We start from the raw sequence: 66,087 nt of genomic DNA on the forward strand, positions 1-66,087 counted from the left end.
GTCCCACCCCTTCCACCCTCTCAGTGACACTCAGTGACACTCTGCCAGGGCAGCGGTGCCTGGCGACCTCTTCCCACTCACATTCCTGAGCACTGCTGAACCCAGCCCAGCTAAGCAAAGCCTGCCAAGCCACCCGGCACACACAGTGCGGTGAACTGCCTAGAAGAATGCAGAGACTGAGGCCAAGGCCTGCTTGGCTTTGTTATCATTTATTTTGGTGTATTTATTTAATTGTATTTGCAAATTCTTCTTTATTTTCCTTCTTTGCTCTTGGATGGCACGTGACAAGGACTTCCTGGCATCACATCTAATTATACTATTTTTAAATTTTTCCTTCACGCCCCATCACTGGCAAATGTTTTTCAAAAAACTTGATGAGATTAAAACTAAATTGACCAGATGGCTTCTTTGCACCTAATTTAGCACAGTCCAGTGGTGCCAGATTTCTAGGGCACAGGGACCCATTATCCTCATGCTTACTTCCTTGAGCTGCACCACTCTGTTCTGCCTTTTATATTTATCAACTCTGGAAATGGATTTAAGGAAATGCACAGATGTTACTGAGCTAAGAGGAGCCTTGGGGCTTTAGGGCTTGGCAGAGAAATGTAGCAGTGTGCTGGGAAGAGTCCCTGAGTTGCATGAGGGATCATCTTCTCATCTTCCAGTTCTGCTTCCTAAAGCCCAGCTAACAAGGGAAGTAAATGGTCTAGAACTACAAAGCTAGACCTGGGTTTCATGTTCTCTCCCTTTTGTGTTCATTGTCCAAATTTGTCAGAGGGTATGAGAATTTTCTGGTTAATACTTAGATTCATGCATCCATCCCATATTTTCTAAGTTCCTCTAACATACCAGACACTGAAATAACTAACAGCTGGGGATATCATTACAAATAAGACAGGCAATCTTTGCCATATCAGGACGCATGGTCTATTTGGGGGAAAATATTAGAAAAGGTAGTTCAGGTGTTGTTGCAATCTCTTCTTTTCCTTCAAAAGGTAGTATTCCATAACCTAAAAGGCAATTAAGAGATTTGGAGTATGTCTCTGCAATGTCTTCTCTGGGGCCTACAGGGTCATAAGCCTCTCTGTTGTTGACAGCTGTGAATGACGCAGCATCCAAGCCTGCCTATGGAGCTGCTGCCCACTTCTCCATTGGATCCAAGAAAGAAATACAGAGGAGCACTCCTTTCCCCATGACAACACAATGGGTTGTGGTACATATATGATGTTCCTTATGGAAGAGTTACGGTGATCTCAGAAGGGAACATTCCAACTCAAAAGGACAAAGCCTGAAGCTGTACTTAGAACTTCCTATTTTATTACACAAAGGAAAGAGACATTGTCTTAGGCCTTCACAAGGAAGACATCCTTCTCTGACCTGGCTGTCAGGTTCACTTTTATATTCATGTGTATTTCTTCCTTAAGCCTCTCAATCTGGCACCTCTCAAATGTTTTCTGTGGAAAAATACATTTCCTCCACAGGTTGAGGCTCTAGGTTTTTCCTTTGAATCTTCAATGTCAGTTAGCATTAACTAGATGAACACAGATGTTCACTGACTCTAAGTTTCTCAGGCTACGTAGCCCATGAGTGAGCGTGTAAGTAGATCCTGTACCTACCAGTGAAATTGTGACCTGTTGGTTCCTGATTTAAGTGGTATGTTAGCTAAAGATACCACTCTAAGATAAACATAAGCTTTTCTTAGCGTCCATGTAGTTAAATCCCATGCTGGAAAAATAATATTTCTGCATTAACAGGGCTTTCTGGCTTAGTCCCTTGGGAATGATAGGACCTCATGAGTGGGTGAAAGGGCCCCAGGCTCTTTCCTGTTCTGATCAAGCCTGGAAGAATCACACCACAGTAACCTCAGTTTTTAATGGTTATTCTATTTATAATTTGGGAAATAATTACAGTTCTGATTATATTACGTTGTTTTTAGTCTCCCTCAAATGGGAGGAGGAAGACTCTGAAAATTTGTCTCACTTCAACAATTTGTACAAATTACTTAATTACCATTGTTATAATTAACCCAAAGGAAAAATACAGTGTTCCATGATGTGCACAGCTGGGGACATCAGACATGATCTGGCAAGAAAGGAAGAAAGTTCCTTAACGGGTTGAGATATAAAAAGTAACTAAGCATCTTCCACTTCCAGTCAAGATGGAGTAATGGGGATTGGATTTACCCTAACACTTGGCACAACTACAGCACTGGAAAAAATGTATAAAACAATGACACTGAGGACATTGACCATCAAGTGACAAAGGAAAAGTAGGAGGGGAGCCCTGTAATTACCCCAGCTTGCAACCTGGAAAAAATTTTCAGGTCACAGTGTAGGTAAGAATCAGATGTTTCCTTGAGTTGAGAAGACAAAATGAGGAGTCCAGGGAAGCCAAGGCAGCTAGAATTTCCACAGAATAATCACCATAAATGAGAGATCCATGCAGAGAGAATTTCAGAGACATTCAGGAGATTCCTGTCAAGTACTCAGTTGAGTGTGAATCAGGCCATGTATGTGAGGAATTATCCAAGGCTAGGGAAAGAATCACCTTGAGAGGATTAGAGGAAACAGCAATCAAATGTCACAGACAGCCTGTTTCCAAAAGCCACTGTTGAAAACCAGATTTAAGAGACATCAGTTACAATTCTAAGAAGTGTCTTACCTCAATAGTGGGAAAAATTATCCTTAGACTAAATGCAGCTCTGGTCCCAACTAACAAAGTTTAAAGCAAGTCCTGAAAAGACCAACTGCTTTTGAGCAACCTAGCCACATTCTAGAATCAAACTTAAAAATTGCTCAATTTTTCCCCAAATCTGATTAAAACTGCAAAGCCACAGACCTAAGAAGTTCTACAAACCCTAAGCACAAGTAACACAAAGAAAACCACATAAAAATGTTTAAATGTTAAAGTGTTTAAATTGTTTAAAAACCAATTATGAAGAGAAAAATCTTAAAAAGTAACCAGTGGAGAAAGACGTATTACATACAGAGGAACACAGTAAGGAGGACAGATTTCTCTCTGGAAACAATGCAAGTCAGAAGAAACAATGCAAGTTGAACAGCATCTTTAAAGTACTGAAAGGAAAAAAAAAAGCCCACCTAGAATTCTTTACTCAGCAAAAATAACTTTTAGCAGTTATGGAAAAATACAAACTTTTTCAAATATATAAAAGCTAAAGTAAATAATTGCCAACAGAGCAGAATTATAAGAAATGTTAAAGGAAGGCCTTCAAGCAAAAGAAACGTGTAACTAGATTAGAAACCTCAATCTTCACAAAAGAATGAGGAAATGGTAAATATATGGGTAACTATAAAGACTATTTTAACAAGGTTAGTTATATTCAAACACAGTAAACCATTTAAGTGGAAAACAAGAACACTGTACTTTGGGGTTAATAACATGTAGGACATATATAATATGTAGAAAATGTATAACAACCAGAGCACAAACATGAGAGGGGAGAAACAGAAGAATAATGTTGCGAAGTTTTCACACTACACTTGAAGTTATCGAATATACTTTGAGGTGGACTATGATAAGATAAAATGTGTATTATAAACTCCAAACAATTTCTAAGCATAACGAAGGATTATTTTTAAAAAGGAAAAAAAAGAAGCCAGTCATGGTGGCTCATGCCTGTAATCCCAGCACTTTGGGAGGCCAAGGCGGGCAGATCACAAGGTCAGGAGATCGAGACCATCCTGGCTAACATGGTGAAATCCCATCTCTATTAAAAATACAAAAAATTAGCTAGGCATGGTGGTGGACACCTGTAGTTCCAGCTACTTGGGAGGCTGAGGCAGAAGAATGGTGTGAACCCAGGAGGTGGAGCTTGCAGTGAGCGGAGATTGTGCCACTGCACTCCAGCCCGGGCGATAGAGCAAGACTCTGTCTCAAAAAAAAAAGAGATTAAATAGGATCAAAAAAACTGAACAGTGTAAAGGAAGGCAGAAAAAAACGTGGGACACATAGAAAACAAATAAATTTAAATCTAACCACACAATCACATTAAATATAAATGGCCTAAACACTGTAACTCAAAGGCAGAGGATAACAGACTGTATAAAAAATAAGGTACAACTTTATGCTTCCTAGAAGAAACTCATTTTAAATATAAAAATACAAACATTAAAACTGAAAGATGGAAAAATATATGCTAACACTAACCAAAACAAAGCTGGGTTACTATATTACTATCAGATTAATGTAGATTTCAAAGAAAAAAATACTACCTAGGATAAGGAGGATTGTTTTATAATAATAAAAGGGCCAGTTCAAGAGGACATCAGAAATCTATAAATGTGTATGTACCTAATAACAGAGCTTCAAAGCACATCAAGCAAAAACTGAAGGTAGAAGAAATATACAGTACATGAAACTAGGAGAAATATACAAATGCAAAATAATAGTCAGCTATTTTTACACCCCCAACTGTTAATAGTTGACAGAACAAGTAGATAGAAAATCACTAATCATAAAGAAGACTTGAAAAACACTATCAACCAACTTGGCTTTAAAATTTACACTGATAGAACACTCCATCTAACAATAGCAGTGTACGCTTCAAATGCACATAGAAGATTTACTGAGATATACCATGTTTGGGGCCATAAAACAAATGTCAATTAATGTAAAAGGATTCAGTTCATGAAAAGCATTTTCTAGGACTGCAGTCAAATCAAATTGGAAATCAATAACAGAAAGATTTCTGGAAAATTCCCAAATATTTGGAAACTAAATAATATACTTCTAAGTAAAAAATGGGTAAAAAAAGATATCAAAAGAAAAATCAAAGAGTATTTTAAACTAAATAAAAGTAAAAACACAAATTATCAAAACTTGTGGGATGCGTCTAAGTCAATACTTTGAAGGACATTTATGGCAATAACACCCATATTATTGGAAAGAAGAAAAGTTTTTAATCAATGACCCCAGCTTCTATGTTAAAAAACTAGTGGCCGGGCATGGTGACTCACACCTGTAATCCCAGAACGTTGGGAGGCCAAGTTAGGTAGATCACGAGTTCAGGAGATTGAGACTATCCTGGCTAACATGGTGAAATCCCGTCTCTACTAAACATACAAAAAATTAGCTGGGCATGGTGGCGTGTGCCTCTAGTCCCAGCTACTTGGGAGGCTGAGGCAGGAGAATTGCTTGAACCTGGGAGGTGGAGGCTACAGTGAGCTGAGATAGTGACATTGCACTCCAGCCTGGGCAACAGAGCAAAAACTCCATCTTGAAAAAAAAAAAAAAAAAAGAAAGAAACTAGAAAAAGAAGAAGAAATTAAACCTGAAGGGAAATAATAAAGATCAAAGTGGAAATCAATGAAACAGAAAACAGAAAACTATAGAGATAACCAATGAAACCAAAAGCTGTTTAAAATAATCAATAAAGTTGATAAAGTCTAGCCAGACTGATTGGAAGACAGAGAGAGAGGAGAGACAATGTTATAATATCAGGAATGAGTGAGAACACCACACCATATCCTATATGTATTACAAAGATAGTAGACAATATTATTAACAACTTTATGTCAATGAATTAACAACTCAGATGACATGGATAAATCCCTTGAAAAACATAAATGACCAAAACTCGCTCAAGAAAAGTAACTCCAATAGCCTTGTATCTATTTTTAAAAAAGCATTACTAGCTAAAAGTCTCACGAAGAACACTATAGAGGCCAGGTGTGTTGGCTCACATCTGTAATCCTAGCACTTTGGGATGCAAGGTGGGAAGATCTCTTGAGGCCAGGAGTTTGAGACCAGCCTGGTCAACATAGTGAGACCATGTCTCTACAAAAGTAAAAAATAAATTAGCTGGGGTTGGTGGTGGTGCGTGACTGCAGGCCCAGCTACTCATAAGTCTGAGGCAGGAGGATTACTTAAGCAGAGGGGTTCAAGGCTACGGTGAGTTATGATCTCACCATGGGACTCCAGATCGGGTGACAGAGCAAGACCTTGTCTCCCTTAAAAAACAAACAAACAAAAAAAACACTACAGGTCCAGATGACTTCTCAGGTGAATTCTACTAAACATTTAAAGAAGAACTAATACCAATCTACATAAACTCCTTCAGCAAATTGAAGGGAGGGAACCTTTACAGTTATCTTCACAAGGTCAGCATTAGTCTGATATCAAAACTAATCAAAGACATAGGAAAATATTAAGGATCAATATCCTCATAAAAATAGAGGTAAAAATGCTTAACACAATTTTTAGCAAAGTCATTCTAACAACATATAAAAGAAGAATACCTTGTGACCAAGTGGTTAATCCTAGGAATAAAGGTGATTTAATATTTAAAAATCCATTCTTATGAACAGATTAAAAAAGAAAATGATATGAGTTTTTCCAAAGGTGCAGAAAAAAATTACAAAATTTACCATTTATCTATGTTAAAAATTCTCAACAAATTGGAAATAGAAGGAAACCTTCCTCTATCCGATAAAGGGAATCTACAAACGAACAAACAAACAAACAAACAAAAACCCAAAACAACAATGAAAAAAAAACCCCAAACCCCAACAATGGTTAATATTATACTTAATGATGAAACAGTGAGTGCTTTCCTTGAAGATCAGCATCAAGGCAAGGATGTCCATTCTCACCACTTTTGCTCAACATTGTTCTATAGGTTCTGGCCAGTACAATTAGGCAAGAAAAAAAATGAGTCACCATGATTGGAAAGAAATGAGTAAATTGCCATTATTTGCAGAAGACATTACTGTCTATGTAGGAAATTCATGAAACTTACAAAAACGCTGGTAGTAAGAATAAAGCTATTCTTACCATTTATTAGCCTTATATCCTGTAAAGCATAAAATAGGTTTGAAAATAAACTATATTTTTATGTATTACAATAGACAAAATTAAAATAAAAACACTATTTACAGTAAAATCAAAATACAAAGTATTTTGGGATAAATACGGCAAATGATGTACAAGACATGTACTCTGAAAACACAAGGCAATGCTGAGAGAAAATTAAAGAACACTCAAATGAGCAATGTGTCTTGTTTATAGGTTGGGAGAGTCAGCATTATTAAGATGTTAATTCTCCCCATATTGGCCTATAAATTCAATGCAACCCAATCAAAATTCCAGCAGGCTTTTGTATAGAAAATTTCAAACTGATTTAAAAATTCATCTGGGAATATAAAGGACGTAGAATAGTCAAAAAAACTTTGAAGAAGAACGACTTTGAAATAAGCCTTGAAGACACATTAAAGATTATTATAAAGTTAAAATGTAGCATTGAACTCAAGGTGGAGAAATAGGCTAAAGGAATGTAATAGAGTCTAGAAATATATCGACACATATATAGCATATGCAGTCAGTTGATTTCTAAATTTTATTTTATTATTATTATTTTTTGAGATTGAGTCTCACTCTGCTGCCCAGGCTGGAGTGCAATGGTGCGATCTTGGCTCACTGCAAACTTCGCCTCCCAGGTTCAAGTGATTCTCCTGCCTCGGCCTCCTGAGTAGCTGGGATTACAGGTGCATGCCACCTCACCCATCTAATTTTTGTGTTTTTAGTAGAGACAGGGTTTCACCACGTTGGCCAGGCTGGTCTCAAATTCCTGACCGCAGGTGATCTGCCAGCCTCAGCCTCTCAAAGTGCTGGGATTACAGGTGTGAGCCACCGCACCCAGCCTAGATTTTATTCATTAATATATCTTTGTTTAAAGAGAATTTTTGGGCTTACAGAAACATTGAGCAGTTAGTGCAGAGTTCCCATAAACCTCTGCACTACTTGCTACTCACCACCCTACCAGTTTCCCCTGGTATTAACATCTTGCATCAGTGTGGTTCATTTGCTATCCTTGGTGAACCTACATTGATACATTATTATTAACTGAAGCCCATAGTTTATACTAGGTTTCACTCTTGGTGTTGTATGTTTTATGGATTTTGACAAATACATAATATTATGTATCCACAATTACAATATCATACAGAATATTTCACTAACCTAATAAACATCCCTTGTGTCCCACCTATTCATCTCACGCTCCCTCCCCCTGACAACCTCCCCTCCCCTGGCAATTACTGATATATATATATATATATATATTTTTTTTTTTTTTTACTGCCTTTACAGTTTTGCTCTTCCCAGAATGTTATATAATTGGAGTCATACAACAGATAGCCCTCTCAGAATGATGCTTTCCCTTAGAAATATACATTTAAGTTTGCATCCATGTCTTTTCCTAGCTTGACAGTTCATTTCTTTTTAACACAAATAGATGTGCCATGATTTGTTTATCCACCCACCTACTGAAGGGCATGTTCCTGTTTTTGGCAATTAGAAATGAAGCTGTGATAAACATTGGTGTGCAGGAGCCCTATTGATATGGTGGTAATATGTTGAGGGGATGGGAAACTTTCTGTTATCCTATGACTAGATGTCAGTCATTTAGAGTCTATGCTGCTTGGGTGTGACATTCACAGGTGCGTCTCAACTTTCCCTTTCCTGTTTGGAGAAAGAAGAAGGCTAGAGGAGGCTGGAGCTATTTCCTTTACCCCACATGGACAGCCACAGGGAGCTGGTGTTGGGGATATCCCTTCCCACAGACCCGTCAGGATCTGATAAAACTCCCAGTTATGCCCCAGTAGAACAGTTTCCTTTGGGGGCAGGCCTTTGTTAAGGGGAAGAGATCACCTGGACATATTTCAAAATGATTACTCCTCTCCCACTGCTGGAAGCAAGAGGAGATTTTCTCTAATTTTCACTCTGAGAACCAGGTGGGGCTCCTGGAGGTAAAACTTATGAAAGTGTAGGGGCTCCCCTAAGAGTGGGCTGCCAGGACGTTTTATTTCTCAAGCTAGTCCATAGCTTAGTCTCCAGCAATGAGTCAATTATTGTTTAGTTCCTCCTACCACGGCTGGGGCTTCTGCTCCTGTAAACTCTGATTCTCTGCACCTACCTTTCTCTCAGTTTTCGGGGGTAGTACTATGGCCTGTGACCTCAATTCTCTGATTGATCAAAGAAGAGTTGTTGATTTTCAGTTTGTTCAGTATTTTCCTTGTTGTGAGACTGGAAGTGATGGCAAGCTCTTTACAGGTGGAAGTTGGAAGTTGTCAACTGCTTTTGAATGATGATGCAAAGCCAGTCCATCCAGTGAAGAACGAATGGTCTTTTAACAAATGGTGCTGGAACAATGGGACACACATATTTAAAAAAATGAAGAACTTTGATCCATGCCTTGGACCACATGCAAAATTAACTCAAAATGGATCAAATGGATCCTAGAACCAAGCATAAAGCCCAATACCATAAAACACCTAGGAAAAAAGTTAGGAGACAGATCTTTACAAACTTAGGTTAGGCACAGATTTCTTAGATACAACACCAAAAGCATGATCCAGGAAATAAAAATCATTAAGTTGGACTTCATCAAAATTAAGAACATCTGATCTTTAAAGACACTGCTAGAGAATGAAAAGACAGGCCACTATCAAGGAAAAAATACTTGCAAATTACACAAAAGATTTGTACTCTAAATACGAAATCTCTATAATAAGGAAACAGACAACTCAATTGAAAAATGGACAAAAGATTTGAACAGATGTTTTACCAAAGAGATACACAGATGGCAAATAAACACATGAAAAGATGTTTGACATCATTTTTATTAGAGAAATGAAAATACAAATGAAAACCATAACGAGATACAACTATACCCCTATTAGAATGTCTGACATTAAAAACTCTGACCCCTACCCAGCGTATCTAAGGATGTGGAGGAACTATCTCCCACACAGTATTGGTGAAAATGTAAAATATGCAGCCCCTTTGGAAGCAGTTTGGCAGTTTCTTAAAAAGTGAAACATGGCCGGGCGCTGTGGCTCATGCCTGTAATCCCAGCACTTTGGGAGGCCAAGGCGGGCGGATCACCTGAGATCAGTAGTTTGAGACCAGCCTGGCCAACATGGTGAAACCCTGTTTCTACTAAAAATACAAAAATTAGCCGGGCATGGTGTCACGCACCTGTAATCCCAGCTACTTGGGAGGCTGAGGTAGGAGAATCGCTTGAACCCAGGAGGTGGAGGTTGCAGTGAGCCAAGATCGCGCCATTGCACCCCAGCCTGGGCAATAAGTGAAATTCCGTCTCAAAAAAAAAAAAAAGAAAGGAAGAAAAAAAAAGAAAAAAGTGAAACATACGGGTATCATATGACACAGTCATAGCTATCTAATGATATCTCATTATAGCTTTAATTTATAGTCATTTGTGAAGTGAAAAAAAATTCAACTACTGGAAGGAAAAAATAAAAGAAAGGAGTAACAGATATTCAATCACACACCGGAGCCTGTCGGGGGTTGGGGAGCTGGGGGAAGGATAACAGGAGAAATGCCTAATGTAAATGACTAGTTAATGGGTGCAGCACACCAACATGGCACGTGTATACATATGTAACAAACCTGCACCTTGTGCCCATGTACCCTAGAACCTAAAGTATAATAAAAATAAATTTAAAAAAACTCATTTGACCATCCTCTTCCCCTAAGTTGAGTAAGCATCTTGTAAAAGTCCTCCAAGGATAAGTTGAAAGGATGTTCTATTGGATAGAGCCGAAAGAATATTTGCCTGCTAGGTTGTGTTTTAACAACACAATTTCAATGTACACAGAAGTCTAAAAAGTAAACTCTGCTTTTAAAGATCACAGATATGTATATAAATTAGAAATTTTATGGATCATAATCATTTTCTAAAATAAATGGGGACTTGAATTTTTCTACCTTGCAATCTCAGTTCCAAGATATGGTTAGAACACCATTGTCCAAAGTGTATTCTCCACAATTCTTCTGCTCATAGGTGTTATGAAAAAAAGGTGAAATCTAGTAAAACTGGCTTGATGAGATGTTTGAATGTAAATAACCATGAGAAAACCTAGGGGAAGCACGTATTATGCAAGAAAATATAAATATTCTAACCATGGGCTCTCTCTGTTTTTAGAGGCATTTTCTCAGACTAGTGTTCCATGAAATAATCTTTAGTGATGCCAACCTAAATGCAATTTGTATTCTGCAAATGCAATTTAAAACGGAGACCATAAATCAATCAGATGTCAGGGAATGGTTAAGCAGGGTTCTCTACTCAGGATAATAATGATAAAAATGCTTACCTTTTCATGTTATTTCTTAACTTTATTAATCAGCTTGAAGAGCAGGGGTCTTGGCTGTTTTGTCAGCAGTCAGGGTCAGGCATGAAAACCTTTCTATGTGATCTGAGAGAGGGTGTCTTGGAGGAAAGCCAAGTGAGAAAGCCAGGCAGGCTGCCCATGAGAAAGCCTCAGGCAGAGAGGAAGGAGCTGAATGTGTGTGCCTGTGAGAGGAAACTGCATTTCTCAACGACATTTTTCAAAGCTGCTATTACCTTTCTACTATTTGATTTAGAAATTGCAATTGTTCTACATCAGTGGGAGCAAAGCTGAGAGGAAAAACTTAGAGGAGCTCCCTTGGTCAAGGAGTGCAGAGGTTTGCAGCTCTTTATGGAGATGAGAACAGGGGCAACTATGGAAGGTGGCCCTATGTAAACATGCCCTTTCCTTCATTTTGGACCCCTTTTCCTGACTGGAGGAGGCTGTGCTCTCCCCTGGACTTACCCAGAAGAAGGCCTTGCTTGGCTCTGAGACGCTTCTCAAGTAGAAAGCAGAGTCTGTTCTGTTTCTGGCCACTGTTCTCTCAGTAAACCATATGCTTTGGTTCGATGGGATTTTGTAGGGTCCAGCATTTCTTTCCTTGTAGATTTTTTTTTTTGAGACAGAGTCTCACTCTGTCACCCAGACTGGAGTGCAGTGGCGTGATCTCGGCTCACTGCAACCTCTGTCTCCCGGGTTCAAGCCATTCTTCTGCCTTAGTCTCCCAAGTAGCTGGGATTATAGGTGCGTGCCAAAAGGCACGTGGCAACATGCCCAGCTAATTTTTGTATTTGGAGTAGAGATGGGGTTTTGCCATGTTGGCCAGGCTGGTCTTTAACTCCTGACTCAAGTGATCCGTCCACCTCGGCCTCCCAAAGTGGTGGGATTACAGATATGAGCCACCTCGCCCGGCCCTTTGCCTGTAGATTCTAATAGCCTATCCTCCAATGCTTAGGCTATCAAATCGACAAGACAAGATGCAGGAACTCTACCTCATGGCTTAAATAGGAATATTTTTGACTTTGTCCACAGTACATGCTGTGTTTGCTGGTTAAGTCCTTCTCAAAACAGTGTTTTTTTTCCACCTATGGCATCAGGTAGGGATATCATCCAATTAGATCCCAAGCCCTCAGAATACGGGCTCTTCAAAGCTGCCATTCAGTAAGTTCTGGAAGATAGTTGAGATGTCACACGGGCCAAATGGCTTTCTTGTGCATTCAAAATGAGTTGAGCACATTTAGAAGCCCATCCTCCACTCATCATTTTTCTAGAGACAAAGTTGTAGGTGCCTCTGAGCATGAATTTCGTAAAGGCTCATCCTACACAGAGCTGGTTCAAGAGATTGTAGGAAGAGGTGGTGGTAAAGAATGATGACTATCTTGAGATCTGAATACGCCTGGAAGAGGCAACTTCTTCTGTCCCTCCAACTTAAAAAAAGTTACGAAGCTCGCTGGGGCTTACACAGTGAGGAGGAAGGTCTGTAGAGGCCCCCGCTCCAGTGTGATTTTAACATATTGGTGTAGGTGCAGAGCCTGTGGAATGCGTCGATCTCACAGCCACACTCCTCGTGTGAGGATATATAGTTCCTCCTCCTCTTCCTCTCCCTCCTCATCTTCCTTTTCCTATTCTTCTTTCTCTTTCTCCTCTTCCTCCTCCTTATTCATCTGAAACTATTTTTATAGGCAATCTGACGGTAAACATCTCATGGGAAACAGTGGACAGAGTCATTAAGGAGACCTAAGGGTCATAACCATCTGTGTGATTAGGGATACCACGGCTGGTGAATAATGGCTAATGGAAGCTTCTCCAGCCCTCACCTTGTGGCTTGAAGCAGATTCTTCCTCAACAGTGGGTATAAATGCCTAGTTTATTTTCTGGTGCCCCCTTGGACTGGGTGGGTGGGAATCCAGTCAAGCTAGATCAGGACTGGAACTCTGACTTCTTTAAGTTTTACTACATTGATACAGAGTCAGAAACCAATGATCCTGACCCTCTCTGGGATGCAGAAAACCCTTCCTGTGGCCAAAAAATGGGGTACATTGCAGGCAGGAGCAGCTTCCCTGGCAATTGGATTGTATCTCATTGGGTATGGCATCTTTGGATAGATTGGCCTATTATTCTGTGGGACAGGCACAACTGGGCATCTGTGGGTAATGAGGGAGGGTGTCAGCCATAGGAGATCCCTTGGCTCCCTGGTCTGGAGGTCTGCAGGACTAGAGGGCATGAGCTCAGGAGCATGAGTGCAGGGCCTCTGGAAGCCTTCTCAAAATGATACCTGATTTTATTCGAGACTCTGGCTGGGAATCGAGAGCGCCAGGGCTTGGTGGGCCACGCATCCTCTCTCGCAGCCTGTGTGTGGCTTTTCAGGCCACCTCCAGGCTCTCAGGGAGTGCTGGTAGACTTGTAGCCGCAGCCTGCCATCTGGAGGAAAGGAATTGCCCACTTTTCTGCATTCCCTGCCATAAATGGGAAAAAGGATGACAGAATTTTGAGGTTTTTTTCTTCTGCCCTCATGGGGTAGAATATTTTAATTTTGAATATTTGCACCCTGCCTCATTCCACAAAGAATCTGAAGTGGCTTATACAAATGCACACAATACAAATGAGTGGAAATAAATAATTGAACGAGTCAGAGTGATGGGAAAATACAGTGAATGGAAGGAAGCCATGGGTCATTTTATCACCCCAAAATGCATACTCCATCGTCCTCGACGTGTCCTGTGGTTGGGCCATATATTTGCACCTATGGTGGAGGAAGTTAAAGTCCTAAAACACATTTTGGTGAAAGCAATTTTAACAAGACAGTAAACCCATGCAGTCCTTAAATCCAGAAGTCTGTCTTAAGTAGGATGAAAAAAATTGTAACTCTAAGAGCGATGTTTTCATTTTTTGTATTAATTTTAGTATGCTATTTGATTCATACAGAAGACTATTTATGATATGTGTAGGTTTCAAAATATAGTAGTGTGGGGAACATTTCTGAACCCCAGCAGTCAAGCAAAGGACAAGTCCATTCCCAGTAACTCATATCCACCCTCACTTCTGCTCCTGACTTTCTTCTGTGTCCTGCTTTTCTTTTCCCCACAGAGAGAACAATTATCCTGAATTTTAAAATTATTCTTTTGACTTTTTTGTTTTGTTTTATCCCAAATGCTTGCATATGTAAATAATAGTTTGCCCAGTTTTGCTTATTTTTAGTTTTATTAAAATAGTATCTATTAGGTTGGTGCAAACATACTGAGATTTTTGCAATTACATTTGCACCAACTGAATAAATCAGTCTTCTGGGTTATTTCCTTTTCCATTCAACATCATGTTTCTAAGATTCCTTAATGTTGTCACACATGTGTGCAATTCATTTTTTTCTACTGCTTTATTATGATACTTTTCATGGATACGCTGCTCTTTATCCAGTCTCTGCTGTTCACTCTTTAGGTTGCTTTTAGTATTGTACTATTATGAACAACGATCCTGAGGTCACTTTTGAATATGTCTCCTGGTGCATATATTCAAGAGTTTCTCTAGGGCGGATACCTAGGAGTAGAATTATGTGGTATGCTTCACAAGATGATGCTGAAACGTTTTCCAAAGCAATTGTACAATCTTACCAGTAGAATATAAACCTTCTCAAATCCTTATTTGATATTGTCAGATATTAATTTTTGTCAATCTAGTAGCATAAAACCCATCTCATTGTGGAAACACAATTGCAAATCCTTGACTAGTAGGGCAGTGAAAAATCTTTTCATGTTTTTTTTTTATGGTTTTCTTCTTCTGCGAAGTATTTTAAAAATGTATTTTGTACATTTTATTGGGTTTATTGTCATTTTCTTATTGATTCATGACAATATTTTATATATCTTCTCTTAGGCCAACATTTCATTCTGTTTCTCAGGCAGGCCATTTTATTTATTCTTATGGCTTGAATTTCTTTCCATGTGTTGATTACTCACAAATCTAAGTATTCAGTCCAAAATGTTCTTCTGAGCATCACATCCACGAATCCAACCAGACACTTACTCAACACCTTTACGTGGATGTCTCACAAGATTATGAGGCTCAATATGTCCAAAACTGAGTTCAACATCTTCCCAGCCGGGCTGAATTCCTCTGTTTTGTCTTCTATCTTAGAGGTATCACAACCAAAAACTCAGGTATCCAAGCTACAAACTTAAGTATGGTTTTTGACTCTAGCCTCTCCTTTGTATGTGATGTCCAGTCAATAACCAGGTTCTATGGATACTAATTTCTAAACGTCCCTTGAGTCTATTCCTGTCTCTGAATCCCCAGTGCTATTCCTTTATTCAACAATCACAGGCACCCCAAATTGCTTCAGGGTCCTCCTAGTTGGACTTCTCGTCTGCAGTCAGCATACTGGAGCCGTGGGGATAGCTTTTTAAAACAGGCTATGTGGTCAAGCCACTGGCTTGTTTAAAAAGTTTTAATGGTTCTCCGGGAAGCAGAGATTGCAGTGACTTGAGATTGCACCACTGCACTCCAGCCTGGGCAACAGAGCAAGACTCCATCTCAAAAAAAAAAAAAAAAAAAAAAAGATTTTAGTGGTTCCCATTACTTACCAAGGTCCAGACACATCATGGCTTAAAAGACCCTTCATAGTCTGACCCCAGGTCATCTCTCATTCCTCATCCACTGTCATGTCCTCTGCATGCTTTGTGCACCAGTCGGACCCAGTTATGGCAGAAGCTGCAAATGTGGCCGAAGCTGTCCTACCTGAGAAGATTAATAAAGAAATGTCGAGTAAAAAAACCATATACCACCTGTTCTCACTTAGAAGAGAGCGCTAAACATTAGGTACAGTGGAAATCAAGATGGGAACAATAGACACCAGGGGAGTCCAAAAGAAGGGAGGGAGAGGGGCAGGGGTTGAAAAATGACCTGCTGTGCACTGTGCTCCCAAACCTCAGCCTCACACAATCTATCCACATAACACACCTGGAAAGCGCACCCCCAAACCTAAAATTAAAAAAAAATTTGGTTGGGTGCGATGCTCACAACTATAATCTCAGCACTTTGGGAGGCCAACGTGGGTGGATCACCTGAGGTCAGGAGCTCGAGACCAGTCTGACCAACATGGGGAAATCCTGCCTCTACTAAAAATACCAAAATTAGCCAGGTGTGGTGGTGCATGTCTATAATCCCAGCTACTCAGGAGACTGAGGCAGGAGAATTACTTGAGCCCAGGAGGCTGAGGTTGAAGGGAACCGAGATTGCACCACTGCATTCCAGCCTGGGTGATAGAGCCAGAATCTGTCTCAAAAAATAAAATAAAATAAAATAAAGAATTGTTAAAATGGTAAAAGTTATGTTGTGTATATTTTGCCACAATAAAATAAAAATGGATCAAAAAAAAAAAAACCTTGGGTAAAACAGGGAATCATACAAAAATGACACATACATGTGATATGTATTTTACTTTAGCTCAAAACACAGAAATGTGTATTTATTCAGCAATGTCTTGAAACAGGGCCAAGACCTTTTCTTAGAGTGTAACTTGTTTGGTGTTTGGAATCATCTTTTTTGCACAAACCACACCAATAATTGATTATTTATGATTTCTAATTACAAATGGCTCAAGACTTAAGAACACTTATGAAGCAATGTAAGTGCGTAATTCTTCTACATTTGAAAAACTTTTCTCCTCAAAACTATTACAGTTGTTTTTCCCATATCTAGTTTGATAGCATTTTCTTTTTAGGACTTAGACTCATGAAGTCTCTTCAAAACATTCTACCTCGGATAAAAATAGTAACTTTCCTTTGTAATCATGTTTCATGAGTTTATATAATACCTATTTAGGTCCTATAATTAAAATAACATTAAGCCTGGCATAAACAGTTTTGGGAACAAATACAGCTGACCCTTGCTAAGCATATAACTCATCCGGTGGAGTGGAAGTACACAGACTCCCGGGCCTCACACGCTCCTGTGCTCTGTGTGCGCACTCGTCAGTACTTTTTTTTTTAAGACAGAGTCTTGCTCTCTTGCCCGGGCTGGAGTGCAATGGAGAGATCTCGGCTGACTGCAACCTCCGCCTCCCAGGTACAAGTAATTCTCCTGCCTCAGCCTCCGGAGTAGCTGAGATTACAGGTGCCCACCACCATGCCCAGCTAATTTTTTGCATTTTTAGTAGAGATGGGGTTTCACCATGTTAGCCAGGCTGATCTCAAACGGTTGACCTCAAGTGATCCACCCGCCTCAGCCTCCCAAGTGCTGGGATTACATGTGTGAGCCACTGCACCTGGCCTTTTTTGGAAATGAGTTAATGTAAGGGAAGGGTGGTTAAGAGAATGTCTGCTCTATTTGCAGTTCTTTAAATGTTCATCTCCAGGTTTGGCTTATGTAGGTCCTTCTGCTTGAGAACTTCTTTCCTAATTATGTTTCCTACTCATTCTCTTCATGTCTCAGTGCACTCATCACTCCATCTGCTAAGCCTTCCCTGAGGCTCCGGGCTTAGATGCCTCACTTTGTGCTACTGAGTGTCTCTGTTGCTCTCTAGGTTTTCCCAACATTTTGGGGCAGATGATGCCTTTTGGTTGGGTCTGTTCTGTGCCTTATAAGTTGTTTAGCAGCTGCTCTCCCCAAGATGCCACTAGCATCCTTCCCCCAGTTGCAACACTCAAACATGTCTTCAGATATTATCAATGTCCCCTTAGGGAACAAGATTGCTCTGGTTGAGAATGATTGCTGTAGATTACAGATATTCATTGAATGACTGAATGACCTTAGTTCTTGGCTTGCTGCAGAAGTGATCAGCAATAAAGCAGCATATAAATTCAGGAAAGTGCTCACGTTCTTTTTAGAACAGTATCTCCATCCTGTAAAATACATTTCAGTGCATTTTTAATTTGGCTCAGTGTTGCTAACCTAGGAAGCTGTTTTTACTGCCTACAGGAGAAGAGTATTGGTGGTGTTTTATATAACTTACTCTGTCTCCCCTTCATCCCAATTTGACACCTGCGAAAATCTTTGGCCCTCAGAGTGGGAAAAATACACCCTATCAGCCAACTGAGATCTACCAAGTGGATCATGGCCAGGTAAATGTTGAACTCTCTGCTCCTGAAGTTTTTGTGAGAATCAGTTTGTGTAAGGGGGCGGGGCTGTGGAGTGAGGAGGCGTGGGTTTGAAGTACAATTAGCTTAACATCCCATCCTATTTAACAGTCTTTCTGCACCCCTTGAAAGTAAACTCACCAAACTTCTAGGTGGGAACCACTTTCCATGTCTCTGCTATCTATGGGACCTTTACTTATTTGTTTAATGAATATTTTTGGGCACCTAATATGTGCCAGACACTGGTTTAAATGCTGGTCATTATGCATATGTTCATGCGATTTGCCAAAAAATCAGTTTTATTTATAGGGTTCTTGGCCCCACCTTGGGCTCCATGCTGGGCTGAATCCTCCCTGTTATGCGGTTTGTGGCTCCCACAATTTGAGAAAAGGTTGGGAGGTGATTCAGAGACAAATAAGTGGTTAAGAGGCTGGCTGTGTCTGTTGAGGAATTGCTAAGAACACCCACTGCGGCTGTCTTCCGAGGGAGAATCAGCATGAGGTGCAGGTCTATCTAGAAAAAGGGGCCTCATACAGAGTTTCAGAGCTTCCTTCTCCAAGTCCACGTGGCACAGAGAAGAAGTGTCAGGCATGAGGTAAACAGGTGAGATGTGGCAAAGCACTTCCTGACATACCTGCTGTCTCCCACCAAGTGACGGGTGGTTCCCGGACCCCCTCTGGGACTGGGCACTGGCTGCCTTGCCATGCCTGTGTGCTGGCACCTTGGACTTCAGGGCCTGGGGAATTCTCATGGCAAATCCCTACCTGATAAAACTCTGTTAGGGGAAAACAGGTTTTGATGCACATTCCCAGGAGTCACTGTTGAGGGTTGTGATTTTTTTCCTGTGAGCCGTTGGCAGAAGCAGAGGCTCTAAGACTAACCTCAGAAGGGCAAGGGAGCTTTCTGTTCACGGATCGCCTGCAGAGGATCAGAGAGGAATTTCGGCTGGACTCCCTGCTCTGGTCCGCCCTGGCCTCGTTTTCCATCTCTGGATCCTTCCAGCCATGCAAACATACACAGCGTTGCCGTGGCGACTCTGAGACAGACACATGCATGGGAGAAAAGCGTGAGGCAAAATCTCTCCTCTGATGATGTGCTGGGAGGGAAGGAGGCCTTGAACAGGTTTCAAAAGCACCTTGTTTCACCCCCTGATTTTCACACGAGAGCAGCTACCCCAGCCATAAACACAGTGGCCTCTTTTCTTCTGCTTTGCTTGCTGAGGTGATTGCAGCTCTGGGAGACCAGAAGAGGCTCCAGGATGAAAGAGCCACATACCCTTACACCCACCCTTAGAATGTGTTGCCAGTCATCAGGTGGGGACACCATTGGATGATCAGGGCTGTCCCTGGTGATTAAACTCATTACGCTCTCACCAGGACCCCTCATTTGACCTTGTGAGTTTCTCACATGGTCCTCCTCTGTCTCTTCCTCGCCAGCTTGGCTGCCACCCCTCAGGCTGGGGTCACTGGGGCATGGCCCACCAGCGGCCTCTCCATTCTGGCCCAGCTCCAGCCGTCCTGTGAGCTCAAGTGGACTCAACTTTCCAGGTCGTCCTGGAGAGATCTGGTCATGACCACATCACTCTGGATTCTGGTGCATTTCCAGCATTTTTCCCAGGTGAAATCAGGCTTAAATGAATATTACGCAGTGACAGGAAAAACAGCTGCTGACTAAAGAAAGAACACACACAGCAGAAGAGAAATGATGGTGGCGATGGAGGTGGGGTAGATGTTCAGTGGGGGGCCCTGGAGGCGGGGGTGGGGTTGGGGGAACAAGGACAGGGTTTGTTTGTCAGCCCCCACCATGCTGGGTGTGTCCCAAATGCCCGTTCTGATTACTTGGTAATGTTTTTTGGGTGCTGTGCTGAGAAAGTGTGCGAGGCTGCACGAGGTTCTTCAGTAGAGAGCCCTGGTGCTCCATGACCAATACCTGTGACTGGTGCAGCAAGAGGGATGTTCCTCCCCTGAAATGAGTGAGTGCATCTTCCCTGAAGGTGGGTGTGGAGAAAGTTCATCACCAGGGTCCTGTTTGGAGGAGAAGCAGCAGATCTGAATGAACCAACTTTCATCAAGTCACACCATGGTTCTAGGAGAGCCAGCCCACTTTGTCGTCAAGCCCCAGATTCCCTGGCTGGCTGACTTTCAGCCTCCAATTTGACCTGGCTCAGAGCAATTTCAACTCCTGTTCTCAGCACACCCCTCCTGCTGTGGTCGGGCATGTGGCCTTCTTAGTCCTTGAAGGTAGCCCCCAACACCTGTTTCCATGCTCTAGTCCAAGGCCAGCTCTCCTTCCTCTGGCTTCCTGAAATCCCTCTCGTTGAAGGCCGAGTTCAGGACCATGTCCTCCACACAGCTTGTAGACAGCTCCACCTGTGGTGGTCTCTCCTCTTCTGCCCTTTTCTCTGTAGTCTGTGCATTCCAGATTGGCACATGAGCTTTTGTGTGTATGCACACAGTGACCCCTGGGAATGTCCAAGGTGCCAGCACACAGGCATGGCAAGGCAGCCAGTGCCCAGCGTCTCTCTTGGCTTCCTTTGTGTTAGGCACAGATGGGAATCCAAGGCAGAGATAATGTTCTGCCTTTACTACATTGCTGGAGACAGGATCAGACTTGTGGGACCTGCTTGGTTACCACCTGCTGAGATTCTATTTTCTTTTATAATTTTATATTGTAGATGTAGCACACTCTTGGTTGCTTACCCAGTGTGCATTCCCCTTCTCTGCCTTGGTCACAGAACCAAATTTTCTTTCAGTTAGTGTGATGCCCAGTTAAAAGGTATCCTTTCCATTTTATTATAAAGCTAAGAGTTAACATTGAAATGTGAGCAAACGTGGACAGAGATGGATGTGTTACAAATATTTTCTCCCAGTGTGTGGCTTGTCTTATTTTCTTAACAATGTTTTCCAAAGACTAAAAGTCTTTCATTTTGATGACTTCCAGTTTATCGCTTTTCTCTTTTCTAGGTCATATTTTCTGTGTCATATCTAAGAAGACTCTTCCTGACCCACAGTAACAAAGATTTTCTTCTAGGGTTTTTGTAGTTTTAGCACTTAGTCATAGGCCTGTGATCCATTTTGAGTTAATGTTTAGATATGGTGTGTGGTAAGCATCAAGGTTCAATTTTTTTTTCTTAATGTATTGTTATTATTATTATTTTTGAGACAGAGTATTGCTTTGTTGCCCAGGCTGGAGTGCAGTGGTGCAATCACAGCTCATTGCAGCCTCAACCTCCCATTTTATTTTTGTTTTTGCAGTGATTCCAGCACCCTGTATTAAAATCACCCAGAGTTTAACCTAGCATTAGAGACCTCTGTGGATTTGCTTAGGGAGTTTCGGAACACTTCAAGTTGCATGGAACTTTTCGTGTGTATGTGCTCGTGTGATTTGGGGATGGAAGGGTGGTGGAAATGGAGATGACTAACAGCTTTCACCAGATTCTGGAAGATGCCTATCTCCCAGAAGCTCAAACATCTCCACTGTAATGTAACAAGCAAGGCCTTTTTCTTCACCTCACTGAACAAAGGGAGCTACAGAAGAGAGAAAGGGATGTCAAAGACTGCGTGTGAGCTGCTTTCGAGTTCCTGGGAAGAAAATAATATGAACTTTGGGGAGTAAGCCTGTAAAAACATACACAAATTATTCTTAATAATAGCATTAAAGCCAAGGCAGTAAAACTTTGTTAAATCTGATACTAGGCATCTTTAACATAGCACATAATTCAAAGCAACTGCATGGTTGTTTTAAGTTCATTCTTCTGGGCCACTGTGTTTTAAATAGATGAACCTTACTGAGCAAGAGAGTTTAAAATCTAAGTTGAAAATGAAATTTTAATTAAGGGGATTTTGTGAATATGGCTAGAATGAGTATCCTGCATTCAGGATCTTATAGTCCCCAAATGTCAACTAGGTCTAATCACCAGAGATCATTGGCCCCTCACTCTACTGGACTGGTCACAAGGCTCTGAAAACATGAGCTGCCTGACTCCCGGAGCTGCAAAATGTCCATTTCCCTGGGCTAGAGCAGCAGCAGCCACTTCCCCATGAGGGTGAGGAAATTCAATATCTTCCTGATGGGAGACAGAGCCAGACTCCCACCGGCTGTTCTTTCACTCTAGCAGCTGCTTGCCCTACATTTTCCACATTTCTGGTCAGGCCGCCCATCAGCCGACCCTTCCAAGTCACCGCTTCCTGAGAGCCCTCCAGTGTGACTCAGACCAATCCCACGGGGCTCCCTTGAGCCATGGAAGGCGCAGAACCAGAGAGCTGGACGGAATCTTGGATATGAGCTGCTCTGAGCCCTTTCATTTTCAGAGAAGAAAATTGAAGCCCAGAGAAATAAGGCCAGTTGCCCAAGGTCACACAGTTAGAGGTAGAACTGAAACTAGATGCTGGGTTATCCTGACGTGAGGCCAACATTCTTTCTACGATAGACGGAGTAGAAAAATGGAAAAAAGCACAAACTTAGGGCTCAGACAGACCTAGGTTTGGATTCTGACTTTTTGTTCATGATCTATGTTACTTTGCGAAAGGCACTTTAGCTTTCTAAGCATTAGTGTCCTCATTGGAAAACAGAGATAAGTATGCGGCAGATATTAAGTTCCTTTTCTGGACTGGCACATGCTATTTTTGGTTCTGAGTATGTAGCTGGAAATGAAAAGAACCAAGTCCCTTGGCCCAAGGCATAGAACTTACATCCCAGCATGTGAAGGATAATACCAGTGCTTCTGAGGTTATCGTAAGGATTCAAAGAGACAAAAAATGTGAAAGTAAGCCCAGTTCCTGGCAGAGTAGGTATCTAGTAAATGGTAACAGCAATTATAATTATTACTTTATGTTCCAAATGTCAGTCTCCACAAAGAAGGCCAACTCCTGGGATATAAGGGTTCTGTCTCAGTTTCCTCACCAGCACCCCAGTATATAGGACCCCCAGGAAGCCCTGGCAATCTTTGGTGCTCAGAGTCCTGTCCTAACCTACCGTCAAACCCTTAGTTCTTGCTTCTGAATTCATCTGACATCCTATTGACTGATCTGTATGCTACCTTTGCTTCTCAGCTGGGACTCCTTTGGAGAGCCTGAAAGGTGGTCTTTGGAGACCCTGAAAGGCTGGAGACCCCCTGTCAGCCCACTGTGTCCTGCAGCTTGGATCATCCCAATGGCCTGCTTAGCTCCTTTGTGCTCCCCTGGCCTCTGAGCCACAGTCATTAGATCCCGGCTCTGGCCTGCCATTTGACTCCTGAACCCTCATGTGGGGTTGGCTTTCTCTCTTCTGTCCAGCCCCAGCCCTGCCTGGCACCTCTTGAGCTGCCAGTGATGCAATTCCTATTGGTAGTCCAGCAAAAGCCCTTAGAGCTGGAAGCAGTTATACATGTAGGGAGAGAAGCCCTTGACTTCAAGGAACCACCCACTCTGTACTCTTTCCACCCTCCCCTCATATATGAAGCAGGGTGAGCCATGACTTGGGTTGATGGGTGTTGTGGCAACTTTCAGAAAGGAGAGGAAATGGGAATTTGAATGACCCATGTACACATAGCGGAATGCTGCAATCACATGCCTTTCCTCTCACTGCCAAATCTCAATGGTGTTCTTACGAATTTTTCCTAATATATTGGAGTCTCCAATCCCCATTCAATCCCCAGGTTCTCCAAAGCAGAAGATATTGGGACTGGAAAATGAGCAATATATATTTAAGGGAGTATGTTTCTGTACAAGAAGCCAATTTCTGAATAGTTCATCCCTCCTCGCCTTCTCTTTAGTAAACATAACTGAGACTTAGGTAATGATGGCCAACAATTATGAAGCACTCAGAGATCCTGTTCTAAAGTAGTTTACATATATTAATCTATGTAAGCCTCAAAACAACCTTGTGAGGTAGGCACTATCAAAATTCACTTTATTTCAGATGAAGAAACCAAAGCACCGAGAGCTTAAGTAATTGGTCCTAGGACACAGCAAGGATAACAATGCTGGCAACCTGGCTCCTGAGCCATTATGCAATACCACCTATGATCCACTTTCTGTTCAGTAGCCCACACAAGAGAAATGTCTTTTATCTTATCTCAGGCAAAAGCAGTAATTTAACACGAGTGTGCATTCCAGTCACATTTTGTTGTCAGAAACCGTTACCAGGGGCAGCAATGGAATGTGAGGCATGATGGTATGTGCCAAGCTGTGGTTTCTTTCCCTGTTGCATCAGGGCACCTCCTTTTTCTCTTCACTTGGAAAGTTAGGCTGCAGCCTGCTGTCTCTCCTCAGGGGCAGCACTGAGGAGGACAGAGTGGGGAGGCCCTCTCTTTGCTCAGATTGTCTCTTTTCAAAAGAACTTGGTTCCCAGAAGATTTGTAAATCGAGGCGTGCTTGGAGGGGAAGTGATAATTCTGATTGGTAAATCAGGGATCAGGAACTGGGCAAGTGCAGCTCAGCCCCTCCCCTCTCCTCATGCTCCTTGTATCTACCCAAGGCACTAACATTCTCCTCTGCTTCTGCAGCAGAGATTTTAGAGCGTAGGTTCTGCTTTTGCTGATGGGATAGAACTGCTATGGCTGAGAGGTTAAGTACGTTGGATTTCAGAGTTCGGTGTTAGGAAGCCTGTTATTGCTGCAAATTTAGGTTGTATTTTCCAACAGTTATGTCAGTAATTAAGTTGATGTTTGGATCTTCCAGCCTCAGTTGGTTCTAAACACAGACAAAGAAAAGAGCAGATAATTATTGTTCACCCCCATTCCTAACCATTTCCTTTCCTATCACTGGAGTTGGCTGAATTGGTCATAAGATATAGTTCAAAGATACATAGGTACATTTGCACAAATATATGTAGAGAGCTAAAAACCAATAATCGCAAGCATTTCAAGGAAGGTTGCATGTGGTGGTTTCATTATTTCTATCAGCTGAGTCTATTGTGTTTGCAAGCTAAAATCTGAGAAGACTGAGTGTTCCAAAGTAAATTATCTATTGTCTGTGGGTCTAAGTTGTCTTTTAAAGCTGTCTTTTCAAGTAGGCAGAATGGATTGCAGAAATAGGAGAAGAGCAGTGGTAGTGCCAAAACAATGCTGGGCTTGGGTCAAAACAAATACGAGCTTTGGTTAGCCTAGATTTGGTGACCCCATACCTTGGCACACAGCAAATAATTAATTAGAAAGATAAATAGGTATGTGTAATTTAAAAGAATGTGTTCACTGCCACAATTTATATAAAATAAATACCATTTTCCTGGGTTTCTATTTATAGCAGACATTTTCACATTCGCCACCTCAGTTATTATCATGATCAACATTTTGAGGAAGCTGAGAAGCAGAGATTGAGGTTAAGTGACTTGTATAGAATCATATAGCAAGAGGTGAGATTTGAACTCATGTTTATTCATAGCAGGGTATATCATCTTTCCACTATATGATGTTATGGACACAGAATTGCATTGAATATGGACATAGTCACTATTTTTAGGAAACTTAACACTTGAACTGAAAGGATAAAAATACACCCATGATAAGAAATTAACAAATATGCTCAAAGAGCTAAAGGAAAGCATAAACAAAAAACTAAAGAAAATCTGGAAAACAATGCAAAACTAAAGTGAGAAGATGGAAATTATATAAAGGAACAAAACAGAAACTCTGGAGCTAAAAATATTGTAACTGAAGTAAAAATTTTAATAGAGGGATTTAACAGCAGATTTGAGCAGGCAGAAGGAAGAATAAGTGGATGTGAAGATAGGACAATTGGAATGATCAAGTCTAAGGAACAGAAAGAAAAAGAATTTTAAAAAGTGAAAAGAGCCTAAGGGTCCTGTGCACACCATCAAGTGGACCAACATATGCACTGTATGAGTCCCAGAAAGAGAAAAGAGCAAAATTAATAGAAAAGGTTTTTAGATGACACAATGGCTGAAAATTTCCCCACTTTGATGAAAGATAGGAATCTACAAATCCAAGAATCTCAACAACTTCAAGTACGATAAACTCAAAGAAAATCACACTGACATGTTATCATCAAACTCTAGATTCTTGAAATAAGCAAGAGATTGTGATTCATCATTGTATTAGTCTGTTTCATTGCTGCTAATAAAGACATAGCTGAGACTGGGCAAATTACAAAAGAAAGGTTTATTGGACTTGCATGTCCACATGGCTGGGGAGGTCTCACAATCATGGCAGAAGGCAAGGAGGAGCAAGTCACATCTTACATGGATGGCCGCAGGCAAAAAGAGAGCTTGTGTAGAGAAGCTCCTGTTTTGAAACCATCAGATCTCATAAGACCCATTTACTGTCATGAAAACAGCACAGAAAAGACCAGCCCCCAAGATTCAATCATCTCCCACTGGGTCCCTCCCACAACACATGGGAATGATTGTAGCTACAAGATGAGATCTGGGTGTGGACACAGAGCCAAACCATATCAATCATGTACATTGAGTCCTCAACAGAATTATGAGCTAATTTTTTATTAGATAATTTGGAGGCCAGATGGCAGTGACCTGAAAATGCTGAAGGAAAAAACCTGAAAACCAAAAATCATGTATCTGGCAAAACTCTCCTTTAAAAATAAAAGGGAAATTAAGACATTCTAGTAAACAAAAGCTGAAGGAGCTCATTTAAACTAGCACTGCCCAACAAGAAATGCTAATAAGAGTTCTTCAGAATGAAATGAAGGAATGTTAAATAGTAACTCAAAGATGTATGAATAAATAAAGATCTCCAGTAAAGTTGAATATATGGGCAAATATAAAAGCTGATATTATTATCATTTTGACTGATATGCTTACTTTTAATTTTCTATAGAATTTAAAAGACAAAGGAATAAAATAATTGTAAATTTCTTAATTAGACAATACATAAGATGTAATATGTGACATCAATAACATAAAAGAAGAGGACAGAGCTACATAAGATTAGTTTTGGTATGTGATTAAGGTTAAGCTGGTATTAATTCAAAATAAATCGCTGCAAATTTAGGATATTATATAAGACCACCGTGGTAACCACAAAAAAAGTATCTGCAGACTATACAAAGAAGGAAATGAGAAAGGAGTCAAAATGTGTCACTACAAAATATCAACTAAACCCATACAAGGCAGTAATGGAAAAAATAAAAGACAGAAAACAAATGCAAAATGGCAAGAGTAAGTTCTTTCTTATCAGTAATTACTTTAAATGTAAATAGAGTAAATTCTCCAATAAAAAGGCATAGATTGGCAGAACGGACTACAAAAAAAGATTCAACTATATGCTCTGTGCAAGAGATTCACTTTAGATCTGAGGAGACAAATAGGTTGGAAGTGAAAGAATGGAAAAAGATATTCTATATGCATATTGAAAAAAGAGTCAATTGTCAGAAAAACATAACAATTGTAAATATACACACATCAAGCATCAGTGTTCCGAAGTACATGAAGCAAACACTGGCAAAATTGAAGGGAGAGTTTAATATTCCACTTTTAATAATGGATAGAACAATCAGATAATCAGTAAGGACATAAAAGACTTGAACAACACTATAAACCAGGTAGACTTAACAGACTTACATACAAAGAATACCACCCAACAATAGCAAAATACACATTTTTCTCAAGTATACCTGGAACATTCTCTAGGATAGATAATATGTTAGGCCCCCAAATAAGTCTTAATACATTGAGAAAGATTCAAACCATACAAAGCATCTTTTCTGATCACAGTGGAAACTGGAAACAGAAGGAAAACTGGAAAACAGAAGGAAATATATGTGGAAATTAAACAACACACCTTTTTTTTTTTCTAACCCAAGAGTTCATCACAGCTTTATTTACAGTAGCCAAAAACAGGTAAAAATCCAAATAAATTTTCATCAACAGGTGAATTGCAGTCCATCCATACAATGGACTTGTTTTGACAATTAAAAGGAACAAATACAGACAGAAAACAACATTGATGAATATGAAAAAAATGGCATGCTGAGTGAAAAAACCAGACACACAAGGCTACCTCCTGGGTAAATCTATTTACACAATGCTCAAGGACAGGCCAAACTAATCTCTGGTGGAGAAAAACCAGAACACTGGGTGCCAGTGCAGTGAAGGTGGGTATAAATGAGATGGAGCATGAAGGATCCTCCTGGATCAATGATAGACCCACTTGTTAGATGTCCATGAGAGGTACAATTATGATTGAAGGATGTTACTGAATGCAAATTATTAAATAGCCTTTAATAACTATTCATCAATACTGGTAAACACTAAATACAAGCAAATACCAAATACTAGTAAACTAAGTTCCGGAGCATTTTTTAAACTTTTATTTTAAACATGTACACCAAATCCCCCAGTGACATGCAATTTACGTATATAACAAACTTGGACATGGACCACTGCACCATGCAGGTTCACTATATAGGTAAATTGCATGTCACAGGAGTTTGGTGTACAGATTGTTTTGTCATCCAGGTAATAAATATAGTACCCGATAGAAGTTTTTCAATCTTCACTCTTCTACCACCCTCTACTCTAAAGTAGGACCTGGTATCTGTTGTTTCCTTCTTTGTGCCCACGTGTACTCAATGTTTAGCTTCTACTTATATGTGAGAACGTGCAATATTTGGTTTTCTGTTCCTATGTTAGTTCACTTAGCATAATGGCCTCCAGCTTCATCCATGCTGCTGCAAAGGGCATAATCTTGTTCTTTCTTATGGCTACATAGTATTCTGTGATACATATGTACCACATTTTCTTTATCCAGTCTACTGTTGAGCACTTAGGTCGATTCCATGTCTTTGCTATTGCCAATAGTGCTACAATAAACATACACACGCACATGTTTTTATGGTAGAATGATTTACATTCCTTTGGACATATATCCAATAATGGGATTACTGGATTGAATGATAGTTCTAAATTCTTTGAGAAATTGCCAAATTGCTTTCCACAGTGGCTGAAGTAATTCACACTTTCACCAGTAGTGTATAAGCCTTCCCTTTTCTTCACAACCTCGCCAGCATCTGTTATTTTTTGACTTTTTATTAATAGCCATTCTGACTGGTGTGAGATGGTATCTCATTGTGGTTTTGATTTGCATTTCCCTAATGACCAGTGATGAGTGTTTTTTTCATATGCTGGTTGGCTGCATGTATGTCTTTTTTTGCAAAGTGTCTGTTCATGTCTTCTGCCCACTTTTTAATGAGGTTGTTTGTCTTTTGCTTGTGTTATAAATTTTGTTTAAGTTCCTTATAGATTCTGGATATTAGACCTCTGTTGGATATATAATTTGTAAATGTTTTCTCTCATTCTGTAGGTTGTCTGTTTCTTCTGTTGATAGCTGTGCAGAGGCTCTTTAGTTTAATTAAGTCACATTTGTTAATTTTTGTTTTTGTTGCAATTGCTTTTGTCATCTTTGTCGTAAAATCTTTGCCAGGGCCTTTGTCCAGAATGGTACTTCCTAGGTTTTCTTCTAGGATTTTTATAGTTTTAGGCTTTACATATAAGTCTTTAATCCATCTTGAGTTGATTTTGTATGTGATGTAAGGAAGGTGTCCAGTTTCAATCTTAGCCAGTTATCCCAGCACAATTTATTGAATAGGGAGTTCTTTCTCCATTGCTTGTTTTTGTCAACTTTGTTGAAGATCAGAGGGTTGTAGGCATGTGGCTTTATTTGTGGTTCTCTATTATGTTCCATTGGTCTATGTGTCTGTTTTGGTACCAATACTGTGTTGCTTTGGTTACTATGGCCTTGTAATATAGTTTGAAGCCAGGTAATATGATGCCTTCAGCTTCGTTCTTTTTGTTTAGAATTGCTATTCAGGCTATTTTTTGGTTCCATATGAATTTTAAAATAATAGTTTTAAAAATAATTCTGTGAAGAATGTCATTGGCAGTTTGATAGGAATAGCACTGAATCTGTAAATTGCTTTGGACAGTATGGCAATTATAACAATATTGATTCTTCCAATCTATGAGCATAGAATGTTTTTCCATTTGTTTGTGTCATCTCCGATTTCTTTGAGCAATGGTTTGTAATTCTCATTACACAGATTTTTATTTTTTACCTCCCTCGTTAGCCATATTCCTAGATATTTTAATCTTTTATGGCTACTATGAACGGGGTTGTGTTCTTGATTTGGCTCTCAGCTTGGATGTTGTTTGTGCATGGAAATGTTGCTGCTTTGTATACATTGATTTTGTATCCTGAAATTTCTGCAGTTGTTTATAAGATCTAGGAGCTTTGGACAGAGACCACTGGGTTTTTTAGTTGCAGAATCATATCATCTGCAAACAGAGGTAGTTTGACTTCCTGTCTTCCTATTTGGATGCCTTTTATTTCATTCTCTTGCCTGATTGCTCTGGCTATGATTTCCAGTACTATGTTGATTAGGAGTGATAGTGATGAGAGTGGGCATCCTTATCTTGTTCCAATTCTCAAGGCTAATGCTTTCAGCTTTTGCCCATTCAGTATAATGTTGACTATGGATTTGTCATAGATGGCTCTTATTATTATGAGATACGTTCCTTCAATGCTTAGTTTTTTGAGGGTTTTAACATGAAGGGATGTTGCATTTTATCTGCACCTATTGAAATGATCATGTGGTTTTTTGTTTTTAGCTCTGTTTGTGTGATAAATCACATTTATTGATTTGCATGTGTTGAATCAACCTTGCATTCCAGGGATAAAGCCTACTTGATCATAGTGGATTAGCTTTTTGATGTGTTGCTGGATTCGGTTTGCTGGTAATTTGCTCAGGATTTTTGCATCTATGTTCATTAAGGATGTTGGCCTGAAGTTTTCCTTTTTTGTTTTGTCTCTGCCTAGTTTTGGTATAAAAATGATGCTAGCCTCTTAGAATGAGTTAGGGAGGAGTCCTTCACCCTCAATTTTTTGGAAATAGTTTCAGCAGAAATGGTATCAGCTATTCTTTGTACATCAGGTATAATTCAGTTGTGAATCTATCTGGCCCTGGGCTTTTTCTGGTTGACAGGCATTTTATTACTATTCAATTTTGGAACTCATGGTTGGTCTGTTCAGGGTTTCAATTTCTTCCTGGATTAATCTTGGGAGGTTATATGTCTCCAGGAATTTATCCGTTGCTTGTAGATTTTCCGGTTTGCATGCATAGAGGTGTTCATAATAGTCTCTGAGGGATTTTTTGTATTTCTGTAGGTTCAGTGGTAATGCTTCTTTGTCATTTCTGATTGCACTTATTTGGATCTTCTCTCTTTTTCTCTTTATTAGTCTAGCTAGTGCTCCATCAATCTTATTTATTCTTTCAAAGGACAAACCCCTGAATTTGTTGATCTTTTGTATGGTTTATTGCATCTCAAGAGCATAGTAAAAGGATTATAATCCTTGATCAAGTGGGTTTTATTTCTACAATGGAAGGATGTCTCAACATCTGAACATCAATAAATGTAATCTACCACATTAATAGAATGAAAAAAATACACGTAATCATCTTAATGTAGAAGAATAATTTGACAAAATTCAACACCCTCTCATGATAAGAAAAGACTCAAAAACTAGAAATAGAAGGAAACTATTAGTAAAGGCCATATATGAAAAACCCATAAGTAATGTCATACTCAATTGTGAAAGACTGTAAGCTTTTACTTTAAGGTTGCAGGAAGAAGACATGGATGCCTGCTTTTGTTATTTCTATTGAACTTAGTATCAGAAGTTCTAGATAAGCAATTAGGCAAGAAGAAGAAATAAAATGCATTCAAATTGGAAATAAAGAAGTAACATTCTCTCTGTTTGCAGCTGATATGATCTTATATGTAGAAAACCCTAAAAATTCCAAACACAAAACAGAGCTAATAAATGAATTCATTAAACTTGCAGGATACAAAACTAATGCATAAAAATCAATCACATTATTATTTACTGGCAATGAATAATCCAAAACGAAACTAAGAAAACAATTTCATTTCTAATAGTATCAAAAAGAATGAAATATTTAGGGATACATTTAAACAAGGAGGCAAAAGACTTGTATGATGAAAACTAGAAAACATTGCTGAAAGAAATTAAAGAAGACATAAACAAGTGGAAAGACATTTCATGTCCATGAATTGGAAGACTTACTATTGTTCTTTTTTTTTTTTTTGAGACGGAGTCTCGCTCTGTCACCCAGGCTGGAGTGCAGTGGCGCGATCTCGGCTCACTGCAAGCTCTGCCTCCCGGGTTCACACCATTCTCCTGCCTCAGCCTCCCGAGTAGCTAGGACTACAGGTGCCCGCCACCTTGCCCGGCTAATTTTTCGTATTTTTAGTAGAGACGGGGTTTCACTGTATTAACCAGGATGGTCTCAATCTCCTGACCTCGTGATCCACCTGCCTCAGCCTCCCAAAGTGCTGGGATTACAGGCATTAGCCACCACGCCCAGCTAGACTTACTATTGTTAAGATGACAATACTACCCAAAGAAATCTGCAGACATAACATAATTCTTATCAGATACCAATGGCAGGTTTCTAAGAAATAGAAAACCCCATCCTAAAATTCATATGTAATCTCAAGAGACTCTTAGTAGCTAAAATATTTTTGAAAAATAAGAACAAAGTTGAACAAGTCACATTTTCTGATTTCAAAACTTATTTCAAAGTTTCAGAAATCAAAACAGTATGGAACGGGCAACAGAACAGATATACAGATGGATGGAACAGACTAGAGAGTTCAAAAATTAATCTTCTTGTATATGGTCAATTGATTTTCAGTAAACGTGCTGAGAACACTTAATGGGGAAAGGACAATCTTTTCAACAGATGGTGATGGGAAAACTGTATATGCACATACAAAAGAATACTGTTGAACCCCTACCTAACACCATATACAAAAATTAACTCAAAATACCTAAAGTAATAAACATCTAAATGTAAGAACTAGAACTACAGAGCTCTTAGAAGAAAACACAGGAAAAATCTTCATGACACTGCATTACACAATGATTTATTGGATATGACACCAAAACACAGGTAACAAAAGAAAAAAAATAGATACATTGGACTACATCAAAACTAAAACCTTTTGTACACCAAAAGGCACATCAAGAGAGTGAAAAAGCAACCCACAGAATGGGAGAACATATTCATGAATTACATAGCTGATGAAGGATTAATATCTAGAATATATAAAGAGCCCCCACAACAACCCAATTCAAAAACGGGCAAAATATCTAAATACTTAGATATTTCTGCAAAGAATATATATAAATGGCCAATAAGCACATGAAAAGATACTCAACATCACTAGACATTAGGGAAGTGTAAATAGAAACTGCAGTTAGTCCACTTTGTATAGGAGAAATGCTGTTTTAAAAAAGGAAAAATAACAAATGTTGTTGAGGATGTAGAGAAACTGGAACCATTGCACATTGCTAGCACGAACGTTAACTGTCACATCTGCTGTGGAAACCTTTTGTTCCTCAGATAATTAAACATAAAATTACCACATGATCTAGCAATTCCACTCCTAGATGTATACCCAAAATTACTGAAAACAGGAATTCAAACAAATGCTTATACACCAGTTTTCATTATAGCTTTACCCATAATAGCCAAAAGGTGGACACAATCCAAATGTCTATTAATGAGATGGATGGATAAACAATATCTGGTATATACATACAATGGAATATTATTCAGCCTTAATAAAAAATGAAATTCAGCCAAGAAGCAACGGGTCATACTAACTCATCCAAATTCTTTTTTCTTTTCTTTCTTTCTTTTCTTTTTTTTTTTTCTTTTGAGACAGAGTCTTACTCTGTCACCCAGGCTGGAGTATAGTGGCATGATGTTGGTTCACTGCAAACTCTGCCTCCCAGGTTTAAGCGATTCTTGTGCCGCAGCCTCCTGGGTAACTGGGATTACAAGCATGTGCTGCCACTCCTGGCTAATTTTTTTTTTTTTTTTATTTTTAGATACTGGGTTTTGGCATGTTGCCCAGGCTGGTCTCGAACTCCTGACCTCAAGTGATCTGCCTGTTTTAGCTTCCCAAAGTATTGGGATTACGGGCATGAGCCAGCACTCCCAGCCTCATCCAAAGTCTTTTTTCTCATTCTCCTCTGTGGTCAATAGCATCCAGAGTCTTGGCAAGATGGCCAGCTGAGCTTTGTGGTTCATATGTGAAATCACATGTGAATTCATATGCATAAACCTTAGAAATAGTATGCTAAGTGAAATAAGCTAGACACAAAAGGACAAATACTGTATGATTCCACTTATATGAGTATCTAGGAAAGGCAAATTCATAGAGACAAAGTAGAATTGAGGTTACTAGGGGCTGGGGGTAAAGGTTAAAAAAAATCCTGGGAGTTATTGTTTAATGAATATAGAGTTTCTGTTTGAAATGATAAAAAGTTTCTGGAAATGGATAGTGGTGATGATTTCACATCATTTTGGGATGTGCTTAATGCCACTAAATTGTAAAATTGTACACTTAAAAGTAGTTAAAATGGTAAATGTTATGTTTATTTTACTGTAGTTAAAAATCTCAGAAAGATTAACTATCACTTAAAAGACAGTCATAATGTTGCGAGTAATATTTTAATTTGTATTTTCTGAAGAGCAATGGATCATACTAAATCATCCAAATTCTTTCACCTGTTCTCCTTTCTGATCAGTAGCATCCGCGGCCTTTGCAAGATGGCCAGCTGAGCGTTGTGGGACAGTCGGTCCCATATGTGGGGCAGTTCTGTCATTCCTTCAACTCCCCACCTGTCATATATATGAGTCTAACATACTGATATTTGCTTTAAAACATACATATATATATTTAGGTTTTGCAAATTGGGATGTGGACAAACAGTACATATATATAATGCAGCAGCAATTTTTAAAATTACTCCCTCTGAAAAACTAAATTAAATTGAGGATTCATCTTATAATTAGTGATATATGTAAATGAAAAAGATATAGTTGTGACCCCAAAATATGAATGATATGGGAAGGTCATAAAGGACTAATAGAAAGGAACTAATTAAGAAAACGGGTAAGGAAGACTTCTTGGTGCTAACTTCTGGGGCTGCCTAGAAAGTGGCACAAATTAGAAGAAAGGAGTGTTTACCTTTTAAATGAAGAGAATAGATTAAATAAAGAGTATTTCTATACTTGTGTCAAGAAATAATGTCAATCAGCATTAAGATCTTTATAGATGTTTATCCATAACCCTCCTAATAAGAGTATATGGTGGATATTATTATTAACCCCACTTTACAGATGAAGAAATTCAGACACAGAATGAATAATCCCTACAAGGTTTCACAGCTGGTAAGTGGCAGAGTTGTGATTTGAACCCAGGTAGTCTGTCTAGAGTTCACCCTCTGACTACTAGTAGCTCTACCTGCTTTTGGTAGGAGTCATTAAAATAAAAATGGGAAAAGAAAAAGAAAGGAAATATGTAGTTACTGGACGCTTAAAACTACCAGCAAATGATCATTGAAATTATGTACAAGACACTGACTATTCATTGACCAAGTCCAACACATTGGTTTCAAAGAGACTGCTGCTTGGGGATCTTGAGACAAGTGAATACTAATATAGGAAGTCAGTGTCAATCTGGAAATATGTTAGAGGTATTACACGTAGAATTTAGCAAGGAGTTAGTCTGAGTATGCCTTATTGTATCTTTGGCAATAAGATAAAAAGTTTAGAGTGTAATGAATTTATAACGGTCAAACACCACAGCCAAGAAGAAAAAACTTCCTATTACCATGAGTAGGCTAATTCTTATGGGTATATTTTGATCACTGAACAGTGGAAGCACTGTTGGACTTCAGGCCAGTAGTAGGTGAAGGTGCCTTCCTGTGTGTGTGTGGGGGGGATCTCCCCAGATGGAATGAATCTCAGTGTGTTTTGGGTGTGGGGATATGAGAACGTCTTGGATATGCAGGAGTTATTATATAGTCATAGGTGAATTATTAGGTGCTTACTTTCATGATTTTCACTTTCAAATAAGAAAACTGAGCCTTAGAAAAATGAAGTAACTCTCTCACAACTGCCACCCCAGTACAGGTCTGTCTGGCTTGACCCCAGTGCACTGAACTGAAGAGTTAAGGCAGTCTGAGTCCTTAGCCAAACATATTTCTGGAGCTTTTCTCCAAAAAGCTTGGCAAGTTTTGTGTTGTGCTTTAGTAAGGGAGGTATTCTCTTCTTCTTTTATGTGCTGATTAATGCTTTAGAGTCATTCCAAAGGGAGGCCTCCAGGGATATAGGACTTCCTGTGTTACCCACAAGCTTGATATGTATATCTTTTATGTCTTCATATGTATATCTTTTATGTCTTCATATAATTAACTGATAAAAATGTTGAATAAGAGATGGCTAGAACTAAGTGGTATTTCAATATAACCTCAAAAGACTGGAATTAAGGGCCAAAATCAATAAGATGAAATTCAACTGGTAAAATGTCAAGTCCTGACTTGGTGTAAAGAAAAAATCAGTTTACATGAGTATCAGGTGGTAAAGACCTGGTTTGAAATTTGGTTGACTGCACACTTAAGATAAGCCCACATTGTGAAATAATGAATAAAATAGAGCTTGAATTCTTAGGTTGCATTGCAAGCAGTAGTGACCGGAGCGGCAAAATGGCAGACCCATTGTACATGGTGCTAGTACTCCATCTAAACATCATATTCGAGTCTATATAAAGGAGGTGTTGATAACCGGATTCTGGTCAAAGGGAGAGAGATGGTGACTGTTGAGAAAATCATGTCAAATAAGGAATAATTCGGGAAACTTGAAGCAGTTATAGCAGGGCCTGAATAAGAGAAGCCTTGAGGATAGATAAATTACATATTTTCTCCTGGAGCTCACTAGAAATTCTGAATATCTCCCTAGCCAGCAGGCATAGGTGTGGAGAATCATGAGGAAAAGAGAAAGGAAACAGTAGAGGAAAAGGAAAGGGGGCTATCTCAGTCCATCTGTCCCTTTCTAAACCCACACCTCATGCTGCCGTTTAACTATGTATGTCTTGGGGTAGTGAGACCTTCACATCCTAGAGTCCCAGTTGGAAATGGGGCTCAGTCTCCTTGTTGCTTTCAGCTTCCCACTCGGTCCATCCAGGGCCTGTATTCTTTTGCCATGTGCCTGCCCCACCCTGAGGCCAAGACTTGGGTAGGCATTGGTCTCCTGATGGATGAACCCATGAAGCAAACTCTCCAGATGCCTGTGTGGTCTGCACATTAAGGTGTTTTGCAATCCTCTATGACCCGAGCTGACCACATTTGGTTTTTGATACTTACAGGGAGCGTTCAGAATTTAGAGAGAATCTTTCTTCTTTCAACAAAGTCTGTTGTCCAGCTGAGAACCCAAGAAAGTCATCTTTGGTACTCATTGCATCTTTGTTCTAGTAGATAGACACTTGCCTGTCTTCAAAAGCAATTGATTCTATAAGTGGGAAGCTTAAGAGCACAATCATTGAAGAAAAATGAAAAATGCATTGGTTTAAATATTATTCCTAAATAATAAAAGTGGTAGGTAATGTGCAGTGGGGAAAGAGAATGGTCTTGGAACTGAGGAACACTAGACCAAAGTGAAGTGATGCAACTGAGCTCACATCTTAGCATTTTTAATAAAGAGTTGATAAATTAATGAATAAGGGACACGATTTTCTAGAATCAATACATTTGTTCCAAAGATCAGAAATTTTTTATGTGGACCCCCCAATTAAAGTCAAACGCTGGAAAACAGGAAGTACCTGATAAATGTCTATTGCAGACAGAATGTATTTAAGAACAGAACTATTTAAAATAATTTCAACTTTTGTTTTAGATTCAGAGGGTACTTGTGCAGGTTTATTGCAAGGGGATATTGTGTGGCACTGAGGTCTGGGGTACGAATGATCCCATCACCAGGTAGTGAGCACAGTACCCAAAAGTCAGTTTCTTAGCCCTTGTGCTCTCTCTCTCCACCTCTAGTAGTCCCCAGTGTCTATTGTTTCCATCTTTATGTCCATGTGTACCCAATATTTAGCTCTCGCTTATAAGTGAGAAGATGCGGTATTTGGTTTTCTGTTCCTGTGTTAATTGCTTGGAATAATGGCCTCCAGTTGCATCCATGCTGCTGCACAGTACATAATTTCATCCTTTTTAATGGCTGTGTAGTACACTATGGTGTATATGTACCACATTTTCTTTTTCCAATCTGCTGTTAATGGGCACCTAGGTTGATTCCATGTCTTTGCTATTGTGAATAGCGCTGCCATGAATGTCTGTGGAGCTGAACTATTTTGTGTAGAAGATACGCACACTGGAAATTAAAAGAATGCAAGGAACTGTGCTGCAGTTGGGGGAGTCTCACTGCACTTAGGTAAGGCATTATGGTGAACCTTCCTGAATTAACTGTTAAGCGGTCCATGTCCTTTATCATCACCAAACTCACCTTTATTTTTGTGGGATTTACATGGAAAAATTAGATTAGTTAAGAGGTTGAATTAGCCCTCACCATTAGAGATTAGACATGGTCCTCCGTTACCTATAAACTCATCTGTATCCATTCCTGTCTTCATTAACTTTCTTCCAGCCTCAGAGAGCAAGGAGTGCTTTCTCAACCTTTTTGTGCTTTCCACATACCATTAAGTTAAAAGACTCGAACGTGTCTATAACACCAGCAAATAAGTATAGGGGAATGACTTTATTAGAAAAGCAATGTCTCAGTGTGTATATATAAAAAAAAATCTCTAATGATCACCTATCCACTGTCTTCCATTAGCATGGTGTTACTGTTTGAGTATTCACTGCCCTAACTCCACTCTTTGACATACTCTTGAAAGCTCTAGCATGTTTAAGGAAATACATGATTCTTCTTTTGTGCTAGATTGACACTATGCGTGGTCTATCACTTCTTATTTACAGGACATTGTACAAAGTTGCTGATGTATAAACCGCAGCCTTGCAAACCTTTTCATTCAGCATTGTGCCTAGCAGATATTGGCAACTGTAATATGCATAATTGTATCTCATACACTGACCACAGTCTGGTGGCACACCGGTTTGCAAGGCAGAGATGAAGCCTCCCTCCTTCAGTGCAGGCTAACCCACAAGTTGTGTCCTTGTCCAGTTCCCTCCTGATTTCTTTGGGACTTCATTTTATATTGCTTTTCTCTCCCTTTATTTTCAACCCATATACCTCTCACTTTGGCTTAAGACTCTTGCCTACACCCTGTTCTCCCCTAGTCCCAGATACCTGCGAATCTCTTTTCCTTTTACTAATGAAGAAAGGTCACAGATCTCACTCTGCATAACACATTCATTCTTCAAACCACTGCAGCTTGGCTTCTAGGTACATCTATGGAAATTTCTGTCAATGCTCACCTTCTAATTTCCAACTCTTTCCAGGACTCTTTTCAGTGCTATTTTTTACTGAAATCCTGCTGCATTTGCTCATCCTCATCACTCTTCCTTTGCAAAATTTCTATTCCCTTGTCTTTTGTTCCATACCTCTGACATGGCTTCTCTTTCCCTCATACAGTTCCTTGCCTTTGCCTGCCCCTTAAATATTGATATGTCATACGTTCTCATTCATGACCAACTTCTCTTCTTATCCTTATCCCCTCTGGGGTGATTTAATCCACCTGCAAGGTTTTAACCATCACTTATATGTGGATGATGCTCAAGTCTAAATTTCTAGCCCTCATGTTTCTTCTGCAATTCAAATTCAACCTGCCTGAAGTGGATCTTCTCATCCTCTAAAATACATCTGAAATTCTCTATCTCATTTGATGGCACAACCATCCGTATAGTCACCCAAGATAGAAATCGAATGTAGTTGTTGACTCTTTCTACTGTTTCTCTTTTCTCAGAAGCTCTTGAACAGTCTTTTCTTGTCTATCCCTACAGCCAAAGTTTTATATCAGATCCTCATTTTTTTTTCTGCCCAGATAATAGAAACAGCCTCAAAATGGACCCTGCTGTGTCCGGATCCATTCCCTTGCAGTTCACTTTCTGCAGGGCAGTCAGAGTGACCTCTTTAAACTTAAACAAAGGATGTCACCACCCCCAGTGATTTCTCCTTTGACTACAGGCTCCATACTGGCCCACGTGTCTCTCCATCACCTTCCTCTCCAGTGTCACCTCCCAGCACTTCTAGGCAGACCCCTTTCACTCCAGCAATGAGCAATGGCAGTACAGATGTTCCCCTACTCATTCTGTCCTGCACCCTGGAGCCCCAGCCACTGTCTTCTCTGTCTCTCCCAACTCTGACAAAAGCTTCTATGTTCCTCCTTCAGGATTCCATACATACTAAATCCCACCAGATACAGTTCCCACCCTCTACCCAGCCCTGCTTGCATGTGTTCAGGGGACCAGGCATTCCTAAATGCTCAAGGAAGATCCTCTGAAGACATACATCACTCATTATGCTGATTTAGCAAACTTATTTTTCCCATAACATTTATTATTTTTAAAGTGATTGAAGTGCTACAGCATACTTAGTTCAGAAGACCTGGAAGAAAAAACATCACTCACCATCCTACTAGTCCTAGGAACTTTGTTATTAAAATATCAACAGTGGAAATATTATTTCCATCACTTTTGTGTGTGTACACATACATATAGATTTTTAAGTAATGTGGTGTCATTCAAAATATATTGAGCATTTATCCTGTGCCAGGAACAGACCCTACCCTCATTCAACTATAGTCTAGTTGGAGAGTCAGACATTAATCAAAGAGTCACACAAGTAAATGCAAGTTACAACTTTATTTACATAGTTGAGAAATGCTAAGAAGGCGAGGCCATGGAGCTCTGAGGACATAACATAAAGAGAACTGACCTCGTAGGAGATGAGGTTGAACGAATTAAGATTTAAAAGAAACTAGGAGTTAACTAACTCAGGAGGGTGGTGTATTGTTGAATTTCTGCATTGAAAGCTTCTTTTCTTCCTTTAGGGTTTGCACTTGGCAATAAATTGCAAACATTTTCCTGGTAAAAATTCGTTTGTGACATACAAGTATTTTAGGTATAATATTCAATCATATGGATATATTGAAGTTTAATAAATCCCCTAACATCAGATATTTAAAAGTTTCCTACTTTTTATTATGAATTATGCTGCAATGAATATTTTTGCACATATGTATGTCTTTATGTATGTCTCCAATAATTTCCTAAGGATATATTTCTACAAGTGGGAGTGCTATGTCAAAGGGTGTGCATATTAAGGTTTTGGCAATAGGCTGCCAAATTGCTCTCTGGAAAGACTCCACTGGTCTGCTTTTCCTTCCATCAGCCACAGCCGGGAATGCCTGCTTCTCGCGGTGGTCACCAGCACTGCATCCTTGCTTCCTCTGGAATCTTTACAGATTTTAATTACCCCCCAAATTGTGTCTTACTGAAGTTTTAGTTTTCACGTCTTTGCTTCCCATCGAGGCTGAACTTTTAAATAAATTTTTGGCAGTGCAAATTTCTTTTGCTAGCTGCCTATTTTATCACCGTATTATTTTCAAATTGTCATTTCAGATCATCATTTTAAAACTGCCCAAGTGTTTGTTTCTTAATAGATCACTGAGGGCAGAGGCTCTTTTTTTGCCCAGTGTATTACTTTAAGCCTAATCAGTACTAATAAGAGTATTTTTGAAGGTGATTTGGTTTCTAGAGCACCACCAGTTCCCTGACCAGAATGAGTGTGAAGAATCAGGATTGCTTCAGTCTTGTTATCCTAGACAATTGCCAAGATTAGAGAATCAATATTTTCTTTCTAGATCACATGATTCAATCATATGTACTACTTTTGCTTCTAACACTATATAGCTCCAGGTACCTAATCTTAACGACCTTTTAAGTATCAGAAAGAACCGAACTTAGTGGTCTACAATATCTCTTCAATATTGTCTTCTCCTTTAAACCTCTGGCTCCCTAAAGGTGGTAACAAACCCTGCAGTTCAGGACACCCTGGCTTTTCCCAGAGAAGGACAGTGGGAATATATTGGGTAGCTGGTGGCTCTCAGCTGTGGACCTGACAGCTCTAGGGACTAGGAATTATCAGTCTTCAATGCCCAGAAGAAAACAAGAATGACTGAAAGGATATAAAAGCAGATGATGAAATGAATGACTTAAAGATCTGTGGGCGTTTAGCTGATAAAACAAATGATTCCAGGAGTGAGAAAATACAAAACCTGTCCTTAAATTCATTTTAATTATAACACACGTTTTTCTTACCTAAATTAGATATAGCACTATGGATTAATAAAGGACATGATTTACTTTGCACGCGTTACTGTTGCTTGTAAGCTGGTTCATTCATTCATTCAACAACTCTCTAGTAAGTTCCTAACAGGAGCCAGATACTATGGGAGGTGTTACAGACTCGAAGGGAAACAGGACAGGCATTACCCCTGCTCTCACAGAGCTTAACAGCGGATCAGGAACAGAAACTGGCTGTGCTCTGGGAGGACATAAAGTGTCGTGTGTAACACACTGACTTTGTCTGAGTGGCTTCATTTATGGTAACAGTGGAAGAGAAGGGTCTAGAAGAATTAGTGAAAACACTGTGTTAATGACAGTGCTGGTGCCGATAGGAGCCACAGGGAAAGATCTTTTGATAAATGGTAAACGTGAACAGATGCTGGATTTACTCAGTGATGTTTAAATTTTAAAACAGTCCACTTAAAACTGTATATCTTTATTGTCAAAATGTCTTCATGAAACAAACAAAAAACCCGTTTTGTTATCTTGAGTCTAAAGTTCTCCATCTTTAATTTTTCCCTTCCTTTTGAACACATTATTTGTGGATGCAAGTGTTCCTGGCATGCTGCTAATGAATGGTAGGACAGACTGCTTTGAACTCTGTCGCTTGCTCTGCATGCCAGGTGCCAGTAAAGACCAATGACTGACTGCAAGCTGCAGGGAAGTAGTTTTTGGTTCAACATTAAGGTGAAGAATTTTGCAATGAAGGAAAAACAGAAAGGAGTTTTTTTTTTTTTTTTTGAGAATAGTAGTGACCTGTCTCTCTAATAATAATGACGATGCTGCAATATCAGTGACCATTTTACTGTACACTCACTACCTCCCCTGTGTGTGCTCAAAGGTTTGCATGCATTATTTCAATTGATCTTCTCAAAAATAGCTAAGAGGTATTACAATCCATTTATATAGACGACGAAACCAAGGATGAGTGAGGCTGAAATACTGGCCCAAAGTCATGAAGTTACAAAGTGCCGGCACCAGGGTCTGGGCATGGAAGCATCTCCTCCCAAACCCCTGCTCTCAGTTACTGAGCTATTCTCTCAGGTTTTCATCACTGGAGGAGTTCAAGCATAAATTGGATTATTGCATGAATGAAACTATACAGAGAGAATTCAAGCTTCAGATGAGGATGGAGGTCACAGGGCTAGTTCACAGCAGAGTCAGTAGCTCTAAACGTTTTTAGTAATGGGTTTTGTTGGGAATTTGACAACAATCTTTGGGCTTTCTCAAAAATACATGTGTGCACACAGGTGCAACCCATTATGCTGTAAAAGTTTGAAGATGTTCATGAACCTTTTGATGCCATCCTGGGGTTCTAGATTGAAAGCCCTTGCTTGAAAGACACTTTTGCTCTGAGATTCTGTATGCAGCTACATGCTTTCGGAGGTGAATTTCCCTCCAAGTTATGACTACAGGTGTTGAGATGGTGCTATCACCTTGTGGCACTATGAGAAAAACAAAACACTGAGTCATCTCCCTTCCAGAAGAAAGAGAAGCCTTCATTCCACATTTCTCAAAGTAGGCTTTGTGTGCCACTGAAAATCTCTCCCTTGGCTGCTACGACTTCAGGTGCATTCAGAATGACTCAGAAATAGAGACCCAAACCATATGTACAGTCTCCATTCATATTATTATTTATGGGGCACAGGAGCCTGTCTCTCCCCAGCAAGCCCCATCGCCAATAAAGAAGTGAAGGGAGACTGGGGAGGAGGGGCGAGACCATGGAGTGAAAGTGTCTGTGCAAGGCAATATTTTTATATATTGTTGATTTCTGGTTCCTGCCTGGCCTGACAGCGCATGTGTTTCCAATTGGGAATGAACACGTGAGCTCAGTATCTACAGAGAGGCTTATTGGGTGAAGGACCCTCCTCTCCTACCCTGCATTCCATTCCCACCTGCACTCAAGCGTATGGGAACTCTGGTCCCGGGAGTTTGGAAAACATCCCGCAGCTGGCCCGGGCTCCCTCAGTCTGGCACCATCTCAGAAACACGTATGTGTGTGTCTGTGAGTACATGTGCATTGTATGGGGGGTCACTTAAACCTTCTCCTTTGGACATTTGGGTTGCAGCCATTTCTGGGAGATTATGGACGCAGGTTAGGGCCTTCTGGGTCTGCTGGGGAAGGCTATGGTGTTTATCCTCTCCTCCAGCCTGCCTTCCATTTTAATGCATTGTTACATGCTTAATTGCTTTGGCGCTGGTCCCTAGAGCAGCTCTCAGCACAGGTTCCTGATGATTCCTGCAGGGAGGCTCTGTGGGAAGGTGGGTTTGCCAAACAGCAGACAGAAGGCCAAGGGGTGTGCAGAAAACAGGTTTTGCTTCTGGCCCTGCTTCTGCTCTGCTTTGGGCCCTCTTATCTCTCATCTAGCCTGTGGGAATAGCCCTTTCTCTGCCTCCACTCTTGCTCCCATTCAATTCATACTGCACCCGGCTGTCAGAGTAACCTTTGTCAAAGGCAAAAGTGTCATTATATGGCTTAAAAGCCTCCAGTGGTTTCCTGGTATCTTGTTAGAAACAATAATCACGATATCTTCTACCAGTTTTGGAGCCCTCCCTCCGTGCCAGGCACTCAGCAAAGGCACCTGCCATGCACTCCCTCTGATAATCTTTCCAACATCCCTGCCAGGCACAGTTTATTGTTCTCCGCACTTTACGGATGAGGAAGCTGAGATTGCGAGTATGTAACTAACCTGACCAAGGTCACAAAACTGGGAAGCAAAGACAGTGCATAAGGTTGCACCGCTCACACCTTGCCCAAGGGCACCCAGCAGCGGGAGGCCCGAGGAGTTAACTCCAGCCAGGTCTCTGCTGGCCAAGCCGTATGCCTCGGAGAGAAGCCCCTTGTCTAAATTGTCCTGTTTTCATGGAGCAACGTGGATTCTTCAGCTCTTGACTTTCCGCCACCTGCTGTTACTACTCTCCAGGCTATTCCTTTTGGTGCTGGTGTGACGTGAGCTGCTAGGGATACAGAGGTAATCAAATATAGCTGCTAATCTTTGAAACTTACAGTTCTGTATTGGGGGCAGATGGTCACAGATAGCTCTGTTTCCGTGGGTTAAGAATAGCCATGAACTGTGAACAATGCACAGGAGCACAGAGGCAAGTCATCTTATCCACCTTGGACCGGGAGTAGAAGAAGGGTGAGCGGTCCAGGAAGGCCTCCTGGAGGAAGGTGATGCTTGGGCAGTCTTAATACTGAGTCCCGGTTAGTCAGATGAGAGCGGAGGTAGGCAGGAAGAAGGCATTTGAGACAGCAGGAAAAAGAGCAAAGCAGGAAGGTGTAAATAACACAGTGTACTCAAGACTCTGTTTTGAAAAACAAAAAGAAAAACATTGGTAAGTAAATTTGCAGTGGAAAAATGTTACATCTTAAGGTAAAACTTGGTTGGAGACTTAGATCACAGTAAACGTATGAAAACCCTTTGTACAAAACTTCAGTCTGGGCATGGTGGCTCACACTGGTAATCTCAGCACTTTGGGGGTCCGAGGTGGGAGGAGTGCTTGAGTCCAGAAGTTCAGGACCAGCCTGGGCAACTAGTAAGACCCCATCTCTACAAAAAGTTTTAAAAAAGTAGCCAGGCATGGTGGCAAGCACCTGTGGTCCCAGCTGCTCAGGAGGTTGAGGTAGGAAGATCGCTTGGGCCTAGGAGATTGAGGCTGCAGTGAGCTAGGATCACACCACCATGCTACAGCCTGGGTGACAAAGTGAGACCCTGTTTCAAAAATAAAAGATTACTGAAATAAGGACAGTCTGCTAAAGGCCAATGACATTTGCTATGACTTGGGCTATTCTGAATAGCAGTCACCGTGCTGTCAGACTTGAGGGTCTACCTTTGCTGTGGATCTGATGGGATGTGGTGAGGTCATGAGGCTTGTATGAAGGTGACGCACCATCCACAGGCCTTGGCTGCATTTCTTCCTCCTTTCTGATGTCTTGTGGCTTTCAGATTTCACCTCGCCTGCCTTCCTCTTGCCAGATCCCAGTGATACAGAGACTTGGATGGAAAAAGCATGAGTCAGTCGTCCACGTTAAGCTGCACATGATTTCTGGGAAGGTATTTCTTAGACCGGGGCTTTGTAGCCTTCATTTTGCTCACTCTGCGCTTGGTGCAAAAGCCCATCCTGCCTGCCTGACTATCCCACTTGTCCCTGCTCCATTTCTGCTCCAAGCTAGCATCCCTTCACTTCTTTATCCCCAGGGTATCACTATATGAAGATTCACTCTCATTATGCCTTTTCTTTTCCCTTCTGTTCTCCCCCCGCTTAAAAAAATTAACCAAAGTAATGCATAAAGTGTCAAACAGTGTTACAAGACTTACAACAAAAAAACCATTCCATGTTCCACCTTTTCTCTTCCCTAAGTCCTACCCTTGCGAGGGTGTCATTCCAACTCTCAGCATTTTTGCTGGGTGTTTATCTCTGTATTTCCTTACTCTTCTTGCTGTGAACCACACCACTGGCTCCCCACGCCTGTGGCACCTGCTACACCATTATCCTAGGGATTACCTTTCCCATCTTCTGATTCCAGCCCCTTAATCCTGAACACTTACTGTATAGACTGAATGTTTGTGTCTCCCCCAAATTAATATGTTGAAACATATCCTTATAGTGATAATATCAGGAGCTGAGGCCTCTGGGAGGTGATGAGGTCATGCAGGTGGGGCCCTCGTGAATGGGATTAGTGCCCTTCTAAAAGGAACCCCAAAGAGCTCCTTCACTCTTTCTGGCATGTGAGAAAGCACGTCTAGAAACCAAGAAGTGGGCTCTCACCAGACACTGAATCTGCCAGCACGTTGATTTTGGTCCTCCAGTCCCCAGAAGTGTGGGAAATACATTACTGTTGTTTATAAGCCACTCAGTAGGTTATTTCGTCATAGCAGCCTGAATGACTAGGACAATAGTACCTTTCTTTCTCTCATTTTATTCTTTGCCTCCCTGACTCTTTTTTGGTGAAGAAGTAGCTTCTTGAGAAAAGGTAGATGGGAGGTAAATTTTCAAAGTGGTCGATATTGTATTCTCACCCTTGACTGAAAGTTAGGCTGCCTTTAGAATTTTAGGTTGGAAAAAAATTCTGCACTTAATTTTGAAGGCATTGCTCCATTGTGTTTTAGCTTCTATTGTTGCTCTTGGGAAGTTCGATGCAATTCTATTTCCTAAGTCATTCTATGTTAATTTTTTTTATCTTTCTCTGGAAGCTTTCCGGACCATCTTATTATCCTGCCCACTGTGAAATCTGATAGCTCCATGTCTTTATGTGGATCTTTTTCATCCTTCGAGGCCTCTTGCATTCTAGAAATTCACTTTACTTTTAGGGAAAATTCTTATATTCTCTCTTTAATTATTTATTTCCTTCAATTTTCTATGTTCCTTCTTACTGTAAATTAGACATAACATTGTCTAGAGTTGCCTTCTAATTTCTTACCTTTACTGTTTTTTATTCTTTAACTTTTGGCCCCAGACAATTTTCTTCACTTTACCTTCCTATCCCTTAATGGCTTTTTGGTTTTGTATTTTTAACTTTCTCTAGCACTTTCAGTCCCCAGGATCTAGCCCTTGTTCTCCGAATCTGCCCTTCTTCTAATCACATCCTGTTCTTGGGTCTTCTCACCAGTATGAGGATGTTCAGAAAGTTTACTTGTAAAGTTTTTTACTGCTCCTTCTGACCCTGTTTTGTGTGCGTGTGTGTGTGTGTGTTTAAGTTTTCTGTTTATTTTAGTTTCTGTCCTCATGCTAGAGACTTTCATAAAATATTTAGTGACCTCGACTGGCCACTATTATTTTAGAGAGAGGCACTGAAAAACTCACTGGCAGCTCTGGTGTGGGGTCTCAGTTTGGTGACTGGGGAGTTTCACGGTGAAATTCTTCTGGTGGGGGAGCAGGAGGCATCTGCAACTGATGGTAGGTCTTTTCTTTCAGACCAGTCCATTTATCTAGGGAGGAGCTCCTGACTAGGGTGCAAGCCGACTTCTCCCGGCCTGAGTGTTTTGGTGGGGTGTGTGAGCTGGGCGGCTCACTCTCAGCCCGTAGACTTTCTCTTCATCCCGCACTTTCACAGAGCATGGTCCCCGCTACCCTCTGTCATGCATGGTATCTCCAAGCCCACAACCTCCCTGTTCCCCTATTTCCTGCCCGTATTGTATTGGGAAGAAACAGATCTGCAGGTTAGGGAAAAGGCTGGGGCAGGCCTCTCACTCCTCCTAATACAGATTCTCAACACATTCTCGAACTTTATTCTCCACCTTCAGTTCACCGGGTGCCCCCCGTTTCTGAGCCCTTTTGAGGTTCTGTGACCCAGATTGCCTTGCTTCTTGCCTCCTGTGCTGCAGTTTCACCCCTCTGGTAAGTCAGTTCCCATTCATTCATCCATTTTCTATCTTCCAAATTTTGGTTGTGTCTCCAGTCTGTTGCCATCTTCTCTCATTCTCTTTGTCTTCTCGTGAGTTCAAAATTCCTACTTCCATTTTAATAGCGTTTCAGAAGAGACTGTAGATTGATGATGTTCAAGCTGCTGTATTGAACTGAAAGTTATTTTATCTCCTTTTCTTCTTCTGATTTTAATTCTTCTCCTAAAAATTACTTACAACAGCAGTAACTCCCTTTTGAATGCATTGGTACTGAAAAGCTTGCATGCATTGAATAGGTAGAAAATAGAAAATTCATAGATTCTAGAATTGAGAAGGAAGAAAACTGGCCAAGGCTTTGGCGTCTGAAATAAATCCAAGGCAATACAAGTTCTCCACTCCCAAAGGAGGCAGTGTGGTCTCTTGGAGCATGACACTAGGCCGGTGGTCAAGACACTTGCGTTCCTATTCCAGTTCCAATCTTCCTACTAGTTAGCTCTGCCACCATGGGCAGGTTAGTTCTCCCCTCTGGGACTCCATTTCCTCCAGAGGACAATTCCTCTCAGTTCTTGACTTTCATGCCTATGTTTTTAAGTTCTTGAGATTTAGCACTCACCTGAGGAATATCAGTTGCTGGGATGAAATCATGTGTGAAGGCAAACACCTATAAAAAGGGTCCTTGTTCCAGTGTAGTCTGTAAGTTTTATTAATTTTCCTCTACGTAGCCTCAAATAATATTCCTTTAATTCAAAGAAAAATACTTTTTCCTATTGTCTCTGGGTAATTCCTGGCTTTGTTTTGAAATCATTGTGATCTTTGCTAAAAATACCGTATTGCCGGGTAGTAGGTGCTTACACAGGCAGTTCTGGACCCCCATTTGGATTTGAGTTCTTTAGAGACTCCTTCCCCAGCACATGCCTCAGAGCCCTCGCATGTGCTGATCCCCTTCTCTGGAACACTCTTCCCTACCCTTTGCTTTGAGTAATTCCTAGTTACCCTTTAGTCCTCAGCTTCATATCCACTTCTTTGGACAGGCCTTCCCTGACTCTACAGACTCCTTTGGCATATGTTCTCCTACTTTCTTATATATCTTTCTCTTTTTTTAATAGTTCATTTCACCTTTTAAATAAATAGTGCTGCCTGGATATAGCTGTTGCCTCAATTCCATGGTAGGCACTCTCTCTCTTTTGCCTCTTATCTGCTAGGTACAGTTTGGCTTCTTTACAAGTTTCCATAAGAAATCAACCACACTGTGGATGTTAGTAGAATTTACTCAAGATTTGGAGGACGTGTCAGTGTGTTAAATCCTGGGGGATGGGCCTGCCTGCCCTTCCTCAGCCTCCCTGTCTTTCGTCCTTCCTCTTTTCTCTCATGGATGCCCTTGGGAGCTCCACATTCTCTTCTCCTGAGCAGTGGCTCCCCTTTCTTTGCAGCTTTGGTGCCAGCTGACTTCTGGGCAGAAGAGTCTTGGCTTCCACACACATAAGAAGACGACCCTTGAAGATAGAAGGGAGCATGGCTGACTGGGGGGCCCTGTCCGACTGTAGTGTAGGACACAAGGTCACATTGTGTGCAGGGGCTTGTCAGATGCTTCTGCAAGGAGGCACCTTTCAAAGGCAGCTGTGGTGAGGAAAGGAAGCTGCCTGAGAGCACAGCTGGGTGCCTCCACGGCTCCGTGTTCACTCATTCCCAAGGCCAGAGGCCTGGAGCCCACAGAAGCTGCTGGTCTTGGAAACTCTGGTGAGCAGTGTCCTTGGATTCCCAGGCTCCTCAAATCCCAGGGAATGAAGATTAGAAAAAGCCACAAAGACATAGGCAGTGTAAATCATGTGATACCAAGCTGCTAGGGGGCCACAGAGGAGCCACTAGGGTGGAAACAGGCCCGAGCAATTCAGCTCAGCTGTCTAGTCCCCTACTCCAATCTACTAGGACATGCATGAAGATAATGTAAACATAAAAATGGATGCTTAGGATGATGAAAATGATATGATGCACAGAATGTGTTTTGTCACAGAAATATTTATCAAGTACTACAGAAAATGTCTGATTTTAGCCATTTTGTAGGCTCAGACATGGGTTAGATATTATCTCTCTCCCCAAGAAACTTGAGTCTACCTTGTGAGAGAAGATACACATGGAAAGCTAGTCCTTCAGGTCAGCACAAGGGAGAGGCAGCATGAAGCAGTATACCTAGCGTGGCATGCTTGGTTTCAACCTTTTACTTGGCCTATGCTCTTAGCTTTGTCTTTAAAGCAGGAATGCTACCATTACCTTGTAGTATATTAAATATGAAATGAGGGGTCAGGTGCGGTGGCTCACATCTGTCATCCCAGCACTTTGGGAGGCCGAGACAGTATGATTGCTTAAGCCCAAGAGTTCAAGACCAGCCTGGGCAACAGGGCAAGACCATCTCTACAATCAAATACAAAAATTAGCCAGACATGGTGGTGCATGCCTGTAGTCCCAGCTACTTAGGAGGCTCAGGTGGGAGGATCACCTGACCCTGGGAGGTCAAGGTTGCAGTGAGCCATGATTGCGCCACTACACTCCAGCCTGGGCAATGGAGTGAGACCTTGTCTCAAAAACAAAAGAAAAAAAATTAAATGAGGAAAAAACCATGTAAACCACCTATGTCTGTATGAGGCATGTATTGAGACCTTAATGGCCATTAAATCTAATTTTAATACATAACTAATAAGTGGTTAGATTTGTTTCCCAGGGCTGCCATTACAAGCACCATGAACCAGGTGGCTCAAGCTATAGAACTTGTTGCTTCACAGCTCTGGAGGCTGAAAGTCCAAGTCTCAGTGCCAGCAGGGTTCGCTTCCACCAAGGGCTGTGTGGGGAGCCTGCTTCAGGCCTCTCTCCTAGCTTCTGGTGGTTTGCTGGCAATCGCAGGCTCTCTGCCTTGGCTTCTACTGCATCACCCTGATCTCCACCTGCATCTTTGCATAGTGTTGTCCTATGTGTGTGACTCTTTGTCCAAATTTCCTACTTTTATAAGAACAATAGTAGTGGATTAGGGACCCACCCTACTCCAGTGTGACTTCATTTTGACTTCATTAATTACACCTGCAATGACCCTATTTTTAAATAAGGTCACATTTAGAGGTACTGGGGTTATGATTTTGACATATAAATTTTGGAAGACACAAGTCAACCCATAACAGCAGTAAAAGAATAAAAATCTAGAAAAGGTGGGAGAGATGGCAACAGATCCTTAGTACCCAGGGTGGTCAGTGGAACCTTCTTAGATCACCTGGAGCTGAATCCAGGACTGGGCAGTTGGCAGGAACTTATAGTGGTGGGCATGGGGGCACAGCAAGGAGAATGTGACATGCAAGGACACAAAAGCAGAAATGTGTAGGCATGTTTGAAGGGCAGTGAGGAAGCCAGCCAGGCTGGACTGGAGAGTGTGGGCCAGGGAACACTTTGGAAGCCTTTGACTCATGAAGGAAGGAGTTTGCACTTCAGACTCTTGGCACAAGGAAGACAGTGAAGGATTAGGATGCATACCACTGAGACAAATAAGCACTTAAGACCCGAAGATGTAAATATTTTCTCTGGTTATTGAAAATGACACGAGAGAGCCAGAGAGCCGTATTACTAGTGCATTCACTATGAGTTACTTTACAGTAGTGAGATTGGATTGAGTGGACTCATTCCCTATCCACCCTGGTTCTCTCAGCATATATTTGCCCTCTTGGCTGGTTGAACGTAGAGGTACAGTCTCTGATCAGATGAGAGCTTATCTGTGATCCAAGTGACCTGATTTACATGGAGATCAGTCCAAATTAAGAGCACACACAGTGTTCTCAGAGCTGGAGGGAGGATAACAACAGAGGTCTGGCTGTCTGTGTTCTTCAGGAAGTGCTGGCAAGGTATAGGGAGCTCTAAGAGAGGGAGAGGTGGTCTGCTGAATGGAGAGGTGGTAGAAACACAAGTTGCGGTCTCCAGAAGCTCAGGTTTATAGATGACTACACCTCACTGCGTTTATCCTTGCTCCATTAGGATCTCAACACCTAGGTTATACAAGAACAAATGTCTCATGGAAAAGTAAAAACTAATCCAACCAATCAATTGTTTGGTCTATGTGATGCCAACTAATTCAAGGGAAACTACTGTGTAACCTCAGTCTCCGGTTGCGGTGGCAGTAAGTCGGCACTGTCCTGACGTCTGGCACATCTGACACATCACTCAGCATCGCAGCAACATCTGGCTCCATGCAATTCTTGTGGGCAATTTCGCAGTCACCACAGACAGTGTAGACTCATAATTAACTTGTCAACACTCACCACCAGGAATTTCCACTGGTCCTGGGGGGCCTAGCTCAGGGTGTGAGCCGCAGCGCAGGAAGAGTTTCTGGTCCTGACTCCTGGAACCAAGCCTGGCAGTTGTGGTGGGTGAATGTGCTGGGACCAAGTCCGGTCCACTGCTTCTCTGTGTACTTTCAACTCTGCAGACTTCTCCTTAGAAGGGATCTATTGTTGGTTTTTTAAAGGCTGCTACTATAGATGTATCACAGAGAGAACCCATACTCAAAGCCAATGCAAGCTGACAACACTGGTCTAATGTGTAAGTAATTTGATTTGGTATGTAGCTAGCATGCTTCATTGCATGTTGAAATACATGGGTGCTCCCCACCTGGGCTTCTTTCTTGAAGGTCTTCCACTCACTTGAGAACGGGATGCCACATCTGTTTCCTTTTTACAATGACCTTTGGCTCTGACTGCTCCCCAGCATTGAGAAGATGCATGGAAAGCCCACTTATTACTCAGCCCTTGATATCTAGCAAGCTCCAAACGGTAGATAAATACAACAATTACAACCAGCCCCACAGTGTGCCAATTGTTGTATCAGCGAAGGTTCCCCCAGTCTAGGTATTACCTTCTGTTTGGGTTTCTTACGAACAGTCAGCTCCAAACTGCAGCACTGATTGGAATTATCAGGGAAGGAAGAGGTGTTGGCTTCCCTGGTGTGGCCAGCAGTCATGGAATCAGCTGTACGTAGCGCTCCAGGAAGGGAGTCGGTGCCTTCCAGATATGACAGGGATTGGTGATCCCTCTTATTTTCTTTATCAGTTCTAAGTCATTCACTAGAAAGCTTGAAGAAATCTAAAGCTAGAAGATTTTATGGGTAGTAGCTGATAGTTTCTAGTTGTTCCCATTTGAGAAAATTTAGTTAGAGGAATAATCATTCCTCATTTTGTTTATGACTTAGTGCCTTTGGTGTTGTGCAGTGAGAGACAGGAAAGACAGAAGACACAGTTCCTATGATCAGAAGTTTGCCATCTAGTTGGATAAAGAGGGCATTCATACATAAACACAATAGCTACAGGAAAAGGTTTTCAAAACTTCCCAGGCACTACCCCAAAGGATTCACAGATTTAGTGCAATTCCTATCAAAATACCAAGGATGTTTTCCACACAAATGGAAAAATCTACCCTAAAATTCATAAAGAATCTCAAGGGACCCCAAATAGCCAAAACAATCTTGAAAAATAAGAATAAAGTTGGAGGACTTATACTTTTGATTTTAAAACTTCCCACAAAGCTATAGGAATCAAAACAGATTGAAAGTGGCAGAAAGACAGACATATGTATCAATGGAATAGAATAGAGAGCTCAGAAATAAATTCTTGCATATATGATCAGTGACATTAAACAAGGGTACCAAAACCATTCAATGGGGAAAGAAAAGTCTTCTCAACAAATAATATCGGGAACACTGGATACATGCAAAATAATGAAGTTAGACCCTTACCTAACACCATATACACAAATTAATTCAAAATAGATCAAAGACCTAAATGTAAGAGCTAAAAATAAAAAACTCTTAGAAAAGAACATAGGGGAAAGGATTCATGACATTGGATGTGGCAATGGTTTTTAAAGGTATGAAACTACAAGCATAGTCAACAAAAGAAAAAAACAGGTAAGTTGGATTTATTACAATTAATAAATTTTGCACATCAAAGAACATGGTCAACAGAGTGAAGAGGCACTCTTCCCCCATGGAATAGAGGAAAATAGGCAAATCGTACATCTGAGAGGGGATTAATATCCAGAAAATATTAAAAAAAAACTCTTACAACTCAATGACGAAACAACCCAATTAAAAAACAGACGAAGGATTTGAGTAGACGTTTCTCCGAAGATTATACAGATGGCTAATAAGCACATCAACAGATGTTCAGCATCACTCATCATTAGGGAAATGCAAGTCAAAACCACAATGACACAAAGTCATTAGAAGAGCTATTATCAAAAATAAAAACAAAACAAACAGGCATTGGCAAGGACATGGAGATGTTAGAACCTTTGTGCATCGCTGCTCGGAATGTAACATGGGGCATCGCTGCTCAGAATGTAACATGGTGCATCGCTGCTCGGAATGTAACATGGGGCAGTGCCATGGAAAACCGTATGGCAGGCCCTCAAAACTGAAACAGAATTATCACATGATCCAGCAAATCTACTTCTGAAAGAATTGAAAGCAGGAACTCCAGCAGTATTCAGACATCAATGTTCATAGCAGTGTTTTATTCACAATAGCCAAAAGGCAGAAACAACCCGAATGCCCATTGACGTATGAATGAATAAACAAAGTGTGGTGGGCACACACATGGGGTATTACTCAGCCTCCAATGGCAGTGAGATTCTGATACATGCTACCTCCTGGATGAACCTAAAGATGTTACGCTAAGTGGAATCAGCCAGACGCAAATGAACAAGCATTGCATGATTCCATTATATGTGGGGCTGGAGGAAAGGAGGTGTGGAAAACTGTTGTTTAATAAGTACGGAGTTCAGTGTGGGAGGATGAAATGGTTCTGCAGGTGGATGGTGGCGACGTTTGCACAACCATGTACATGTATTTAATGCCACTGATCTGTACACTTGAAATGGTTAAAAATGTCAAATTTTATGTTACATTTCTTTTGCCACAATTAAAAAAAATTTCCTGAGAAATCCAAATGACCAAAGTGATCAGCCTGAGGAAAATGGAAATGGATGGCTCCCTGGGGGAGCAGAGTCTTCAGGGAAGTCATGACCGCAGAGGGAAGACCTAGGGGTGCTTGTCAAAGGCTCACAGTCAACTCTGCATCAGCTGCGTGTGGACAGCACAGGGAGGTCTTGTCTGGCAAGGGCAGCAGGTGTTGGGGCTCTGGGCGAATGAAGCTGGGTGAACATGGGGCGGTGGTGTACAGTCTGCAGGAGGAGCGCTGGCTGGTGGGGCTGGGACAGAGCCCAGACAGGCCGATGGGAAGGGCTGGGTGCTGGAAGAGGGACCAGTGCTACTGTGTTATCAGAACAGTCTGGGAGAGAGACAGCAAGGGAGGAAGGCAGGGTGAATAGTTAGCACCTGTGGCAGCAGCCCAGGCCCGAGGTATCAGGGCAGGGGGTGGTAGCAGTGGGGATGGGAGGCCCTGGCAAGCCTTGGCAGACAGGCATGATTCCCATCTTGTCTTCCTGGTCACCAGTGGATGCGCAGATCCTGTGCCTTGGGAAGGGCTGTGTTGAAATACCACTACCCTCTTCTTTTTGCAACTTTTCTGTTCTTCTGGTGGGCTCCTTTTGAGTTAGGTGTGTACGAGGACTAGACTGAAGGGTTTATCTGGGGAGTTTCTCCAAGTGGTTCTCTCATATAGTAAATGAGAAAGTTGGGTTAGATGACAGCTACAGCTCTTTCCTGCTTTTAAACACTGTGATTCATCTACTTGATTGACAATTCCTCAGTTCTTTCCATGTGCCAGGCACTGCATGAGCTCATAGCTCATACAGCAGTGACCAAGAGGACAAGCATCTGCTCTCGTGCAGCTGCCTCTCTTGCCTTTGTGCCATCCCTGTTAGATGAACTCGTGTGTGCCATGGTGCGTAGCTCATACCTGGAAAGAGTAGATGCTACCCATGGTGCTCACTGCTTCTCCTGGCTCTAGGTCCCACATCGACTCATCCTTCATCACATTGTCACTTCTCACGTGTGCTGTTTGCCCACACACCTTTCCTTTCTCTTTACATTTGTTATAATGCTAAACCCAGATCACCAGCAGACACCGCCCCAGCATAGCTGTGAGCTCACCAGGCTTGAAGCAGGCCTGGCATTGCTTAGCAACCGTGAAAATAGCTCCAGCAGGCCCCATGGGACGCTGGAGAACCTCATCCCTGGGGCGTGTGGGAATGGAAGAGCTTCTGTTGAAATAAAGATGGAAACAAACTGAACTGGTTCCCAGACATCATGCTTCATGTTGCCTGACACTCAGCAGAGTGAGATACTTGTGTCCCGCTCTCTCAAGCACCAACCTGTACCCAGAAGGGTAGATCAGAGGAAGTAAGCAGTCAAGGCTGGAGAATCTGCAAGCTGTCTCTTAGGGATACACACACAGCTTCACACACAGACACACAACGATGTGCAAATCCAGCTGCACATGCATACCCAGTTCGGGCTGACTTGCTGATCCATCAGTCTGCATGGAGTCTGGTTGCTGTTTCATGTCAGAGCCCATGGGTCATCGTGAGTGTTTGATCAATGAATGAGGACAAAAGTGGTTTCTGTCAGAGATGTTATGCAATTACACGTGATGGATGCTCGCTCGCCTCCCCTGTTCTTCTCCACTGCGCAAACTTTGTAATAGGTGGGAAGATTCAAAACCCTTAAAGGCCAAGTGCCACACCAAGTGGGGAAGTAGGGCGGGTGTTAAGGAACTACTTTCTCTCTCTGCACCAACTGGTATTTCTGGTTTGCTTCTGGAGATGCTGTAGGCGCTCAGTTCCTGTAAAAGGTAAGATCTTAAGGTGATGGAAAGAGATGTTTCAGCAGGAGAGCTATGCTGAGGAATTTTCTGCTGTATCAGGAGTAGAAACAGGGCTGAGTGAGTGATTTGGTGACCTCATAAGGGTTGCCTCCCCCTGAGATCCCAGCTGTGGAAGATGATATGATCAGGAGAACGGCACATTGCTCTGACTTCCGGGTCTATAGAGGTCCAGTCTCCACCTCTGATTAATGATTCGTCACAGCAGGAAGGAGTGAGGTTGGCCGAGCTCACATCTTGCAGAACGGCATTGCAGGGCCTGGGTCAAGTGGCCTGGGACAGAATTTTGGTTCTACCACTTACTGTCTGTGTGTCCAAGGCAAGTCTTCACATGTAAAATGAGACTAATGATAGCTCACAGGGGAGGTGAGAGATATTTGGGGCTGTATGCATGTGGTTAAAAGCCCAGACTCGAGCCAACATGACTTCTGTCACTATAACTTATACCCAACATGGTGTAAGTTTCTCATGCCCCTGTTCACCTTGAGTGCTTCTGCCTGGCCAGGTGTCACTGGCTCTCCTGTTGCTCAGTCGTGATGGCTTTACTTCTGCTTAATCACATCCTGTCTTTGGGCAGGTTCTTTAATTCCCCTTCCTTGCTCCCCTTGGCTTCCTTCACACCTTGCCCCAATTCCGCTGGCATCAAGTTACCTCTATTTTTCTGAGCTTGTAGTTGACTCCTAGCTTATTAGAAAATTACCTACATAGAACTTTATGAGATAACTTAATATTGCAAGGTTTAAAAAAATATTGACCCAGTTCATATGAGCTTAGATTTAGTGCTTTTACTTCTCCAATCATTTCTCTTAGTCTTGGGGTTGGACTAGAGCCAGGATGCTTTGCTTCCAATCTTCTGACATTTTGTTCCCATGGAACTGAGGTGAGAATTAGGGTGACCCTGGATGTGTTGTGAGCCAGAGCTAACCCAGGATAAATCTGGAATGAAACAGGGTCTGTAGAAATGGCTGTCTCCACATTCTTACCTTTAATTCACTCTGTATTTCACTCCAATTTGGCTTCCACTGTCATCATTTTACTGAAATAGTTCTTGCTACAGGCAATAATTATGTTGCCTTCCCCTATGAATATTATTTGTCTTTTTTCTGTTCTATTTTTAGTATCAACTTACATCTATTCAAAGTAGAAGGTATATCTAATCAAAATCTTTGTGGCTGACACAAGCACTAGAAAAAGAATGCATAGTTAATAATAGTGAGTATGGGCAGTTTCACAGATTATTTTACTTTCTGGAAATCTAGAATCACTAGAATGTATTAAAGTTATAAAGAGGTTAAATTAACTCATTTTATTTTGGTAAGAACACTTAACATGAGATCTTTCCACTTAAAAAGATTTATGTGCACAATACAGTATTGTTAACTAAGGACAACATTGTACAACAAATCTGTAGAACTTATGCGTCTTGCATAATGAAACTTTATACCCATTGAACAGCAATTCCCATTTTTGCTAAACGTAACCACATTAAAATACTTGACATTGTCTTTGGTCATGAAGCATAAATGTATAATGGTAGATATATTTTAATCCTTATTCAGGAATGATATTTAAACAAAACGCTCACTCAGTAAGATACACATGACTACATGTTAGGAAAATCACATTCTAAATTTTATAGAACACTCGCAGGTGATGTTAACAGATTTAAAAATAAGGACAGCCAATGCCGTCATATACACCTTTAAGCTGGGAAGTTTCTCAAGCAGTGGAGTCATATTCAGGAAGTAATATTTAAAATATAAACTCTTAATTGTGATTGCTTCTCTGTTAAGTCCGTCTCTTTCAGATTCTTCAGTTAACAGCAATACTCTAAAAATCTTCAACTGTAAAATCTTAGCTTGCAATGGTTTGATTTTTTCCTGAAGTTTGAAATTTTTAAAGTGCCATTACATGTCTTATTAAGGAAATAAATTAAACATATTCTCAGGAGACCACAACTCAGGAGCAGCCGATGAGATGGAAGAGATCACCAGAGAGAGCCAGGGAGGGAGGCAGGACTTCCACGCCCTCTCCTGTCCCATCGCCTCCCCAAGGTGCACTCACCAACCCGGAAGCCCACGCCGCTCATCTTTCATCTCTCTTGTCCACGATGGGGTTTTAAGCTCCACTGACCATTCCTTCTTTCTTGGAATGCTCTGCTGCCTTCTGGGACTCCACACTCTCCTGGTTTGCCTCCCACATCTCTGGCCATTCATTCCCTCAGTGTCCTTTGAGGGATCTTTTTCTTCTGCCCAATGTTTAATGTTAGAGTTCCTTAGGTTTTGATCCTAGACCACCTTTTCTTCCTACTCTACTTCCCTCTGGGAGATCTTGACCACTTTCATGCCTTCAAGTACTCTCTGAAGATGACGACTCCCGGTGGTGCATCTCTAGATAAGCCTGGTCTTCTGAGTTCCACACTCTCACATGCAGCTCCTGTTGGCTCTGTCAGCTCCCTCAGTTCCATCCACCTCTCTCCCTCTTCAGCCCTACTCCTTTGTCCCTCACCTGGATAACTGTGATGACCTCTAAGATGCCTCCCTGCCTCTACTCTGATGTCTTCTGCACTCAAATGCTGAAGCGATTGTTTATCAGTGCAAATCAGATTCTGTCATTCACCTGTATAGAACTCTACAGTTGTGCACCATTCTTAGGGTCAAGTCTAATGTTATTAACACAGCTTTATGGGCCCTGAATGATCTGACTCCTACTCATTGCTTGGGTGCTTTGGCTTTCTGTCAGTTTCTTGAATTTACCAAGTTTCTATCCATCTCACATTCCATTTCCTCACCAGATGTGTCCTTTAATACAGTCATAAGTGCCATGAACTTTTTCTTTGTGGCACTTGTCACAATTGCCACTAGATAATTATTTGTTCTTTATTTTAATTTTTTTCAGAGACAGAGTCCTGCTCTGTTGTCCAGGCTGGAGAGCAATGGTGCCGTCATAGCTCTCTGCATCCTTGACCTCCTGGGCTCAAGCTATCCTTCCACTTCAGCCTCCTGAGTAGCTGGGACTACAGGTATGCACAACCACACCCGGCCAATTATTTATCTATTGTCCATCTCTCCAATGAAATGGCCCTGAAAAGTAAGTATCATGTTTTGTTCAACTCTTTATCCTTATCCTTAATGCTGGGCACCGTTTTATTTGACTCAGTAAGACTTGAATGACTGCATAAACCAGTGAGGGGAGAGCGGTGGCAGGATGGGGAAATCCTGACCTTGAGCTTTTGCCTGAACCTTGAAAGTGTTTGTGCAGATTGGTGCCTGGGAATAGAAGTGATGCCCAACTTTCTGCCAAATGTTGATCTTAAACTCCCACAGAGGGGACCGTCTGTATCAAGGTGTCCGGGAGGCCCAGAGGACAGCATTGTGTATAAAAAAGCCCAATGACAACAACTCTCTGAGCCTCTGGGCTTTCCTGTTGGGATTAATAGAGGGGAAATTGTGACCTTTTTTTGTTTTGACATGTAATCAGGTCATAGTATAATGCTGTGAAAAGAGATTAGTTTAGGCTCAAGCAACAAATAAACCTCATTTGAATCCTGACTCAACAAGCTAATAGCTTGTAAAATCAGGCTAATTATTTAACCTCCCTGAGCCTATTTTATAGGGCTGCTGTGAGGATTAAATGAATAGTCCGTGTTAAACGCTCAGATCAGTGTTTGGTACATAGAAAGAGCTGCCTAATTGTTGCTGTTGTTGTTGCTGTTAATATTACTAGTGGTCCCAGCTCTCCAATAACAAATGATTTGACTAGGCTGCTTCCCGCAGCTGTAAGATTACCATCTTTTGGGGGACAAGATGACCTCTGCAGTCTCTCTAGCTCTAGGATTCAATGATCAGGGGACTTTTAGATCTCCCCCATGCTGGAAGTGTTTGATGCATTTCCATGGGAAAGGAAAGAATCACTTCTCTTTGCAGTCATACTCAAATGGATTGTCCTGGAAGATAAGCAAAGATGACACATGTACGAGAGGAAAGTCCAGTTCAGTCTGGCTCGGACCATCCTGGCATCTGGTACTTTTGGGTGGGACAGGAGACAGATGTTCCATGACAGCCAACTTCGTGTACTTTAGACTTTCTGGGAATGATGGCAGGAGAGAAACCAGAAGAGCAGGGTGACTTGAATTTATTTTCTTGGAAAGACTATTTTGTTGGCAAGACTCATCCCTGGCCTCATAAATGGACTGGAGACTGATGGACTAGGAAGAGCTGCTCTTGGGCCACTCCCTCCCTGCTGGTCAGGCCCAAGAACGTTGCCTCCAAGAGTATGGACCCTGGCCCCAACCCACACTTGCCTTCCCCTGAGGTCGCAGGCTGTCTTTCTGCCCCTTTGGTGATCTGCCATTAATCTGATACATGTGTAATTTGAATCCATTTGGATAAAACTGTAGAGGAGGAAAAGAAGAGAATGTAGAAAGGAACAATGACGTTAAGTAGTATGGGCAAAGAACAGAGGTGTCTTGTGCAATAGATAGGTCTCTATCCAATTGAGTGACAGAAAACCCTAAATTACAGTAGTTTGATCAAAGTTAAGATTTATTGGTATCTCACATTAAGTTGTAGGGAGGCAGACGAGACTTGTAATTGTGACTCTGCAGTCATCCGTGACCGCCCTTGTTCTATACCACTCCTCTGCCATCTTCAATATTTCTATTTTGTGGTCCAAGACAGTGGCTCCAATTTTTGTCATTACATCTGCATTCTAGCCAGCTGGAAAAAGAAAGGAAAGGTGGGGGGGGGGGGGGGGGGGGGGGGGGGGAAGGGCACATGCCTTCTCTTTAAGGACACTTCCCAGATACTGAACACATTGCTTTAACTTATATCCCACTGGCGAGTACTTAGTCACATGGCTACATCCAGCTGTAGAGACACTGGAAAATATGTCTTTATTCCAAGTGGCTGTGTAGTTGGCTAATTTTTATAGGGTTCTATTATGTTTTAAAAAGGTAAGAACAGGCATCAGAAGACAAGTAGCAGTCTCTGCCACCCTTGGAAACAAGAGTGGACATTACAGATTGATGTCATAAGAATAGCCACAGTCAGCCTTGGGTGTAATCTCTAGAGCCAGGCAGCAAGAGCCAATTGGAATCTTATTCTGACCAGATGCTAGCTGGGCAATGCTGGGCACATTGTTTAATCTCCCTGAACCTCAGTTTTCTCTTCTGTAAATAATAGCAATAACAATGACTTCCAAGAATTGTAAACAGAACGAAATGAGTGATGTGTGTAGAGTACTTTGTGCTCTTTTTGTATGGAGTCATGGGCCAGGAGTAAATATTGAGGATAACTCTATTTGTTTTGGATGCATAGCCTCCCTGAGGAGGCTCTTTTCCTCACGATTTCTAGTATCGTCATTCTTGTGACTATTACCCACACCCTTCAGAAAAATCATCATTTTCTCCTAGATTAATCTCTTTCTTGAATTTTGAATTCCCCTAAAAGCCAAAACCTCCGTTCTGTCAGGGCAGAACACGGCCCTGATGTTTCTAAAGAAAGAACTTACAACCAGAAAGTATCAGTAAATTCCCTTTTCCATGTTGCTTCATTCTGTCAAGCATGCATGTCACTTAACCTTAAAAAGTGGTTATTGTCCACTTACTAATAACTGCTTATGAAAACCATGCCTGGGGCCTGTGGTACAGGCATAGCCCCAAGAACAGCTCCAACCTCCCCTTCACCTTCTCCTACACCGGCTACCTAACAGCCAAAGTCCATGCTTCTCCAAGAGGACTGTAGGAACTGTTATCATTGCAGGAAAGGAGCCTGTCTAGACTGCTTCTTCCAACTCCATCCCAGTAATGAACTTGACCCTAAGATGCAAGGCGTGTAATTGCTTGAACCTGCTTGAACCCGCTTGAACCCACTTGAACATGTCTGCTGGACCGACGTCTTCTGCAGGCTGTGGATCCTGCCCATGGGCTGCATGTGCTGCCAGACGAAGGCAGGGCCATACCCTGAGTGTTTTTTTCACGTGGCACCAGGAGTGTTGTGTGTGATTTCTGATAAAATTGAAGAATAGCTAATGATATTTGACATTTGTTCAGAGTTTTGCGGTTCACAAAACATTTTCATATGTCAGTAAAAATAACAAGAATAATACTAACCATGTATTGAATATATATACTAAGTATTTTTGTACGTAATCTCAAAAGTTTACATCAAGTATTACTGAGACTATCATATACCAGTTTTACAGATGGGTAAATTGAGGTTCAGACAGTGGCCTCTCCAAGGATACAAGCTTATAGGAGGCAGCTTTTAAAAGAGGCAAACTTGGGACGCTATGCATATTCCTGATTCTGGTATAATCTTTTTGCCTCTGAAGGAAGCTAACTAAGTAGAAGCAAGAAGAGGACAGATCTGAGCCACATGAATGTTAGGAAACACTTTAGAACCACAGCTGAATCGTTGCTGTAGGAAGGTTCTGCAGGCTCTGAGAAGCTCAGGAGCTGCTCGTTCCCTTGCCTTCTCCAGGCTTCTTTCTGAGCTGGGGTTTGAAGTTTGCTGGATAGAAGGGGTTGGAGAGAGAGAGATGCCCCCTTCAACAGGACAGTCCCTAGCTCAACATGATTGGTCACTTGAGTTAAGAGCTTTGCAAACACTGTTTCACTGATTTCTCACAGCATTCTTGAAAGGCGGATATTACTCTCTATTTTACAAACGAGGAAACTGAGGCTCTCAGAGGTTAATGCTCAAGGATGCATAGCTGATTCATGGTAGACCCAGAATTTGTGTCCTGGCAAATTAGTCAGATTCTGCCCATGCATTTAATTACTACACTAAATGCAAATAAAGTTCTTACCACGGTGAATCGCTGGGTGAAAAACTAGGGGACTGAAATATAGCCAGCACTCAATAACTTGTAATTATTACCTTATCAACAGAATTTCAGCTCATTGCGGGCAGGGACTGACCATTTTGTATATATCTTTCTATGTCTCTAAGTGGACAGTGCAGGACAGAGCTGTCAATGCTTCATACTCACTGGCCATGATGACTTCAGAAGTAATAGCATCCGTGGAGAAGGGTTGACTGTACTAGCACAGCACAGCTCACAGCATGCGACGTGAACATGTTTGGTGATGACTGGCAGCTCAGCAGTCCCATGGGAACCCAGCTGGCCAGCCTGAGAGTCTAAGGCTCTCCAGGGAGTGGAAGAGCCTGGGAAAATCTGCGATGAGGAGCAGAAGGGTCATTTCCAGCTGTAAAAATTCTAAGATTTGGTTTCCAGAGAAAAGAGAGAGGATATGGGTTCACTGAGTTTTGAGACCTCAAAGTAACCACAGGGTTTTCTTAATTCCAGCAACCAGCCACAGGTTGCAGTGAGTCAAGGAGGCAGCAGGGACACAGGAGAGATGCAGAAAGCATTTGATGCCCCTTTAGGGAGGGAGTGTCCAAAAATGATTCCGGCCTAATCTCCCTCCAATCATTGTAGAAAACAGCTATGGGGACTCAAAGGAACAAACACTGCATGTTTGTTCAGCTCCAGCTCCAGCTCCCGTTTGCTCTTGGCCTGTCTTCTATTGGGTTCACTTGGGTTCACCCCCTTTTTTTTTTGAGACGGAGTCTCGCTCTGTCACCCAGGCTGGAGTGCAGTGGAGCGATCTCGGCTCACTGCAAGCTCCACCTCAAGGATTCAAGTGATTCTCCTGCCTCGGCCTCGTTAGTAGCTGGGATTACAGGCACCTGCCACCGCAGCCAGCTTATTTTTATGTTTCTAGTAGAGACGGGGTTTCTCCATGTTGGGCAGGCTGGTCTCAAACTCCTGACCTCAGGTGATCTGCCCACCTCGGCCTCCCAAAGTGCTGGGATTACAGTTGTGAGCCACCATGCCTGGCCTGGGTTCACTCTTTAACAAAGGGGAACTTCTAATGAATCAACACTTTTTGCCAAATACCCTGTAGGTCAGACGCCACTTTTGTCATGAAGTCTGCAGACAACAGGTCAAGTCAGAAAACCCGGGCGACTTTGAATGATCCTCCTTAGCCAGAGAGGGACAAGAGCCTGCATTCCAGGGAAGCTCAGGGCACATGAGGTCCACTGAGAAAGGATTTATTTGCTTTTGGTAATGGGCCTTCTCCGTCTTTAAATGCTAGCAGCTAGAGTGAGTGAAAGGGATTTCTGAAAGTTTTGTTTTAGGGTGGGTTTGAAAGCTCCCCTCTCTTGCTCTGTTTTTCTTTTTAGGCAGCTTTGCACAAGGGGCAAGTCTCCTGCCAAAAGCCCTCGTAATGCCCCTCTTTAGGGACTGAATTTATCCGCTCAGCTGTCCCTTGTAAATTTATTCCTGTGTGAGATTTTTCCCAAACCATTCATTCCTACGCTTAGCTCAGGCAGCTGGAATGCAGAAAAAAATACATTTTTTCTCCCAAGAATGTGCCTTTTGTGTGCTTGGAGGGGCTGGGCTAAGGTGAAAAGAAAACAATCGTGTGCAGCGATGCACACACGCACATCAGACTATCATGCACACACACACACACACAAGACTATGATGCACACACACACACACCAGACTATGATGCACACACACACACACCAGACAGTGATGCACACACACACACACCAGACTATGATGCACA

At 41.4% G+C, this 66,087-nt stretch overlaps 1 long non-coding RNA gene across 1 annotated transcript; it reads left to right on the forward strand.

Annotated features, from left to right (window-relative positions):
• Positions 1-19,624: 19,624 nt before the first annotated feature.
• Positions 19,625-60,453, forward strand: LINC02873. The gene is made up of 3 exons (XR_004229251.1): positions 19,625-19,834; positions 59,452-59,557; positions 60,402-60,453. It is a non-coding gene; the product is annotated as a long intergenic non-protein coding RNA 2873 (long non-coding RNA).
• The last annotated feature ends 5,634 nt before the right edge of the window (positions 60,454-66,087 follow it).

The sequence above is a fragment of the Piliocolobus tephrosceles genome, chromosome 13 (assembly GCF_002776525.5).
Source record: "Piliocolobus tephrosceles isolate RC106 chromosome 13, ASM277652v3, whole genome shotgun sequence".
In the NCBI taxonomy this organism is placed as follows: Eukaryota; Metazoa; Chordata; class Mammalia; order Primates; family Cercopithecidae; genus Piliocolobus; species Piliocolobus tephrosceles.